Genomic DNA, 63776 nt, shown 5'->3' on the forward strand with positions numbered 1-63776 from the left:
AGAAGAAGTGTTTTCCATTCATCATAGTGTTTTACATTGAACACATCAGTGTTCAAATGGTTCTTATAAATGTCTATTCATATGATGGTTTGTGTTTGTCATTTGAAAACAAAATACCATTTTGAGATTAAATAACATTGTTTTGAATGTTAAGTTTAATTTAGCAGGAGAAGTTAGGGGTTTTGCCCATTGTGTGTGTGTTTTTTTTAATTTGTGTGTAGAGTTCACATTCAGAAAATGTGTGTAACCAATCGAGAAAAACTGTAATGTGGATATCAGGGTGTTGGTGGCAGTGTCGGTGGGGTCCTTCATCCTTCACTTGAGTGAAGGATGTGTGTACTTTTGCCATTTCTGGCTATTCTACATCATACTACACCATAGTCAACACATTTATTTATATTCTATAGCATACCCTATTGACAGAATATATGAATAATGTATTCAATACTGAAATCTATTTAACAAATACATTAATAATATATTCAATACTAGACCCCGTTTCACTTAGCTATTGTTCACTAACTCAGTGGATCTGAGTTTTATTGACTGAACTCAGCTAAAGGATTCCATTCTGTTGGAAGTGTTGGCAAGTGAATGTGAGTCGTTTGATTGTATTAGGCCACACCAGCAGCAGCTGGGTTTAACCCTTGGAGTGTGTAGGCCTTAACTAATGAGTATGAATGCTAACCACATTTAGTGGCATTTTGTAACAGCTTGAAAAATAAAAAATAAATACCACAAAAAATGAGGGCTCAGTAGGAGTAGACCCTGGATTCTGGTAGTGTTCCTCAACATGAGCACAGCTCTCCTGGGTGAGGGTTGAGGCAGTGTCGGACCACCAACACACACCTCATTATAGTTATTTTAATCTTCTGCCAATTAATCATTCATTACTTTTCCCAAACACACACGCTGGCTGCGGTATTCATGTTTCCCAGGAAACAATTAGAGGTCTACAGATGTGGTTTTGTTTACCACCTTGATTATAGCCGGTCTGGCAGATGTGCAGCACTAATAAACATTTCTGGGAAACAACTTTATATTTGAGGGTTCTTAAGGCCCTTTGTGGAGCTGTAGGTGTTGTGGTCAACTTGAACTGTCAACATGACACAGATCACTCACACTGCTCATAGCATCCATCTGATACACATAACTAATACTTGACTTTAATAAAGTATACTTTACTATATTATACAATACTACTGCTATGATGCTCCATATATTATACTATATTTAAAGATCTTCCCCAGATTGTTGACACTTGTCGAAATACTTGGCAAAAAAGTTTAGAAGTAACATCCTTCTTTCACCACCTTTATTTCTCAATTTGTTACTGCAAATAACATCCTTCTTCACAAGTGCATTAGTAAGGACTTCAGTTGGCACATGTCACATTCAGCAGACCTGCACGCCCGGCCTTGACAGAGCTGCCTTCAAGGTGTCTCCTTTGGTCTCTGAGCTCTCTATCCTCGATGTCGTGGAATGGAGTTCATTCATAATGGCTAAACAATTCCCTTGGCTCAACTGCGTTAATGTGCTTTAGTGCTACAGTGATAGTTTTGGCATCCAGAATAAATGAATCTGGTCAAGGAAAAAAGACAACATGGATTCCCTTCACCATCACAGACTAGCTGCTCATTACGACTACGGTCTACACTGGACTGTAAGAACCATACGGGTGGACACAAGCCGAATGTAAACAAAGAAAATGATTAGGCTACACCTTTTCAACCCAATTTACAAAGCAACCCAAAGTGACATGAGGAGAGGAAATGAACTGATTACAACAGTCTTTGGCCATTCTCCTATGGGGCAGCCATGTGGAAGTATCAACTGCATAGAAATCTAAGACCAGATAACATTCATTCCCTCTGGAATGTATCTGGAAAAACCATTCTGAGAAACTTAAAGAAAAACCTTCCTCAAAATCTATAACATTTTGAGATCATACATAAAACATATAGTAGGTGGGTGGGTACAAAGTTAATGTGCTTTCTGCAACCCACAAACTGTGTAACGTGTGAGCAAACACCACTATAAACGTTCATGGTTGTTACAGTCAGAACTATCCAAGTTATACCCAGCAAATACTCATTGTTATGCACTATTAAAATATTTAATTTCAATTTGTTGTTTAAAGTGAAAGCCCCTTTAAGACACATGCAGGGTTAGCAGTTAGCAGTATGAACACACTGCTGAATGGTTGGAAACATACCCACAAACACAGAAACCCCCTCAGGCCTGGAGGTACAGAACTCAACCTGTAGAAGATTGTATGGTCTGAATAAGGCTCACAGCTGGGGACAGCTTACACAGTGTGTGCCTCGTAAGTCAATCTCTGTGTGCATTTGGTGGGAAGAACCTTAAGACAGAAAAGTCTCAAATAGAGACTGGCGCAACTCTGACAATCAAAACAGTTTTAACTGTTAACTTTATGAACCATGTCCCCTCAACCATCCCTGGGGGGGGTAGAATGATACTCTGACAACATGTGAAACAACAGAACCATGTGCTTTTAGAAAATACTAAATCAAAAAAAGTTCAATAACTGAAAGCATATGAAAGTTGGCAAAAGTAAACACAGTCTGGCCCATCACACCCCTGAGTCTGAGTACATGCCATTGATCAGATAGTCCACCTGTGTGTAGTCCTTCCTGCGGTAACTCTCATAGGCCTGAGTCACAAACATGACAACCGTAACCAGGAAGAAGAGGAGGCCAAACAGCAGGACAGCCAATAGGGAGCTGGTGTCCACCAGCTGTTTGGTCAGAGGGCTTCCGGCCACGTCCATGATGCCCCCCCTCTTCCCCTCCACGTCAGCGATCTTGGATCCAGCCGCAGTGGAGGAGGATGGAAGGTTTGAGGTCGCTCCAGGGCCAGGGGGGTCAGAGGTCGATGGCTTGTGTTCCGTTTCTAGAGGCCCAGAGGCAGCGGATGTTGTTGTTAATGATGATGTTGTTGTTGTCGATGTTGTTGTTGATGATGTTGTTGTTGTTGTTGATGAAGTTATTGGTGATGTTGGCATTGTTGCTATAGTAGGTTGTTGAATTGCAGTAGTCGTGGTGGTTGTTGGCACAGTCGCTGATAATGCTGTAGTTGTTGTTGATCCTGATGTTATCACTGGTGTGGTCGCCCTGCTGGCGCTGGTCATGGTCGTCTCCTCAGGGCTCCAGCTCGTTGGCTCGTGTGACATGTGCAATGCTGGGGCTTGGGTGGAGATGTTACCATCCTGGTGTGGGTTCTCAACATTTCCACCCTGGTCTGACACATTTCCACCCTGGTGTGGGTTCTCAACATTTCCACCCTGGTCTGACACATTTCCACCCTGGTGTGGGACCTTAACATCTCCACCCTGGTCTGACACATTTCCACCCTGGTGTGGGACCTTAACATCTCCACCCTGGTCTGACACATTTCCACCCTGGTGTGGGACCTTAACATCTCCACCCTGGTCTGACACATTTCCACCCTGGTGTGGGACCTTAACATCTCCACCCTGGTCTGACACATTTCCATCCTGGTGTGGGACCTTAACATCTCCACCCTGGTCTGACACATCTCCACCCTGGTCTGACACATCTCCACCCTGGTCTGACACATCTCCACCCTGGTCTGACACATCTCCACCCTGGTCTGACACATCTCCACCCTGGTCTGACACATCTCCACCCTGGTGTGGGTTCTCAGGCGGCGTATGCAGCAGTGACAGAGTTGAAGTGTTGTTGAGGAGAGAGTCCCCTGCGGACAGCCCTCCACTGCTGCCCCTCACAGGAGAGGAGTTGAGGGAGGGAGGGGGGGAGGGAGGGGCCCTTCCTCCACTGCTCGGACTGTCGGCTGCGCTGTCGGCATCCTGGAGCGTTCCGGGTGAGTTGCCGTCAGACTGGAGGACACCACTGTCAAGCTCTGACAAACAACAGATGAAAGAGTAACTATCCAGTCCACAACAAGTAACATGCACTGCTTACCAAATTGTTTATCTTGTTCACTATGACAGCTACCTTCTCCAGGAAATAGTTCCTCCACAGAGACATCTGGGCAGTCTGACACATTAAAGCATTTCAACAGAAAGCATGTGGATCTCTCCTTCCAGAAGATATAGCGATTGCATGTTTGATTGAGCTTGCCTGGGGTATAAACAGAGATGAACAACAGTCATATTTTGCTTTCACGTCCAAATGTTGTATCACTTTAGTACACCAATACAAGCACCAAACAACTCACACAGCCAACACTTCCTGAGTGTTGAGTAAGGCTACAGTTTGAGAAAAGCATTTGCCATATGCATTCCTAATTCTTATGGAACAGAGGGGGGTTTTGGGGGGGGGGTCTGGGAGTGAGGGGGGGGGGGGGTCTGGGAGTGAGGGGGGCCTTGGAGTGAGGGGGGGGGGGTCTGGGAGTGAGGGGGAGTCACTTTATTGAAGTGGCTCAAAACACACACAGGTCTCCAGGCTGGAATGCTGCATGATTATGTATTTATAGTCCTCCACCATACCACACATTACTATGTTACTGCTCTCTGCCCTGTCTCTCTGCCCTGTCTCTCAGCCCTACTGCTCTCTGCCCTACTGCTCTCTGCCCTACTGCTCTCTGCCCTACTGCTCTCTGCCCTACTGCTCACTGCCCTACTGCTCTCTGCCCTACTGCTCTCTGCCCTACTGCTCTCAGCCCTACTGCTCACTGCCCTACTGCTCTCTACCCTACTGCCCTGTCTCTCGGCCCTACTGCCCTGTCTCTCTGCCCTGTCTCTCTGCCCTGTCTCTCTGCCCTACTGCTCTAACCTACTGCTCTAACCTACTGCTCTACTGCTCTCAGCCCTACTGCTCTCAGCCCTACTGCTCTCAGCCCTACTGCTCTCAGCCCTACTGCTCTCAGCCCTACTGCTCTCAGCCCTACTGCTCTCAGCCCTACTGCTCTCTGCCCTACTGCTCTCTGCCCTACTGCTCTCTGCCCTACTGCTCTCTGCCCTACTGCTCTCAGCCCTACTGCTCTCTGCCCTACTGCTCTCTGCCCTACTGCTCTCTGCCCTGTCTCTCTGCCCTACTGCAAACTACAAGCTGCAGGACCGCAGCGGCCCAGAGCTGGTGCCTGCCTGAGTGTGAGGGCTTGTGAAGGGGGCAGGAGAGGAGGGCTGGGCCTCCTCACTAACATAGAGTAAAAACACTTCCTGGAGGGCATGTATTCTGCCTGCTCGCCCTGCACTGTCTGACGCTGTGTGTGTGTGTGTGTTGGTGAAGAAATTCAGCGTGTGAGGAAAGTGTGCAGCGTGGGAGGTGTAGAGAGATTTAAAGAGATAAGCGTGTCATGACAGAGCCTGGAGGGCGGGGCTCTCTGGAGGCAGCCCAGTGCAGCAGCCTGTAAACAACACAGGCCTCGGCACCGCTTTCATCTTAAATCTGGAACACATGGCTGCTTTGAAATGATACGTCCTTCAAGTAGAAAGATGTGATTTTGGGGAAATAGGGAAAAAATAAATAAACATATGGCTTTACTTTAAAATAAAAATGATATTGTACAGACTACTCCCATGTTAGTCATTTGTACAGAGTTTCCCCATGAGGTGAGTGTGTGGAGGTGTGTGTGGAGGGTGTATGTGTGTGGAGGTGTGAGGGTGGAGGTGTGAGTGTGTGTGGAGGCGTGAGTGTGTGTGAGTGGAAGTTTGTGGGTAGAGGTGTGAGTGTGTTTGTGTGGAGGTGTGAGTGGGTGGTGTGAGTGTGGAGGTGTGAGTGTGGAGGTGTGTTAGTGGAGGTGTGAGGGTGGAGGTGTGATTGTGGAGGTGTGAGGGTGGAGGTGTGAGGGTGGAGGTGTGTGTGAGGGTGTGATTGTGGAGGTGTGATTGTGGAAGTGTGAGGGTGGAAGTGTGAGGGTGGAGGTGTGTGTGAGGGTGGAGGTGTGATTGTGGAGGTGTGAGGGTGGAGGTGTGTGTGAGGGTGGAGGTGTGAGGGTGTAAGTGTGAGGGTGGAGGTGTGTGTGTGTGTGGAGGGTGTGTGTGTGGAGGTGTGAGGGTGGAGGTGTGAGGGTGTAAGTGTGAGGGTGGAGGTGTGTGTGTGTGTGTGGAGGTGTGAGTGTGGAGGTGTGATTGTGGAGGTGTGTGTGTGGAGGTGTGAGTGTGGAGGTGTGATTGTGGAGGTGTGTGGAGGTGTGAGGGTGGAGGTGTGTGTGTGTGTGGAGGTGTGAGGGCGGAGGTGTGAGGGTGGATGTGTAAGTGTGGAGGGTGTGTGTGTGGAGGTGTGAGGGTGGAGGTGTGAGGATGGAGGTGTGAGGATGGAGGTGTGTGTGTGTGTGTGGAGGTGTGAGGGTGGGTGGAGGTGTGTGTGAGGGTGGAGGTGTGAGGGTGGAGGTGTGAGGGTAGAGGTGTGTGTGTGTGGAGGTGTGAGGGTGGAGGTGTGAGGGTGGAGGTGTGTGTGTGTGTGTGGAGGGGTGGGTGGGTGGAGGTGTGAGTGTGTGTTAGTGGAGGTTTGTGGGTAGAGGTGTGAGTGTGCGTGGGTGGTGTGTGAGTGTGGAGGTGTGAGTGTGGAGGTGTGATTGTGGAGGTGTGAGGGTGGAGGTGAGGGTGGAGGTATCCCAAGCGAGTGCAGAGGTCACAAACATAAAAACATAGAAAATAGAAAACCCTCAACTACACCCAAACAGAGGATGTAGAACTCACAGGGCGGTCTGGGTGAAACCATCCAAACACATTCAGAATGTGTAGATCTGATTCTCTATCTCAATACGGCCAAACGTACATAGCTGTTGGCAGTGTCCCTGGTCCGTGGTGATGTTTTGTTCCAGTAAGGTGGTGTTGTGGTCCAGTAAGGTGGTGTGGTGGTCCAGTAAGGTGGGGCTGCTGCTGTGGGAGGCCAGAGTCCCACAGGGCAGCATCAGCAGCAGCAAAGCCTGGGGCAGGAGAGTTGACAGGGTCATGCTGAGGGAGGGATCACACACTGGGACACTGGGGAAGAAGAGGAGGACAGGAAGCTGAGTCTCGATGAAGGCTGGGGAGGAGGGCAGGGTGTCCAAATCACATCTGTGACATCTGCAGAGCAGGAAACCCAATTAGAAACACAGCTAGTAAATGTCATGACAACTTCCTGAAACAAGACATCATCTGGTACTCTTAACTTTTCATTTCATTTCTACAAACAAGTCCACTATGATATAAATACATGCTATATAACTTTTACCATTTCCCAGGTTAAAGGTATGTTCCTTATCGTGAAGCAGCTGGTCGTTACAGCCGTTTAAGGGTAAAATCTGACTCAATAGCACCATCTCGTGTACACAAACTGCAAAGCAGTGTCGCTTGCATTAAGCAGCAGTAGTTCCTGGTGGATATAAAATAATTCCGCCGCTCTGTTATTATGCTCTAGGTATTCTTATGTAAAAGCATACAGATTAAGCCAGTTGACCTCACAACTATCTTATGTCAGATCGGTCTCAGTCTGGCTCTTTTTTCCAATATCATGATAGAATAAACCGTCAACCAGGATAGGTAATAGCTACTGGCTAACCTATCTTCTCACCAGAACAACGTAAGTGTCAACTATCTCAACTAAGACACAACTTTCCTGGTTCTGCCCTGAATGTAAACACTAAGCATCACACCATTGGGCAATAGTTGTCAGATAACGTGGCTAACGTGGAGTTTAGGTTCAGGTTACAGACACAGTTTATACTCGTGCTTGTTTATCGCACACAACTTTTAATGATTATCAATTAGTGAAATTACTTGTGCAATACCAACGCACCGATGATATCATGGTTCACCAGCCAAATGCTCGCATCAGACTTCTTATACTCAGTTATGCATGATGCCTGATCAAGAGGCATTAACACTGCTTTTTCTTGCCTACAGTGTGAACGGCATATTACTAGTTATGCTCTGTATATTGTCATGATCCATAACAGCGGGTCACAATCGAATTGTGAGGATTGGGCTAGCTCGACCTCTTCATTGAACCACATAGAGCAGCTTGCTAACCTTACACTCGTCACTAGCTAGGAGGCTATCTAAACGGTATCTGACCTATCTTGCAAGCAGAACCTGTGATTTCCAAAGAGTTGACTTACCGTTAAACGCTGACACCACCTTCAACTAGCTAATAAGGCAGACAGCAATGAGAACTTGAACCGGAAGCTGCTACTCTGGATAATGTTACAGCTGATACGGTAGCAGCCAACCTGCAGGGATAGGCTAGCAACTTTGTCGTATTCTGGTCCTACCAGCAGTCTGCTGGGGCTATTAGATAGCACAGCCTAGCTGTTGTCCTTTTCGTTTTCCCAGTTTATCAGAATTATGTGAGCTCAACAGGGATTTTTAAATAATTACTCTTCACGAAAGTTCCCTCAAATCTTTTTTTGCCCTGTCTACTCTCGTTAGCTATGATTTTTTTTGTTACAGTAATTTTTCCACAAGGGGGCGCGACGGTATTTAGGGTTAAGGTGGACTAGGCGAGACCAGAGTCAGGCTGTGGGCGAGACTTGGTATTTAAGGTCGACTGGGAAGAGAGAGAGAGAGGAGGGGGGGGGGGGGGGGGGGGGGGGGGGGGGGTTGGGGGGTATTGTATTGTGCACATGCACACACTCACACAAGGTTCTTCATTAGAGTCTGATGTGCTAGAAGCTATCCTTTGTTGTGTCGCTGGTCTTCCCAAGAAAACCACTGAAAGACTACAGCTTATTCAAAACTCTGCAGGTAGAATATTAACCAAGACCAAAAGGAGAGAACACAATAGTCCAGTCCTAGCTACTTTACACTGGCTCCCTGTTACCTTCAGAATTGACTTTAAGGTCCTCACATACAAAGCTCTAAATGGACAAGGACCTAGCTACATTGCTAACTCTCTTACTACACACCAGCTAGAACACTGCGATCATCAGATGCAGGCCTATTAGAGGTCACCAGAAGCAGTCAGAAGAAGATTGGTGATGCTGCCTTTGTCAGCTACACCCCAAAACCATAGGCGGAAATCCCAGGGGGGACAGGGGGGACACGACCCCCCCATCCTGGGAAAAATATGATTTGTCCCCTCCAATAAATCACTTTAAACATAACTATGTAATTTCAATAATATTAATAATACGCAATGAAAGCGCTTTGCTGATTATGGACACAATGGCGTTTTTTTAATGTGCTGTGTTACAGCAGTAATTTTGGTGTCCCCCTCTGGAATTGCTCTTGAGAAAATGTTATATAATTGTCCCCCCCAATGTTGATAGCAGATTTTCGCCACTGCCCAAAACTATGGAACACATTACCTATAAATATTAGGGAAGCAAACATGCTAGACATTTTCAAAAGGCAGCTTAAAACCTATCTTTTTACCAAAGAATTTGACTAATTTTATCTCAGAAGGGTTTTATTACTTGAATTACTTGTATTATTGTTTTTATTGATTTTTGGGATTCCCACAAAGACTGCTGCTTGTGTTTTGTTGAGTTAAATATTTATTTATATTGGGAAACCACAAAGACCGAGATACCGCGAAGACTGCGGATTGTGTGATTACCGCAAAAATTGCTGCCTAAGAAGGGTTTTATTACTTTTATTACTTGTATTATTGTTTTTATTGATTTTATGTAAAGCACCTTGAGCTGCAATTATTGTATGAAATTTGCTATATAAATAATATTATTATTATTATTACTGACATTCTGCAGGGTTTGGGTGAGTATTAAGACTTCACATTAGAACTGAGCTTCATATGATAGCAAGTATCCATTGTTGTACATTCAGTGGCCTGAACGGCCTTCTCTGCTGGCCCTGGGTTAGGGCTAACCCCATACTCCAAAAATATGTAAATAAAATTATTAAAGAATGTTGCGGTTATACTCTATATTTTTTCTTCATTTATTCTTTCCCCCTTAATGTCATTCAATAAATACACTGACATAAATAACAAAAAATATTCTCCGTAGTCTGTTCTCTTCATGTCATATTATATCCACTTGGTTGAGCTGCTGACAGTGTTGTATATTATGGTAGAGTTTTTGTCCAATCATAATTCAGCTAGCTTGTGTTGTCAGGTTCTATGAAATCTGCCTGAGCCCTTCAGTATCAATAGTATCAACGCCTTTAGGCCTATATAATTATTTATTTGTTGTTCTTTGAAGTAGTGAATTATTGTAAATACTATTAAAATCATTCATGATTTTAATAGTATTCAAATAGTATTCAAAGAAGTAGTGCATAATCATTATTGCATAATCATTATTGCATAATCATTATTGCATAATCATTATTGCATAATCATTATTGCATAATCATTATTGCATAATCATTATTGCATAATCATTTCATTTCTATAGGCTATATTAATCTATTAAGAATAGAGTCGGCTGTTCAGATATGCGAGCCAGCTCCAGACGTTCACCTACAAAAAGAGCCGCTTCATTCGCGAACGACCCATCATTATTAGCGAGAGACTCAGATCAATTAGGATCATCTGCAATTTATAATGTAAATAACGTGGTGCAGTAAGCTGCGCCAACATGTTCAATTGTTTTGCTTTGATTTTCAATTAATAATTTGCTTCGTTATTGTTTTGATGATGACTTATATGAAATGGCGACAATGCACAGTTAATTGGACAAACTTGTTAAAGTTCACATAGCGTACTTTTGGGGGACTTTGGTGGACAAACTTTGTTGACTCATCTCTTAAAATCTCCTTTTATTTTTGATTGTTGACAGTATCCGTGATCTTAGTTTGTGAATGCGAGCTTATTGATTTTAAATGCTCCGGAAATTAAGTGTTGCTCGACTAGCCTATATTAAGGTGTAATGTGTAAGAGTGATTCTGTATGGATTCTCGAGCCGTGGTGTCATATTGATGGTATTTACATTTAGTCATTTAGCAGATGCTCTTATCCAGAGCGACTTACAGTAAGTACAGGGACATTCCCCCGAGGCAAGTAGGGTGAAGTGTCTTGCCCAAGGACACAGCGTCAGTTGGCATGACCGGGAATCAAACTGGCAAGCTTTGGATTACCAGCCCAATTCCCTCACCGCTCAGCCACCTGACTCCCATTATGAGGTGTATTAATTTAGGCGGTATAGCTAGCCGCGCGGTATAGCGATATATGCAACAGTAGTTACATAGGAAGTACTGTTGAAATGTCCTTGTCACACATGATGGTTGAGCAGAACATTAAGCTGTTATACAAGGGAACCTTGGTATTATGGGGGTGGTTTTACTTTCCATGGGTCAGTAGAAGTTAACATTGATCAACCGTCAGCTGTCCCTCTACAACATCCGCTCAGCGTAGCGTAGCGTAGCGTAGCGTAGCGCAGCGTAGCTAACCCTAACACATGGACAAAGAAAGCTCACTGCTGGGATGTATTGTATATAGAAACACTTTTAATGACAACAAAGGAAATAATCATATTATCTTGGTGAACATCCACAAAAAATGTATTACAGTTGGAAGAAAACACTTACGGTACATCAGAGGCGTTGTTAGACATAGAACTCTACTCTGCTTAACCCACTATACAACAGTTCAGGGACGCAAGTTTGATATCAGCTTTCAAAGGGACATCAATAGTTAATGCGAGCGCGCACATCTCTTCTGCATTCATTTGAACGCAAATACTGTTTTTTTTATTTTACAAGCGTTGATTGGGATACTGCGTTTATTTTTTCTGAGATTAGCAATCTAAATGAATGCACTGATTAATAAAGTAAATTGTTAAAACTCAAACTTGAGATTTTACTGGGGCACAGCAGATTTATACTGGGGCATGTGCCCCAGTAAAAAGGGTCTAACGACGCCCCTGCGGTACATTAAATATCATCGTAATGATAATAATAATAAGAGTAATAGAATATGAACCACATACACCTCAGAAGATGTGAGATTTTAATTACTTATAAACAAAAGGAACTCAGAAAGGACAATAGAAATAAAAGCACAGTATGGGTAAGAGGGGGAGTGTGGGTAAGAGGGGGAGTGTGGGTAAGAGGGGGAGTGTGGGTAAGAGGGGGAGTGTGGGTAAGAGGGGGAGTATGGGTAAGAGGGGGAGTGTGGGTAAGAGGGGGAGTATGGGTAAGAGGGGGAGTATGGGTAAGAGGGGGAGTGTGGGTAAGAGGGGGAGTGTGGGTAAGAGGGGGAGTATGGGTAAGAGAGGGAGTATGGGTAAGAGGGGGAGTATGGGTAAGAGGGGGAGTGTGGGTAAGAGGGGGAGTGTGGGTAAGAGGGGGAGTATGGGTAAGAGAGGGAGTTCCTCCCCTGGACTACATTGATGGCACAGGGTTCTATATCACCTGAGCAATAGGGACCATGTGTGGCAATATCACAGGATCGAGATACAGGCAGGCAGAACTGAGGAGTGTCTTCCCTCCTGCATCTCTCTACCTCTCTCTCTCACTGCATCTCTCTCTCTCCCTCCCTCTCTCTCTCTCTCTCCCTCTCTCACTGCATCTCTCTCTCCCTCTCACTGCATCTCTCTCCCCCTCTCTCTCACTGCATCTCTCTCCCTCTCTCTCTTTCACTGCATCTCTCTCTCCCTCTCTCTCTCACTGCATCTCTCTCCCTCTTTCTCACTGCATCTCTCCATCTCATTCTCCTCTCTCTCTCTCTCTCTCCATCTCTCTCCCTTCATGTCTCTTTCTACATCTCTCTCACTCCATCGCTTTCTCTGTCTCTTTGTAACACCAATAATAGTTATTGCTTTAAACAGTGCTGTTACTGAGGGAAAGGGTTAAACACTGCTGTTACTGAGGGAAAGGGTTAAACAGTGCTGTTACTGAGAGAAAGGGTCCTCTTGTCTGCAAAATTAATAAATGTAATGTAACACAATAATGGCTGCTGTTGTCAGCAAAGAGTCCTCAACTGATCATAATCTGCATCAGACAGTCCTCAACTGATCATAATCTGCATCAGACAGTCCTCAACTGATCATAATCTGCATCAGACAGTCCTCAACTGATCATAACCTGCAGCAAAGAGTCCTCAACTGATAGGAGGCTGAAAAATCAAGTAGGCGAAAGCCTGTTTACACTAGTAAGAGGAAATATCCTAATACTCAAGAACCGTATAACCCTAACCATTTAACCCTGACCCAGTCAGGAATCTCTCCATGACTAAGAACATTACTGTGCACTCAGGCCTGGACCTCTGGGCCAGGGATACATTATATCACTGAATAAGAGTAAGAATGATACTTCCTGTAGCTAGCAGAACAGCTCATCTATGTATGGTACTAACATATGGTCTTAACAAGTGGTACTAATGTATGCTATTAACATGTGTGCCCTTAAAGATCCTGTAAAGTAAATTCCATGTTTTGCTTCTAAGTACATTATATACGTGTGAAATGAATTCCTGAAAGCATGTGCAAAGCGCTAAAACTTTGTCGCACTGAAATGTGGAGTTAGACCGAAGAACAGTTTCTCTTCCGTTTTCAGATCAGGTTTTAATGGGCGGAGCCAAAAAATGCCCTATCTACGTCATTTCGCCCTATCTACGTCAGATCACTGAATGGCTCCTCCTGCTGTACTGTTATTGTAGCTTACATCAGCTAGCTAGCTTCAGGATGTCTCCCACCACCCGCAACTGCCTCGTCCCTGGATGCAAGAACTCCAGCTGCGCTGCAACGCCATTTAAGTTCCCTGTTGATAATGAAAGGAAAAATAGGTGGATAGATGTTGTGAAGAGCCACACTCATGGAAAGCTTCGGATAAACTCCAACAGCCGCCTCTGCGCCACTGAACATTTCACGGCGGACAGTTTTAACATGGACCAGACACAGACAGGGTTCACCAACACAGGCTTCTCTTGCAGCGCGGAGCCATACCGAGCATCGCCCCCCCGGCCGTTCATCCTCCGGTCGCACCTGGACCATCCACCGCCGCCAGCAGTTCATCACTCAGTTCTGTGTGCTTGTTATAATTATACTAGATAATTTTTCCAGAGGTATCTCTGCTATAATTAGTGCAAACCGCTAACTTGATATTAGGCTACTCGGTGTAGAATGATGGTATTTTGGTGAAATGGTAGCTAATGTGCTAGAAGTAGTTGGAGAGCTCACTGTCTGCTGTCTCTACTGTAAATGTTTACTCCTGTGTTACAGCTCATGGGAATATTTCATTTATATGCATCTGTATGTTTCACTCATTGAACAAATACATTCTAATTCTATACTGTTTTGTTCGGCTTGGCGTAGCGTCCATTATCTGGGTCGTAGGTAGCTTACTTGAGAGAGGCGTGCCTTCCAGCGAGGGGGCCGAGCATCAGCTCCTTCAGGCGACACACCCCCCCAGTCTCGAACAGAGAAGACTGCTAATTTTTTTACGATTTCAAAGCCTAATTTAACATACTTGTCTATGTTTTTTTTCATTCTAATTTGGATGGGTGTTAATAACACATTATTCGGTGGTGTGGTGAACTTGAAACTCGTTTTTAATTCCACTTTACAGGATCTTTAACATGTGGTACTAACACATGGTACTAACGTGTGGTACTAACATGAGGAATACAGGTTATGTCATGGACTCAATGTGATTTAGTCTCCTTTGTGAGAGTGAGTAAAGTGTGTGTTTGTATCCCATTTGTTTTAAAAACAACAAAGCTGCATCTGCTGTTTTAAGAAGGCAGGGGCGGGACTAGTAGACATCTTAAAGGGTGAGAAGGAGAAGTAGGAGGAGCAGGACAAGCCGTATAGGTTTATAAGGTTAGTATAGGTTATTATGTGTATTAGAGGTTTTGTATACTGTATTAAATATTGTATATTATTTGTATATTAGGAGGTGCACTATATTTTAGCTTATTATAGATGTAATCTATGTTCTGTGTACTTATATGTTATGTTATGGCAGGTTGCTTTGTGTTGTCTTGTCCTAAGAATTTCAGTGCCCAATCTGACCCTGTGTTGTTCTGTGCATCTGACAATAAAAGACTTGAACTTTGACAAGGGGAAAAGGAAGTCAAAAGTAGATAATTTAAAAAACTGTGGACTGGAAGCAAACAGGACACAAGTGAAATACAGACATAAGAGAAAGTTTGTAGAAACTCAGTCACTCGTCTCCCTCCTCCCCCTCTCCTCCACCCTCTCATCTCCCCCTCTCTCCTTCTTTCGCATCTCCCCTCTCTTCCCCCCTCTCTCTCCCCCCTCTCGCCTCCCCTCTCCTTCCCCCTCTCCCATCTCTTCCCCTCTCTCTTCCCTTCTCCTCCTCCCCTCTACCCCCCTTTCCATGGCAGCCTCAGCAGGAAACCTCCATGCTGTGGGAGAGCTGGGCCACAGCCTCGCTGCTGTCCGTGTGGGTGAAGGGCCGGGGGCGGGAGCCGTCCAGGGAGCTGCCGCTGGCCAGGGAGCCTGTCCGGGAGCGAGCCAAGCGGGTCATACTGGCAGAGGGCACTGGGAGGAGGGGAGGAGAGGAAGCAGGGAGGAGAAAAGGATGAGAAACAGGGAAAGGGGTAGGAGAAGAAGAGGGGAGCAGGAGGAGAGAAGGAGTAAAGGGGAGCAGGGGATGAGTAGGGTTTAGGAGAAGAAGAGGAGGAGAAAGAAGGAGGAGAGCAGGAGATAAAAATAGATGAGACAAAGATGATGGACATTGGGGTGAAGAAAAGGAGGGAAGTGAAGTGGGTGGAGGATGGGTAAGACCAGAGTAAAGGAGAGGTGGAGAAGGAAGGGAGATAGCAGAATAATAATGAGAGTTGATATTGAAGGTTGGGGAAAGAGAGAGATGGAAATAGGAAAGGTAAGAGTTGGAGAGAGAAAAAATAGATAGAGACAGCAATCAGAATCACAGAATACAGCAGCAGGAAAATTATCTGGGAGAGATGGGGCCACAAGCTGTGTATGAAGAGCCAACTGTATCCTCCTAAACTGCTGATGAGACCAGGCTGCTGGCCTGATGCTGCAGATACCAGCCATGTGTCTGTCTGGATAACAGACCTAACGCTGAACACACAGTTCTCATGTTTTGTCTTGCGGAAGAATGTTGGTTTTGTCAAAACACAGACCTGTTTCAACTACAGAATAAATAACATTAAACTATCTCAAACAGGGTGCTTCATTTCAGCTAAATGTTTTTATCTGGAATGGGCTAAACTGACAACACCATTTGACTGGTTAACCCCACTATCATACTCCATGTTCTGAAATGTGTCATAGCACCACAGTTGAGGTCAGCAGCAGGGTTGAGGACACTAGGGTTGAGGACAGCAGGGTTGAGGTCAGCAGGGTTGAGGACAGCAGGGTTGAGGACATCAGGGTTGAGGACAGGACAGCAGGGTTGAAGACAGGACAGCAGGGTTGAGGACAGGACAGGAGGGTTGAGGAGAGCAGGGTTGAGGTCAGCAGGGTTGAGGACATCAGGGTTGAGGAGAGCAGGGTTGAGGACAGGACAGCAGGTTTGAGGATAGTAGCAGGGTTTTAGACTGGATATCTGAGTTTAAGACAGGACAGCAGGTTGAGGACATCTGGGTTTTAGACTGGAAATCTGGGTTTTAGACAGGGCAGCAGGATTGAGGACAGCAGGGTTGAGGACAGCAGGGTTGAGGACAGCAACAGGGTTGAGGACAGCAGCAGGGTTGAGGACAGGACAGCAGGGTTGAGGACAGCAGGGTTGAGGACAGCAACAGGGTTGAGGACAGGGCAGCAGGGTTGAGGACAGCAGGGTTGAGGACAGCAGGGTTGAGGACAGCAGGGTTGAGGACAGGGCAGCAGGGTTGAGGAAGCAAAGTTGAGGACAGCAGGGTTGAGGACATTAGGGTTGAGGACAGGGCAGCAGGGTTGAGGACAGCAGGGTTGGGGACAGGGCAGCAGGGTTGAATACAGACTCCTGAAAGCAAATAATCCACAGTATTGAAGCTATATAAAAAAGATTTGAGGACGAGATGAAGAGCAAAAACAACAATCTAAAATTGCGTCAAAGTAAGATAATCTGAGCAGTGTTGCCAGAAGTCACTATTGGCTCTCTGAAAAGTTGCTAAAAGTCGAAAGATGGTGATGGCGTCATGTAGCGTCAAGCTTTAGATCTGTAGATGTACTAAGTACAATTAGAAGCCTACTTCTATAAACATTGGGACCAGTAAAACACAAAGAAAGGCAAATATAATGTAATTCACAAAGAAGAAAACAGTTAACAACTGAAAACGGAGATTGGCAAAGTAGCAGAAAGTCGATAGATTTTTCGCGAGTCGCAAGATAAGATTTTTTCGTCACTAGGCAAGGTGTAAAGTCGGCAAATTGGCAACACTGCATCTGAGCTGAAGGGAAGGGCAGAGGGCAACACCAAACAGGAAGTACCTGGCCCTCCACTCAACCTTCCATCCTTCACACACGCAACTGAGAGACGGAGGCAGGGAGACAGAGGGCAAGATAAACACAACGCAAACACTGAATTAGACAACAGACACTGTAACACCACATGCAGCACAACACCATACAATACTTCAGTTGCACACCATTACTGGAATAAAAGTGAGACTGGACACACAAGGGTGAAACAACAGAATAAGAATCTAAAGGAAAGATAAATGGTCAATCATTCATGTTCCCTCCATCCGTACCTCCCTCTCTCCTTCCCCCCATCCCTCCACCCCTACTTCCCTCTCTCCTTCCCTCCATCCCTCCACCCTTCCATCCCTACCTCCCTCTCTCCTTCCCTCCACCCCTCCATCCCTCTTCCACTCCCTCCACCCCTCTTCCCCTCCCTCCACCGCTCTACCCCTCTCTCTATCCCTATATCCCTCCCTCTACCCCTCCCTCCATCCCTCCCTCTATCCCTCCATCCCTCCACCCCTCCATCCCTCTTCCCCTCCCTCCACCCCTCTACCCCTCCCTCCATCCCTCTACCCCTCTATCCCTCCCTCTACCCCTCCATCCCTCCCTCTACCCCTCCATCCCTCCCTCTACCCCTCCATCCCTCCCTCTACCCCTCCATCTACCCCTCCCTGTACCCCTCCCTCCATCCATCCCTCTATCCCTCCACCCCTTTATCCCTCTACCCCTCCCTCCCTCCATCCCTTTACCCCTCCATCCATCCCTCAGTCGTGATCCCCCAGGGTACTTACTGTAGCTCATGCCCTGCAGGAAGTACTTGAAGGCTTCACTCAGCTTCCCAGGCTGTGGTTGGATAGAATGGATGAGAGACCAATCACTGCATTCACTTCAAATGTGGCCAATCACTGCATTCACTTCAAATGTGGCCAATCACTGCATTCACTTCAAATGTGACCAGCGGCCATGCTTCTGTCTAACCTGTGTTAACTGGGGAAGTCCACCAGAATCAGCCATCTTCAACCAACCAGGAGGGACAGGAACCGCACAGTTAGAACATAAAACAGGTACAATATAGAACTGTTAGAACAGGTAGAACATAGAAGAGTATAATTACAAAGACAAGTTATGAAAAAATCAAGCCCTCAAATATAACTGCATGCAGCAATGAGGTGGCCAAGCAGGTCAAATGAACGAAAAACATTTTAGACATCCTCAGAATAGGGTTCCGAATACATGCAGCAAATATCTGTGCCAAATATGGTTAAGATTGAACACACTTTGTAGGAGTAGTAAAGAAAAAGTTGTTCTCATTAATTCAAAATGGCGGCCGCATCAATTCGGCAGGTGTCACACATTATCATGTGTCACACACTGGATCTCCCAAGATATCATGAGACAAAGGAATCACTGAATAAAGGCAAACAAATCAACAGTTATTGGCCAAGACACATTTTTGCTTCCAGCGGCCACCCCCAGTGGTCAAATGACATCAAATTGTTTGGACATCCTCAGAAGAGGGTTCCGAGTCGACATACCAAGTTTGGTGTTGATATCTCAAAGACTTGCTGAGATATGACACAACTTCCAATTTTGATTGTCTGTACCGGACAAACGGTTTTGAAAATCAAAAATCCTTTGATAATTTGAGTGAGGGTTGCTCTGACGATGATCTGTGCCAATTCTGGGGAAGAGTGGACAAAAATTTAAGGAGGAGTCTCAAAAAAATGAACTTGTCTTGATCCAGGGAATCCAACGGTACCTCATTTGTGAAAATGGGTCACACGGTTCAAAAGTTACGCAATGTAAACAAACGTCAAACTTTGACCCGTTGGTGGCGCAAGAGTGCTCCAGTGGGAGACATGACACTCAGTGAAAATAAAGAGGGGACTGTCCTTAAAGAGTGTGCCAAATTTCACAACTTTTGACCATACGGTTCTAGGGGCTACCATAGACTTCAATGGGAGAAGAAGATGTGTAATAATAATAAGAAAAGGTAGAAACACTTAAGTGGCTCCGCAGCTTCGATGCTTGGCCACCAATTATAATTGTTCATATTTAAATAGAATACATTCTATAAGTATTGCAGAAGAAGAACACCGGGTGTAAATACCTTCAAGAACGTAGTGTGGCTCGGATCCAGTTTAGAATTGCATTCAACCTTGGAAAGTAAAATTTTGTGCAAAACAAACATTTATCATCACATCAAATTTGTATTTGTCTGAGTTTATGTGTATAATAATAATAATAATAAAAGCCTTTATTGTCATTGTGTTTGCATACAACGAAATTTGGAGTGCTTCTCCTGTTGGTGCAAGGAGTGTATGAGGTATGTGTGTGAATGTGTGTGTATGTGTGTGTGTCTGCGTGTGTGTATGCCTGCATTCATGTGCGTGTGTACTATGGGGTGTAATCAGTATCAGCGGTTCATATGCAAAGCGCACAGTAGCGCCTGCACGCGCCTGCGCGATGATATCAACCCTCTGAACGCACGCGAGAAGTTTACATGACTTACAATAAACACGGGCGTTCACACACACATCACGTAGGCGTCACGCTGGTGTTGTGCACACGCATGTTACTAACGTGTGAACTACATGACGTGTACACTACACCTGACATACAGTTAGGTCCATAAGTATTTGGACATTGACACAATTTTCATCATTTTGGCTCTGTATACCACCACAATGGATTTGAAATGAAACAATCAAGATGTGCTTTAAGTGCAGACTTTCAGCTTTAATTTCAGGGTATTTACATCCAAATCAGTACAAATCAATACAATACATTTTATATGTGGCCCCCCCCTTTTTAAGGGACCAAAAGTAATTGGACAATTGGCTGCTCAGCTGTTCCATGGCCAGGTGTATGTTACAAAAACATTAGGTGTGGCCAAATCAACTGTTTGGTACATTCTTAAAAAGAAAGAACGCACTGGTGAGCTCAGCAACACCAAAAGACCCGGAAGACCACGGAAAACAACTGTGGTGGATGACAGAAGAATTCTTTCCCAGGTGAAGAAAAACCCCTTCACAACAGTTGGCCAGATCAAGAACACTCTCCAGGAGGTAGGCGTATCTGTGTCAAAGTCAACAATTAAGAGAAGACTTCACCAGAGTAAATACAGAGGGTTCACCACAAGATGTAAACCATTGGTGAGTCTCAAAAACAGGAAGACCAGATTAGAGTTTGCCAAAAAACATCTAAAAGAGCCTGTACAGTTCTGGAACAACATCCTATGGACAGATGACACCAAGATCAACTTGTACCAGAATGATGGGAAGAGAAGAGTATGGAGAAGGGAAGGAACTGCTCATGATCCAAAGCATACCACCTCATCAGTGAAGCATGGTGGAGGTAGTGTTATGGCGTGGGCATGTATGGCTGCCAATGGAACTGGTTCCCTTGTATTTATCGATGATGTGACTGCTGACAAAAGCAGTAGGATGAATTCTGAAGTGTTTCAGGCAATATTATCTGCTCAGATTCAGCCAAATGCTTCAGAACTCATAGGACGGCGCTTCACAGTGCAGATGGACAATGACCCGAAGCATACTGCGAAAGCAACCAAAGAGTTTTTTAAGGCAAAGAAGTGGAATGTTCTGCAATGGCCAAGTCAATCACTTGACCTAAATCCAATTGAGCATGCATTTCACTTGCTAAAGACAAAACTGAAGGGAAAATGCCCAAAGAACAAGCAGGAACTGAAGACGGTTGCAGTAGAGGCCTGGCAGAGCATCACCAGGGACGAAACCCAGCGTCTGGTGATGTCTATGGGTTCCAGACTTCAGGCTGTCATTGACTGCAAAGGATTTGCAACCAAGTATTAAAAGTGACAATTAGATTTATGATTATATTAGTTTGTCCAATTATTTTTGGTCCCTTAAAAAGGGGGGGTCCACATATAAAATGTGTTGTAATTCCTACACCGTTCACCTGATTTGGATGTAAATACCCTGAAATTAAAGCTGAAAGTCTGCACTTAAAGCACATCTTGATTGTTTCATTTCAAATCCATTGTGGTGGTATACAGAGCCAAAATGCTGAAAATTGTGTCAATGTCCAAATACTTATGGACCTAACTGTATATGGGGGGTGATTAGTGCCAGGTAATGTTAACAAAGCTAGCAACCGTTGCTACGCCTAACAAAGCAAACAATCATTGCCACCGCTACGCCATACGTCTGCAATCACTGTCACCGCTACGTCCCTACGTCTGCCATCACTGCCACCACTACGCCATACGTCTGCAATCACTGCCACCGCTGCGCCATACGTCTGCAATCACTGCCACCGCTGCGCCATACGTCTGCAATCACTGCCACCGCTGCGCCATACGTCTGCAATCACTGCCACCGCTGCGCCATACATCTGCAATCACTGCCACCGCTACGCCATACGTCTGTAATCACTGCCACCGCTACGCCATACGTCTGTAATCACTGCCACCGCTACGCCATATGTCTGCAATCACTGCCACCGCTACGCCATATGTCTGCCATTATGTGGATAGCTAGGTAGTAAGGCAGCTAGCTCACCATTATGACAGTATTATCATCTAGTGAGACCCTTCAAGAGATAAGGTGTCACGATCCAGCGCTCCCCTTCCCCTGAATACTGATGCCTTCAAATCTGGACCCCAAATCCCCCCCCCTGTTTACTATCTAGTTGGTTTGTTCCGTTTCTGTTGTGCATGTCCACTCCTTGGATAGAGTTGCCCACTTATCCAGACACACCTGTGTCTGGTTACCAATCATATTGGGCTGTATATATAACCCTGAATCCCTTGTGTCCCTTGCAAAGTCTTGTTTAGATTACTGTCACATTCTGAGCATTTATCTGGTTTCCTCTTGATGTCGATCCTTGTTTGTTCCAGACCTTGTTCCCTCCTGCCTGATACTTGTTGGTACCTTTGAAACTCTACCTGCTCCTGATGTATCTGTTTTCAATCGTTAAAATAAACATTCCTCACATATACATTTTTGTTGTATGATTTATTCTGACATTAGATTACAAGTAAACGATTTGTGGGTAAAATTATCATTACCTGTGGTTTCAAACCAGTGTAGCTCACTGCAACACTGTAGCCTAAGCTTCGCCACACAGGGCTCGCATTTTGCGTTGTTACTGACAATGATCGCTACCAGTGAGCTTTTTATGAATGAGCGATTATCCACTAAATAAATGTCAAGCTTATTTACGTTTTGGGGGGCATATTTTCAGTTAGCAGATGGTACTGTTTGAATCGCGATTCCATCTTCTACTGCCGGTGTTACGTCCCAACTGGTTCCCAATTTAACTGGTTCCCCAGCTGTGCGTGCACCTATCAGTCTGCCTCTATCACCAGATTCGTCACAAATTCACAAACATATTACTGGCGATTTTCAAGTCGGATCTCATATTTGCTGCTCATATGGCGTGAATGGCTGTAATGTAGTGCTCACTACATTTGATCAGAATATACAATTATGAAATGAATTTATTTCAAAAGATATAGCGAAGAAACACTCACCATAGGCTACACAAAATCGCATAGGAAACGAATGTTTCCATGTTGTGTTACGCGTATTTTGATCGTATTGTCTGGATTAGCAGCGACGTTCTTAGTAGAATTTTTAATATGTGGTGTCAGAAGGAGCTGTGATGTCGTGGAAAATACGGCTATTGCCTCGAAAACAACCCCAAATACGTGCATAGTAGCCTACATTCGGGTTGTGTCTATGGGAACCAGTTGATTCAGAAGAAGCCAAATCAAAATGTTACCTGACGGCCAACGTAGATAACAAATACGTAACGATTTAAATATATTTTGTGAGCTGGTATAGCTCGCGGTGTAAATCAACGGACTTTGATGCGCACGTATTTTTGCTCTAGTGCGATCGAATCCCACTTCATGCAAGCCTGCAAATGTTTTATTTTGTCTCAATTTATTTTGTCGCGAATGGTAGCCTAATGTAGTGCGCACGTAGCCTATAGGCCTACTTTCATATTTGCCGCAGCAAATATGAGATCCGACTTGAAAATCGCCAGTAATATATGTCAATTTGTGACAAATCTGGTGATAGAGGCAGACTGATAGGTGCACGCACAGCTGGGGAACCAGTTAAATTCAAAAACGGATCCCTGTGCAACCGACGCAAGCAAGCACACCCTACAATTTCCCCAGAAATTGTACCCTCTCTAGTTTATCATTGCTTTGGCACAAAATGCATTCAATGACTAAACTTTTCAAATTACATTCTTTTCTCACTTTGACACAACAACCGCCCAAACGGTATGTACCTACAGGCCAATTTGCACATGCTTACATACTGTTTTCAAAACAATAACATAATACAATACTGAATAAGACAGCAATTTGCTACATTTCTACAGTAATATTGTAATGAAATATATTTCGAATCAAAAAATTAAATGCTATAAAAACTATTGGAACAAGCAAAGCTGATTCTCATTGTAGCTGAACATCTACACAGGTGTTACTCTTTCAATTTCATTACAAAAGGAGACAACTTCAGAATAGTTTTGTATTTTGATGTAAACATGGACCCAGCAAGAGATAGAGAAGTGGCTGAAAGAGGAAGAAGAGTGGCTGGGAGGGGGCGAGGAGTACGTATGCGTGGTGGAAGAAGAATAAGAATAAGATCAAGAGCTGTAGTCTCAGATGAGATCAGAGCTACTTTAATTGATCATGTAATAAATCATGGTCTCTCAATGAGAGAGGCGGGTCAGAGAGTGCAGCCAAATATGCAACGCTCAACAGTGGCATCTATTTGTTAGAGTTTTCCGGCAAACCAACAGGTAACTTGTATTCTGCAAGGGCATCTGACTGAGCTGCACATTACAGAAGTAAATACAGCAAAGCTTCCAAACCCACTTGTGTGTAATTGCTTTTGCATTTCTGCTTAGGACAGTTACCTCACACAGGTCGGAGAGGTAGGATGTTCACTGATGTGCAGGAAACTGCCATTGTTGATATGGTTATCAGAAACAATGGCATAAAACTCACTGAGATTCGAGGCAGACAACGTTACTTTTGCACATATTCACAGTGTAAGCAAAACAAGTATTTCTAGAGTCCTGAAAAAACATCAGGTCAGGATGAAGCAGTTGTACACTGCCTTTTGAGAGGAACTCTGAACGTGTGAAGCAACTCAGGAACCAACATGTCCAGGTAAGATCACAATAACATACAGAACTGTTTTTGAATTGAACTGTGATTTAAGGCAGGCAAACACCCCACATGTTCATCTTTGTGTATGAGGTGGGTTTCAACTTGGCCAAAACACGGCGTAGAGGAAGGAATGTGATTGGGAAGAGAGCCACAGTGGATGTCCCGGGCCAGAGGGGTGCCAACATCACAATTTGCGCAGCAATATTCACTGATGGACTGCTGTTACACAAACCACTACAGTTTTTTTTTACAGTCGCTGGGACACATTTCTCAATACTTAAGTCACGTTTTCAAAACTCTTCACACAGTGAGCACAACAGAAGTATATGTGGGATAAACTCTGGATCATTTATCATTGTTTTGGCACAAAATGCATTCAATGACTACATCTTTCAAATTACATTCATTCTTTTCTCACTTCGACACAACAACTGCCAAAACTCTATGTACCTACAGGCCAAATTGCACATGCTAACATACTGTTTTCAAAACTGTTCAACTTCAGTTCAAAACAATAACATAATACAAAACTGAATAAGACAGAAATTTGCTACATTTCTACAGTAATATTGTAATTAAATATATTTTGAATAAACAAATTACATGCTATAAAATGATCTCTATGAAAGGGTTGTGCTAGGTGAGGAAAGGGATGCAGAGAGAAGAAATCAGCCAACATTTGTATGGGACAATGTGGCATTTCACCACTCCCGTGCAGTCACCGAGTGGTTTGCAGCCCATCCCAGAATGGTGTCACTTTTCTTCCCACCTGACTCTCCATTCCTCAACCCCATAGAATAATTATTTTCCTCATGGAGGTGGAAGGTTTACTGTATGACCACCATCCACATGATCAAATGTCCCTCCTGGACGCAATGAATGCTGGATGCTTGGACATTGCCAGGGACGGATCAGGCATGCCAGAAGATTCTTTCCTAGGGTGTATTGCCCTAGATGACATAAGATGTAATGTGGATGAGAAACTATGGCCAAATGCAGAAAATTACAGTAGCATTCATATTGTATCTGGGTGACCATGGATGACAAGCTCTCCCTCACAGCCCACATTGCTGCGGTCTCCCGGTCATGCAGATTCATGCTCTACAACATCCAGAAGATCAGGAGATACCTGTCTGAGCATTCCACCCAGCTGCTAGTCCAAGCACTTGTCCTCTCAAAGTTGGACTACTGCAACTCGCTGCTCGCCGGTCTCCCAGCATGCGCAACCCGCCCTCTCCAGAGGATTCAGAACGCGGCAGCCCGTCTGGTCTTCAATCTACCCAGACGCTCCCATGTTACCCCACTCCTCATCTCCCTCCACTGGCTTCCCATCACGGCCCGTATCAGATTCAAGACCCTGGTACTGACCTTCCGAGCGGTGAACGGGACTGCACCCGACTACATCAAGTCTCTCCTTCAGCCTTACACCCCCACCCGCCACCTACGGTCTTCTTCTGACAACCGTCTGGTGGTCCCACCGCTCAAGAGCGCCCGATCCTAACACAAGCTCTTCTCCTGTCTGGCCCTCCAATGGTGTAATCAACTCCCCACCTCCATCAGGGACACTGACTGTCTCCCCACCTTCAAGAAAAGGCTCAAGACGCACTGGTTCCTGGAGTACAACGGCACTTAGGAATGATTGGCTGGACCTGATGTTAGTTTCCTCCAGGATCACAATGTCTCTTATTGAGAGACTTGTTGCTTTTGTTGGTTTGTTGTAACTGTCTTAAAATGATTGTACTCGCCGTGAAATATATTATTGTTGCTTGCTTTTTTCCACAGGTACACTCTTGCACTTTTGAGGTTATTGCTGTTTAATTGTAAGTTGTCTAACTACATGCTCTTATTGTTCTTCCCTTTGGGACTTATTTGGTATTCACAATGTATGCATCATGTTTGACTACCCGCAATGTTTGGGGCTATCTCGTTGTTATGATCAGTAACCTATGCACTTTTGTAAAACTCTCTCTTGGAAGTCGCTTTGGATAAAAGCGTCTGCTAAATACATAAATGTAAATGTAAGTATACTTATTTTTCGTAAGGGACCCCCCAAAAATGTTCACTGCACCCCCAGTCAAAGCAGGCTGCATCCGGCCCTGGATGGAAGGCACTTTCAATAAAGATGGGAAAGCGAATGTTTGTGCTTCAAGGAGAAAAAAGGTATGTATTTTGTGTTGTAAGGGGATGTCGGTCGTTAAAGAGTACAATCTCTGTCGGCATTTTGACACCAACCACGGAGATAAATATGCCAAATTTATCCATTCAAGAAAAACAGCAGATTGTCCAAGGATTAAAAGGCGGACAGCAATTGCAGCAGAATAGGCCCTATGTTCACAAAAGCTACAACTAAAACACTATGTTTTTACATTGTTACATCGTAGTTACAACTGGCCCTTTGAGGGCAACCATAATGCTGATGTGGCCCTCGGTGAAAATGAGTTTGACACCCCTGCTGAAGGGTGTAGCTTTCTAAAACTCGCCAGAGTAGCCGACGCGTCATTCACCCATATCAGGTACGCGGTGAACGGACTGTTTGTGTGCATGTGTGCGTTTGTGTATGTGAGTGTGTGTACGTGTGTGAGTGTCTGTGAGAGTGTGTGTGTGTGAGTGACAGCAAGGAGTGGGGTTGACCCAGATGTTTTAGTAGCCACAATACTGCAGAGATGAGTCATCCTGCACAAACAGGGGAAAGGAGAGGAGGGTAGAGAAGATGGGAGGAGAGGAGATGGGAGGAGAGGAAAGGAGGGGAGATGGGAGGAGAAAATGGGAGGAGAGGAGGGAAGATGGGAGGAGAGGATGGGAGAGGAGGGAAGAGAAGATGGGAGGAGAGGAGGGGTGGGAAGAAAAGATGGTAGGAGAGGAGAGGAGGGAAGAGGAGAGAAGATGGGAGGAGGGGAGAGAAGAGAAGATGGTAGGAGAGGAGGGGAGAGAAGATGGTAGGAGAGGAGGGGAGAGAAGAGAAGATGGTAGGAGAGGAGGGGAGAGAAGATGGTAGGAGAGGAGGGGAGAGAAGAGAAGATGGGAGGAGAGGAGGGGAGAGAAGAGAAGATGGGAGGAGGGGAGAGGAGAGAAGATGGGAGGAGAGGAAGGGAGAGGAGAGAAGATGGGAGGAGAGGAAAGGAGGGGAGAGGAAGGGAGAGATGATGGGAGCTGGAAGTGAGTGGATAGAGTTTGAGATGGAGATGAACTCACCACTCCCTCCTCGGCTGGGGCATTATCCCCCACAACCAACATGACAGGACACCTGGACGGAGGAGATGATAGTCACACTGCTGGCTGAGTTCAGGGGCATTAAAGAAATGTCTGCTGATGGAGAGTCGCTCACCTCAGGGTCTTGGCATTGAGCACTGTCCCACTGCGGTTCATCTCCAGGTCCCGCCGACTGACAGATACAGGAGAGGGGCTCAGCCAGACAGTGTGTGTGTGTTGGGTGCATGTGTTGGATGTGTGTGTACTGGGTATGTGTATGTGTTGGATGTGTGTGTACTGGGTATGTGCATGTGTTGGATGTGTGTGTACTGGGTATGTGTACGTGTTGGATGTGTGTTTGTGTTGGGTGTGCGTTTGTGTACCTGTTGTACATGTTCCAGAAGAGCTGAAGATTGAACTGGTTGATGGTGTTGTTGATCTGTTGTCTATAGCTCTGGACCAGCTCTGTGTTGTTCATCAACTCCTCCTGAAGAGACAGAGGAGAGACTCGATGAGGAGGGAGGAGATACCACAGAGAGATACCACAGAGGAGAGAGACCAAAGAGGAGGAGAGAAACTGAGACAGACAGGTAACTGACCTGGCTGAAGAGATGAGGCAACACTGTGTCAGGCAGAGCACTGGTCAGACCAGACAACTGGAGAGGGCAAGTAGGGAGAGAGACAAAGAGAGAGAGAAGTAGATATATAATGTAATGTAATAGAAAGAAAACTAATTGTATTGCTGTGAACCCATTTAGCCATGCCAATAAAGCATACTGACGTTAAATGTGATAATGATGTGATAATGATGGCATAATGATGGCATCATAATTAATTACTTTAATTTCCAACCCTTAAAACCATCCCTTGCTGGGTTTGTGGTTGGGTGAGAGAACACAGTGACTATAGTGTAGCATGCTAATAACAGGCTTGACAACACAGTGACTATAGTGTAGCATGCTAATAACAGGCTTGAGAACACAGTGACTATAGTGTAGCATGCTAATAACAGGCTTGAGAACACAGTGACTATAGTGTAGCATGCTAATAACAGGCTTGAGAACACAGTGACTATAGTGTAGCATGCTAATAACAGGCTTGACAGGGTGATGATCCACCTTTGATGCCGCCCAGTCAATCCAGCCCTTCCCATTTGGGTCGATGTTGAGCAGAACCAGACCCTCAACCATGTCCGGGAAGATCAGCTGAGGGGAGAGACAGGGAGGGAGGGAGAGAGGTGGGAGGGAGACAGGGAGGGAGGGAGAGAGGTGGGAGGGAGACAGGGAGGGAGGGAGAGAGGTGGGAGGGAGACAGGGAGGGAGGGAGAGAGGTGGGAGGGAGACAGGGAGGGAGGGAGAGAGGTGGGAGGGAGACAGGGAGGGAGGGAGAGAGGTGGGAGGGAGACAGGGAGGGAGGGAGAGAGGTGGGAGGGAGACAGGGAGGGAGGGAGAGAGGTGGGATGGAGACAGGGAGGGAGGGAGAGAGGTGGGAGGGAGACAGGGAGGGAGACAGAAAGAGAGATAGAGAGAGGAAAGATGGAGGGAGGGAAAGATAGAGGAGAGAGAGAGATAGAAGAAATTAAGCTTAGCACAAGTTCAGTCAGGCAAGACCGAACCCTGCACTCAGGCTCACACGATATGTTCCACTATTCACTCCCTCCGCTATGAACGCTCTCTTCTTTCCCTCTTCTCATGTCGGGCTGTCATCTGGGTATCAGTAGGCAATCAATTAGCCGCTCTCTCTATCAATTAGCGGTGACAGAACTTTTCCCTCCTGCCAGCCTATCATAATGATGCTGTGCCTTTAAATACGTGTTTCTCCCTGTTTAGTTTGTCTATGCTACCAAAGTGCGCGACCCTTCACCTCCCCGTCGCCACCCGGGGACTGCGTTCCGGCTCCCTGGGTCGTCAGCTGCCGCCACCACCACCAGTGTCTGGACTCCGTGGGGGATTTGTCTTCGAATGCGGGGCAGACGCCCTTTGATCATTTATTTCCCATGGGGTCTAAGCTCCAAACACTTGTAGTACATTTATCATTTGTAATAAACATCACTTTACTCATCAAGGTCTCTCCTGATTGAACTAGAGACATGTTCAGAAAGACTGAACACGGATAATCACCAGGGTTCTAAATTAACACCCGCCAACCCGCCAAATGCGGGTTAAAATTCATTTTGGCGGGTGTTAATAAAAACTCACTAGCCAGTTTGGCCGGTTATACATGAGGCATTAGATGAATGATACATAAGGCTCTGTTCTCGGCATGGTTCTTGGTCATTTATCCCCCTGGCAGTACTTCCTAAGTTTCCCATGAACACTGTGCCGTAATGCTACGTGATAACGTTTTATACGCCCATTGGCTGCGCGCAGTTGAAGTGAAACCGGCGCGAGAAACCGTGGAAACGAACGGAGCGTCCACCAGAAAACACAAGGAAGAAGTCAAACGAAGCATAGCGGATCATAGGAGGTAATAAGAGCTAGCTAGAGTAGAAAAGTTAAGTAAAAAGTTAACTTAATGCAGCGGTGGTTAGGACAAACTTCTGGGGGCGAGAAGAAGAACGAGGCAGGGGATGAGGATATTGATAGCACTAGAGAAACGAACAAAAGAAAATGTAATGCCAAATGGCGGACGGGTCGGGAATGGCTTGTGTTTGACAATGAAAATGTTGTCATGTTTTGTAAGGATTGCCGCATGTAGTCTACGCATAAGAAAAATTATGTTGCTTACTGACACAGTCTAGTGTAATGTAAATACACTGTTCTTAATAAAGAGTATATTAGGTCAGTTTAATTAGTCAGGTGGCTGAGCGGTTAGGGAAGCGGGCTAGTAATCAGAAGGTTGCCAGTTCGATTCCCGGCTGTGCCAATTGACATTGTGTCCTTGGGCAAGGCACTTCACCCTACTTGCCTCGGGGAAAATGTCTCTGTACTTACTGTAAGTCGCTCTGGATAAGAGCGTCTGCTAAATGACTAAATGTAAATTAATGCCTGCTTAGGACAAAACGTTACTGTAAATGCATGGGCAGGAGTCAATCTCATCATGACGCGAATGGACGTTATAGCCATTTACAATAAATCGTGTCCTTACTTAGTCACGTGTTGGTGATTTCACATACCCGTGCATCATACTTCTGTGCTTCATTTTACTTCATTTTCTGTGTTTTTCATGCCAACAATGTTAATAAAATGATCAAATGCATTCAGTGAAACTCATAATTGTGTCTAACCCTAACCCTAAAAAATTTGGCTAGTGGAAATTCTGATTGGCTGGTGATCAAAAAAGTTAATTTAGAACCCTGATAATCACCTAGGCACAGATACCTGGTGATAGTAGTTACGTAGCTGATTATCTTGCTAACAGGTTAAGTTAGTGGACTCACAGCAAACTAACAGGTTAAGTTAGTTGACTCACAGCAAACTAACAGGTTAAGTTAGTGGACTCACAGCAAACTAACAGGTTAAGTTAGTAGACTCATAGCAAACTAACAGGTTAAGTAAGTGGACTCATAGCAAACTAACAGGTTAAGTTAGTGGAATCACAGCAAACTAACAGGTTAAGTTAGTGGACTCATAGCAAACTAACAGGTTAAGTTAGTGGACTCACAGCAAACTAACAGGTTAAGTTAGTGGACTCATAGCAAACTAACAGGTTAAGTTAGTGGAATCACAGCAAACTAACAGGTTAAGTTAGTGGACTCATAGCAAACTAACAGGTTAAGTTAGTGGACTCACAGCAAACTTGGCCAGGATGTAGGCTCCAGCTCCAACTCCAATTCCCACGATGCTCTTGAATCTAATAAAGACATGGTCTTTCATAACTTTCTGAATAAAGACATGGTTTTTCTTAACTTTCAAATTGCAGTTGTGGTTAAACGCTCATCCAAACGTCACGCTGCACATCCTTGGGTGCTGAGGGCAACTTCATACAGAGAAATGAGCTTCAAGGTACTCGACAGAAACAGACAGACAGACACACAGACACATAGACAGACACATAGACAGACACACACACAGACACACACAGACACACACAGACACAAATACACACAAATTCCTGCCTTTATAGTTAGATGAGAGAAAGAAAAATAAAGATGTGACCAGATGAAAAGAGAGAGCTAGAGTAGAGAGAGATAGAGAGACAGAAGACAGTGAGAAGAAGAGAGAGAGACAGAGGAGAGATGTGGAGTGATAGAGCGAGGTAGAGACACAAGGGTAGAGAGAGAGATGGGCTCCACTCACCCAAAGTGCTGGATGACACTGGGCAGCATCCCTGCCAGCTGGTCCATGGTTGGGAACTGGTACCTGCAGGCTGAGACCTTTAGTCCACATTGCTACTGCTGAAGCACTAATGCATTTGTGTGTGTGTGTGTGTGTGTGTGAGCATGGTCTTGTTTAACTACTCTTGTAGGGACTTGGAGGAGTCAATGACTGAAAGAGTTTACCTTGTCATAATTGAATAATGACAGTTCGATAGGTAAAATGGACATACAGTGAACCTCAAGTCCCATTGACACCTCTTTCCTATAAACATCTCATAATTATTTTTTTTTACTGTAAACCGGTCAGTTTCAAAAAATCCACAGAGTTGACGTAAACTCTGTGTACTTCATCGGGAATTACAAAGAAAGTTTGGAAGTTTAAAAGGATTTAAACACAATGGACAATTTAAAGAAGGATTTTCTAAGCCGCTGTTGCTGATAAGAGGTGCTGTTCTGACCGTATGCTCATCACAAACAGAAGCTGTGTATGATTTTGTCGCTAACAGTTATTAGCAATGCTAAGGTCTCCTGTATCTAAATAGCCTACGTTTCAAATACACATCAACATACTTAGCAAATAACTCTAGCTACACTAGCTGTTAGTCGGCATTAGAAGGGAAGCTTACGAAAAAATAACAAGAAAACGAATAGCAGTCTAGCCTATTGCTAACGCCTGTCTAGATTATCTATTGAAAGAACTGAGAGAGGCAGGTGCTCTTGCATTAGCAAGCTAAACTAATTTACATGGCTAAGAACATTCAATGTAGCGAACTACCAAGCTTGTCACGTTAGCATGCTAGCGTAGCTAGCCTAGAATAGGCCTGGAATCGAACCAACAACCTTCTGATTAATAGCCCGACTCCCTAACCGCTCAGCCATCAATTAGTGTTAGAATTAAGGCTTTAGGGGTTTAGGGTTAGATGTTAGTGGTTAGAGATTATTAAAAAAATGTATGGGAGTGACTGTTCGGGCCCAAGGGCGCCGGCAGGAATTTCGGGACCCATGGCAAAAATTCAAAGTGCGGCGCTAATCGCAAATCGGACATATGACGTGTCGCGGTTGGCGCCCTTTGCTGGTAGTGCGGGAGGATTAATTAATGGATTGCTTCTTGGAGTTCGATAGTAATGGGGAGACTGGGGTGCTGCTGACTCATCTGTTGTTAAGTCTGTTTAAAGGGGCAGGGAGTCGGGACAATGATTTAATCTGAATATCTTGCTAAATGTTTCCCTGCACTGATTAAATGTTGATGAAATGTAGGCTAACACTGTACCCAGCTAACAAAATGACGTCCCCAGGACGTCCCTTGTTAGCTGGGTAGCTAGATAGCTTATATGGAGTCAGATGGCTGAGCGGTGAGGGAGTCTGGCTAGTAATCTGAAGGTTGCCAGTTCGATTCCCAGCCGCGCCAAATGATGTTGTGTCCTTGGGCAAGGCACTTCACCCTACTTGCCTCGGGGAGAATGTCCCTGTAATTACTGTAAGTCGCTCTGGATAAGAGCGTCTGATAAATGACTAAATGTAAAATGTAAATGTAAATATGGACATTAAACCAACAGGTTAATACCACTCACAGATTGGCTACCCACCTTTCTTGGTAAAAAACTGGGTTACTGATCGAAACCCTCTCTTTTGTCTATCCTCTCTTTCTTTTTTCTCTGATCTTTTCCAAAACCCTGATTTGTGTTTTCGGCCCGACATTCTAGCGACTAGCGCATCTACTTACTGCAACTAAACACCGTCACCGATAAGTGCGCTAAGGCAGGATCAAACCATTTCATGCAGATACAGGGGGATGGTCGGTCAATATGGATGTTTACTTTTTGGTCAATAAGGATATTTAACCTTTATTGCCAAACGCAGGTAAAAACAAAGAGATCATTCATTGTATTATATTTTAAATGTAGCTATTATATACTCAATGATGGTTTATATCATATAATTTTATATTACTTTTTGCCAATTTTTTGGGGGCCCTGTCAGTCAGGGGCCCTTAGAATCGTCCTAACTTTTCCCCCCTATACGGCGCCCCTGTTCGGGCCGCATTTTGATGAAAAAAAACGAACCTGTGTGTGTATGCTGTATGTGTGTTAGTCTCACCCCTGTGGTAGCTGAGGAGCACCGATCTGCTGTCCCGGAGCGTCAACATGACATACCACAAAGTGCTGGGTAATCTCCTGCATGTCTTCATTGTGGAAGAAGGAGTTGAAGCAGAGCTTGTCTGTAGAAGGAAGAGGAGGAGGGATGGAGGAGGAGGAATGGAGGATGGATAGGTGGAGGAATAGACGAGGGATGCAGGAGAGATGGAGGAGAGATGGATGGATGGAAGATGGATGGATGGAGGAGGATGGAGGAGGATGGATAGATGGATGGAGGAGGATGGAGGAGGGATGGAGGAGGATGGATGGAGGAGGGATGGATGGAGGAGGATGGATGGAGGAGGGATGGATGAAGATGGATGGAGGAGGATGGAGAAGGGATGGAGGAGGGATGGATGGAGGAGGAGGAGGACAGTAAACAGGAAAGAGAGATATGGTCAGGAAGTAAAGGTGGAGGTGAGCAGAGAGGAAGCAGGAGGCCAGGTAGGAGATGTACAGTGCATGTGGAAAGTATTCACAGCGCTTCACTTTTTCCACATGTTATGTTACAGCCGTATTCCAAAATGGATTAAATGTATTTGTTTCTCAAAATTCTTCACACAATACCCCATAATGATAACGTTTTATTTTTTCAATTTCATTTGAAAATTACAAACGAATCACATGTACAAAGTATTGACAGCCTTTGCCATGACACTCAAAATTGAGCTCAGGTGCATCCTGTTCCCACTGATCATCCTTGAGATGTTTCTACAACTGTGGTAAATTCAGATGATTGAACATCAACTGAATTTAGGTGGACTCCTCCACTCATCCACTTAACAACACTGTCCTCCACTCATCCACCTAACAACAACACTGTTGTTCTACTGTGTTCTATTGGAACATGCCCGACCCTCCCCTTCTCTCTTTCTCTCCTGCCCCACCCTTCTCTCTCTCTCCTGCCCCACCCTTCTCTTTCTCTCCTGCTCCACCCTTCTCTCTCTCCTGCCCCACCATTCTCTCTCTCCTGCCCCACCCTTTTCTCTCTCTACCCCTTCTCCCTTCTTCCCCATATCAATGTTTTCTGATTCACACTGCAGAGCTGTGCTGACAAGACTTGCATAATAACACTCAACTGCTGCAGAATGACCCAGCCAGCCAGTCAGGGCAGCCATTATAGCAAGCAGCCTGCCAGTAAGCCATCCAGACCATGGCCCTCCTCACCTCTGACCCACACTCTCCTGCCCCCATACCCCTAGGCATGTTTGTCTGACCTACATTTGATATCTCAGTTCCTGACCCTCTTTTCTTTGTTGCCCCTCCCCTGTTAGCTCTAAATCTCTCTTTTATCCCTGTTTTATCACCGATCGCTCTTTCCGCCTCTCTTTTTGCCTTTATTTCAGTCACTTCTCTCGCTCTCTCGTTTCCCTCCCTGTGCGTGTTGTTGTGTTATCCCTTCATAATGCTGCCAGACAGAACAGAGTAAACATGATGACACTAAGCCTGACCCTATCTCTCACCCTGACCCTGTCTCTCACCCTGACCCTGTCGCTCACCCTGACCGTCTCAGAGACGGGCAGCTTTTTTTGTAGTTGTTACATAGAATTGTAAGTATAGGGCTCATCAAGAATTTGTTTTGTGTATATGAACAGAAATGTTCATGCACTCTCCATATATCTCAAGAGCACTTCATTTCAGGGCCTACCCCTACCCATTACTAAAATCGCAAACCAACAGCTGTGTGTTACCAACAGTTTGTGTTTTGTCCCCGGCCTGATCCGGGCCAGGTTTTCTGTTTTTCACAGGTGTTGGCTCCAGGCTCCAGGTTTCATGCCACATACTCCATCCCTCCACCTGCAACTCATCCCCCTCATGAGCACCACAGTATTTCAACCCCGGTTTTCCAGTCATTCATCGCCAGTTCAACGCTTCTCCTACGTTGTTAGTACCGGCTCCTATGCTATGTTTATATAACTTCGTACACTCCTAATAATATATTTTTCTCTCTGCCTGCTACAGACCGTGCCACATCCTCCTGTTCATCAGCCTGCCTGCTCCACCTGCCTGCCTCGCCTGCCCGCCCCGCCTGCCCGCCCCGCCTGCCCGCCCCGCCTGCCCGCCCCGCCTGCCCGCCCCGCCTGCCCGCCCCGCCTGCCCGCCCCGCCCCGCCTGCCCGCCCCGCCTGCCCGCCCCGCCTGCCCGCCCGCCCCGCCTGCCCGCCCCGCCTGCCTGCCTCACCTTATTTCCAATAAACCAGTCAACCGTGCCTTCTGTGGAGTTGTGCATTTGGGTCCACCAGCCGGTAGCCAGTTGGTCCATCTTAACAAGCTGTATTCCAATATCTGACCCATCACAAGGTTTAGATAGTGGATGTTTTACTACAAACACTGCTGTGTCAGCAGGACACTTCCTGAAGGCATCAGCAGAACATGACATTCCACCAATCACTGTAGAGGAAGATAACAAGCAAGGGATGCTGGGAAGAGGTGAGAAACCCTCCAGCCGCCAACAAGATGAGAACGTTGACAGAACTGGACAACCTGAGAGAACCTTTCTTAGCACCTCGACTGACAAAGCAACACCTCACACACACACCTACACACACACACACACACACCTCAGACACCTACACAGACCTCACACACACACACACATTTTCACACATTACACACACACCTCAGACCTACACACACACACACCTCACAGGCCTACATACACATACACAGCAGCAATTGCCATGTTACACTGGAGGATAACACACAGACACACACTAAGACACACACACACACATTCAGACACACACATACACTCATACACAGCTAGAAGTTTGTGTGTACTCACGGTTCAGACCCACGTCGTGGTAGGTGAGGATGGCTGGTTTGTTTCCCCTCGGAGCCCCTCGGATCACCACATGCAGCATCCCGTAGGGAGTCTCAATGTCGTGTTCCTAGAACACCCACACCCACACACACACACACCACACACACCCAGAACACAGGCACAAACAGAACACACACAAACACAAAACAGAGACTCTTATTCCAAACGGGAACTCACATGGCAACACAGATCCTGACATGTACTACATTTACATTTAGTCATTTAGCAGACGCTCTTATCCAGAGCGACTTACAGTAAGTACAGGGACATTCCCCCCCAAAGCAACTAGGGTGAAGTGCCTTGCCCAAGGACACTGGAACTGCAACCTTCAGATTACTAGCCCGACTCCCTCACCGCTCAGCCATCTGAGCCATCTCCCTCCCATGTACTAGAAATCATTCAGTATTTGACAGTTTCTCTTTTCCTTCACTGTTGAACATGCCCTCCTGGACCAAAACTCATGGAACACACTACGACCTCAACTCAGTTCACATCAGAAGCCTGCCAGTAGGACTGGGTTTATTTAAATTATTTACATTTACATCCAACACAGCTCATGTCCATATCTGGTGTTTTCTGTGGATCAACATGTCATGGAATGAGCAGCAGAGATCTCTTCTGCCAGACGGCTTGAAATGGTCTCATTGGGTGTGCTTTGCCTTCGGCAAGGGCACAACCTTTGTTGTCTCACATATATATTTATTATTGTGAGAATGCTGTTCGGCATTCTCACTATTGTTTTTCCAACTTCTTAGTTCTTCCGCTGTTTTTTGTCCTTTAACTAGTCCTGCATACTTTCACCGATTCCTACAATTTTTGTATCAAAACGTTCAGCTCCTTCAGGAGATGTGTGGTATGTCTTTTGGTATTTCTCACTTTTATACTTTTTAAGATATTAAGGTTTTTGTGCAAATTATTCTCCCATTAAAAGTAATGGTAAATCTTTTCAAATCATTAAAAAGCTTCCTCCTCTTTCAAACATAACTACTTCAGCATACTTTCAGCTAGAGACACCATTCAACCTTTAAAATGTTCACAAGACATTCAGCTATTCCCAAATGATTCCGCTTTTTCAAATATTCAGCCAATTTTGAATTATGACAGTTTGAAATACATTAAAATGTTTGCTCCTTCTTGATTTTTATGAATGAGCAGCAAGCAGAGTGGCACACTGCTGCATGCTCTTTTTCTTATATTCAACTAAATTGTCAAACACATTCCTCTAACTTTCTTAACTTACAGAAACAAGTTATACCTTAAAATGTAGGAAAAATTGTCCTCTTTCAGCCAATGTAACTACTAAAGAGCTCACATTTACAGATTTTAAGGTATGAGCCTTGAAGCGAGAGTAGCCTTTCAAATTCTCTCACTAAATTCAATGGAGAGGTGGGTAAAATCCGTCAGAGAAAGCAAGAAGGAAGACGATTTCGAAACTGCATATAAAGGACATCTCTAGTTTCGGCAGAGTGTTGGGTCTCGGAAAATATCCTCATTTTATTGATTGGACGTGTAGTTTTGCGTCTAGGTCAACTTGTTTGAAGTGTGGATGCTAGGTAAATGTTCGTTTTTCTCTCTGCCTAGCTCGTTAGCTATCACAGCTGCGCCATCACCGTGGCAACCAAACAGACACGCACCATTAACGTTTTTGAAACTGCCAAAGGAGTTGTATTACTGACCGCACAGACACATAAAGGATATATATGGTTTCGGCAGAGTCTTGGAATGAAATATACGTAGTTATGTGGGCAATGTAGAACAGTGGACAGATTCGATATTTGATCTTTTGTTAGTTATGGCCATTCTAGTGACGCTACTGTCATCATGGATGCTAATAGAACGGCGAAACCAGGTCACATACGGTCTAATAACTATCATTCATTACCTAGCTACAAACAAATGCTTCGTAACTGAAGAGTATTTACTTTTTATCGGCGATATTGACAACAGAGGTTAAGGAACTTGTCTTAAATCAAAAGATGGTCTCCGTTTTCAATTTGAAGCAGTAGTTTATGTAGGAAATTTTCCATTGCATCCTCTCTCAAGCTTACGTCTTCGGTTATTAAAGCCTACGGTGTTAATACAGTCTGTAAAAATACCACTTTGACACACTTGCAAGAAATTATCCGCTAGTTAGATGTAGCATTATCTTATTATTTAAGTAGGCCTATAAAAAACTCACCAGGGACAACGACAACATTGGCAACCCTGCACTATGAATTATTAGTTCCCCTAGCCTGCCTTTGGTCCCCCAGTGGCTAGAATTTTCGATCGGTGTAAACCAAGCCCTGGGTGTTCTTCTCCGCCTTTCAGAAAATGAAAGCTCAATTGCTCTGTTTGAAAATCTCCTCTTTGTTAAGTCACAAGGAGGAAGGTTACCTACCCTCTCTCTTCTTTGCCCGCCCAGATAATCTTGCCCGCCCATAAGAAACTGAGCTACGACCGTGCAAGTGTTTTTTATCCTCGAGAGACATCATGGCTTGCAAACGAACGAAGCATTACATTTGCTCAGTTTGGATGTACAAAGGAAAAAATATTTTTACAGTTCCTTCATCCGAGCCTCTGAAGACCCAGTGTCTTAATTTTATTTTCTCTGGAAATGCGCCTACACAACTTCTATTGTAGGCGCATTTGTTTTGTATGTCTGCGCCAAACACTTCAGCCACGACTGGATCAATACTAACTCTCTTTCGTCCAGCTACTAACCTCGGACAAGTAAGTTAACTAACGCTATATCATTTTGTAGCTTTACTGTATATGGTTACCTAGCTTGCTACCCTTAGAATGTGGCTGTAACATTAGCTCTGCAGCTAACAGCTGAGTTACTGTCGCTAATGTAAAGGTAGATAGCATCAAGTATGTGTGAATACACATGCTGTAACGTGAGTGTTGTACACTTCTTTATTTGGATAACCATTCTGCTGTTGGTGTTATGGCGAGCGCGATATCCGCCTTTCCCCTCATTGAAATGACTGAGTGTGTACCTCTGCAAACCAGGGTTATCAGATGAGAATGGGCAAATTCGAAGCATCTTACAGCAAAGGGGCTACAGCCATTGATACATCCATTGTAAACATTAGCGCATGGTGCCGCCCCTCCGCTCCACATTAGCATTTAAAGCTACAGACACCAAAACAGCACCTGAGGAAAGCTCCTTGAGGGACTGCTAGTACATTTAGTCATTTAGCAGACGCTATAGTGTTAGTAGTGGCTGTAATTCTGCACCAAGGCTGAATTTCGGGAAAGAGACTCCTGATACAGTATTAGGGGACCACTAAGGCCTATATAAAAGCATCCAAAAACAGCATGTCATGTCACCTTTAAATTAAGTGTCTGAACAGGACTGGTTGTGCAGGTACACATGATTAGTTTCTCCTCCGTCTTGAACCTGAAACCTAGATTCTAGGTTAGTAATGTTGCCAATCTGTTGCCAATGACCAACGGTTGTTACGTTTTTCCAGCAAGTTCAAGTCATTCCAGTGTTGTTCTTTTACGTTCCGTTGCACGGTTTAAGTAAATTAAGTTTTTGTTTTTTGTGGCAAAAAGTGAAGCTAACGGTGGCTTACTTGTTAGCCACAGTCAATGACGCTACTTACGTCACTAACGTCACGAAAACTCGCGTGACTACCTCTAGCAGAAAACATCTAAAAAAACATCTAGCGTTAGCTACACAGCCGTTTAGGAAGTCAAACGGCGACAGAACATGTTCTGCACTCCTCTTACTTAAATCAAAAGTCTATCTAACTACTAACCTGAACTTCCTTGCCACAGCATAAACTTTGTCAATCTGTTCTGGAAAATAATTAATTTCAGCGTAAACCGTACAACGGAACGTTAAATCCAATTCAACCAACGCAATCGCTACCAAGACGAACACAGCAGTAGTCTAGTACTGTACCGTAGTAGTACAATTTACCGGGGCAGCTTCTCCACACAGGGCTATATCGCATTGTGCGTTGTTACTGACAATGATCGTTACCAGTGAGCTTTTTATGAATGAGCGATTTTCCACTAAATAAATGTCAAGCTTATTTACGTTTTGGGGGGCATATTTTCAGTTAGCAGATGGTACTGTTTGAATCGCGATTCCATCTTCTACTGCCGGTAACGTCGTAGAATAATCTTCAAAGGGGGGTCTTTATTAATGAATGAATGCAATGAGTAGGCTACATTCCTGAAAATATCACGATAAGGGAAAAACTTAAAAGGACGTTTAAGTCATGGAGATTAGGTAATTTTTTACACCGGTCTGCCAAATTTATTCGTTTTGATTTAACGATGAGGCTGCCTCTTGCAGGGAAAATGAGAAGACATCTATTTCATTCTACACTTCACTCGTATTTTCAGTTGTAAATGAGCAGCAAAAAAATAATGCTTTTAATGTGTAATGTAATCTTTTATAAATAATAAGTATGCATTTTTATATAAAATATACAGAAATATCAGTTGTAAAAATGTCATTCAAAAACGGACCCCTGTGCAACCAACGCAAGCAAGCACACCCTCTCTAGTTAGTGTTGTAATCTGCTGTGACCCACATTCGTTTAGCCACACACACAACCAGCCAGACAGCACACCACACACACAGCCAGCCAGCACACACCACACACACACAACCAGCCAGACAGCACACCACACACACAGCCAGCCAGCACACACCACACACACACAACCAGCCAGACAGCACACCACACACACAGCCAGACAGCACACACCACACACACACAACCAGCCAGACAGCACACCACACACACAGCCAGCCAGCCAGCACACACCACACACACACAACCAGCCAGACAGCACACCACACACACAGCCAGCCAGCACACACCACACACACACAACCAGCCAGACAGCACACCACACACACAGCCAGCCAGCACACACCACACACACACAACCAGCCAGACAGCACACCACACACACAGCCAGACAGCACACCACACACACAGCCAGTACACCACACACACAGCCAGTACACCACACACACAGCCAGCACACCACACACACAGCCAGCACACCACACACACAGCCAGCACACCACACACACACACACACACAGCCAGTACACCACACACACAACCAGCCAGACAGCACACCACACACACACAGCCAGCACACACACACACACAGCCAGCACACCACACACACAACCAGCCAGACAGCACACCGCACACCACACACACACAGCCAGCACACACAGCCAGTACACAACACACGCACACACAGCCAGTACACCACACACACACACACACACAGCCAGTACTCCACACACACACAGCCAGTACACCACACACATGGCCACACAGACAGACAGGTACTGTGCCACTTGGAGTCTACATCATTACCATAGAGGTACAAAATCACCACAACCAAAGGTAATCAACATTTTCTAAAACATTGACGATAGCTGTGAACGAACATACACACACACAGATACACTCACACACAGATACACTCACACACAGTTACACTCACACACACAAACATACACTCACACACACAGGTCCTCCTGCCACTCACCCCATCCCAGCACTCAGGCATGCTGCCTCCAAAACTGAGTCACGAGGAGAGGAAGAGGAGGAGGAAGAGCTTTCAGGAGGCAGGAGAGACAGACCGGACTGGTCCTGTCCACTAATGGGACTAACAGCTGGTGGTTCTGGTTCTGGCTGGAGAAGCTGCATCTGACCTGCTCTCACTTCTACTCCGACGTCCTTTATACAGCTCCTTATATATCCCACACATGGGGCGGGAGGAGATGCACCTCATTGGCTAGAACAATTGCCTCCATGAATCTGATTGGCAAGCTACCTTGCCACTAACCGTATCCTGGTTGTTTTGCTCTCTCATCAGCACCATTGACTTCTGAAAGGATCTGTGTCTTATGTTTCTCTCTCTGCTTCTCTTTCTATCTTCCTTCTGTCTCTCCATCTCTCTTGCTCTGTCTCTCCATCTCTCTCCGTCTTTCCATCTCGCTATTTCTATCTGTCTCTCTGTCTTTTTTTCCTCAATACTCTTGCCTGATGGGAAACATCCAGGGTTATCAAGGGGCATATGTCTGAAGGCGTGGCTGTGATGTAAACCTGCTGACCCTTCCCTCTCTCTCTCTCTCTCTCTCTCTCTCTCTCTCTCTCTCTCTCTCTTCCTCTCTGTCACTCTCATCCACACTCTGTCTATCTACAGTATCTCTATCCTTGTCTTTCTCTCTTTTTTACTTTGTCTATTACTCAGTCATCCAGTAATTGTAATTTCTCCATCCCCCCTTTTCTTTCTATCCAGGTGACGTTTAGCTCGCTGACTCACCCTGGCTACCTCTTCTCTTCCCTCTGTCATAGAGATAGAGATTAGAGATTAACCCTCTCTCCAGAGCAGCATTGCTGCTGACATTAACTCTCATTCCTTAGAGCTCTCTCTTTTTCTCTCTCACTTCGGGCCCTATCTTGCACCCAGCGCAATTGCCTTTGTACACCAATGCATATATAATTCCTATTTTGCACTCGACCCACAGCGGATTTTTCTCTCCACAGACGCACGTGGCTAATTTAAGGAATGAATTTGCCCTCCCGGGGGCGGTTCAATGAAAAGAGGAGGCATGTTCCAGCGCAAAGTTCCCTGGTGATATTTTGCCGTTTCAGAAAACAATTCCGCCACAGACCAGGAAAAAGGTCATCTAAAGTGGCGCGTTATTACGTAAGATGCTATTTTAAGGGGGCATGCTTGGCACGTGCGCACTGCTGGCGAGGCCAGGGTCTTCTTCCTGCGAAACTGCGTTACATTGTTTTGATTTATTGTATGGCTGTGTTACATTTCTTTCATGTCAATGATTGAAAAGATTTTCAGGAGAAATCTCTGTTTGTGAACTTGATTTGTAACAATTGTGGCAATTTACTCCCATGCCTGTTTAACCGAAGCTAATTTGGGTGGGTTTCTTCTCCCATCACCATATAATGTCACTTCTCTATCTTTTACGGCCCTGACCAGAACGTCGCTCTCCTCGGCTGTGAACCGCTCCTGGCGTGCGCAGTATAATAGCAATCCGTCATGGAACAAGCGCGCTTGATTTTACTGTAAAGGGAATATGAGATGACACTGACACTGGTTTATTGCACATTACGCCCAAACCACACCTATGAGTAATGTAGCTACTACTTCCGACCAGAGGCGTAGCCACGGGTAGGCCTGGGTAGGCACAGGCCTTCCCAATTTGTTCTAAGGCCTACCCAAAAACGAAAATATCTCCGAAAAATTATGCACCGGTTGCACATCGCAAAGTAAATAAGTAAAAAAAACTGAAAAGATGCCTATCCATATTTTTGTAGCCCTACCCTAAAAGAATATTCTGGCTACGCCCCAGCTTCAGACCAACCCATTTTAGATTTGCGCCGGGCGCAAGAGTCATTTATCCCGCCAGTGTAATAGCAACAGCGTACCGCCCACAAAGTTACTTGCGTTTCGCGTTTGATACTTGCATTTCAGATCGTTACTAAAATAGGCCCCTTCATGTTACTGCTATGCAGTCTCATCACCCACATACAAGTACACACACAGTCAATCATATGCCCTCCGCCTCAACATTCCACATCTCTTTCAAATCTGACAGGGTTCTGTTTAACTTGGAAATAAGGCATTTCAAGGCAATTAACACATACTGTACTGTTGCCTTTTAGTAACTTATCACCTTGTGTGTATGTGTGCCTTACAGTGTGTGTGTTACCATCCCAGAGTGAAGATAGGGGGGGTGTAGATGAGAGGTGGTGAGACTGGAGGTGTCTTCATCATGTTTAATTAAAGTTTGCACATCAGAGGTGTGAGCAACACCTTCCAAAGAGATAGCTGATGCCACAGCATAGACAGCAGCTCATCTGGGAGAGAGGCATAAGCTAGTCTTGGAGAGACCAGCTAGTCTGGGAGAGACCAGCTAGTCTTGGAGAGAGACCAGCTAGTCTTGGAGAGACTAGCTGGTCTCCGGGAGTCAGGTGGCTGAGCGGTGAGGGAGTCAGGCTAGTAATCTGAAGGTTGCCAGTTCGATTCCCGGCCGAGTCGAATGACGTTGTGTCCTTGGGCAAGGCACTTCACCCTGCTTGCCTCGGGGGGAATGTCCCTGTACTTACTGTAAGTCGCTCTGGATAAGAGCGTCTGCTAAATGACTAAATGTAAATGGAGAGACCAGCTAGTCTTGGAGAGACCAGCTAGTCTGGGAGAGACCAGCTAGTCTTGGAGAGAGACCAGCTAGTTTGGCAGCTAGTGTGGAGTGCTAGACTGATGTTGCATCATTTTCTTCTCTTCTCATTATTATTTAAATATCCCATTTCTGCTACTCAATCCCTGCTTTACAGTTTTCCCTCATGTGCACTGTGCTACAGTTACTGTAGTAGATGTTTTCTTTCCAGAATACTATGTGTCTTCAATCTACCCAGACGCTCCCATGTTACCCCGCTCCTCATGTCCCTCCACTGGCTTCCCATCACGGCCCGTATCTGATTCAAGACCCTGGTACTGACCTTCCAAGTGGTGAACGGGACTGCACCCGACTACATCAAGTCTCTCCTCCAGCCTTACACCCCCACCTACGGTGTTTTTCTGACAACCGTCTGGTGGTCCCACCTCTCAAGAGCGCCCGCTCCCAACCCAAGCTCTTCTCCTGTCTGGCCACCCAATGGTGGAATCACCTCCCCACGTCCACCTTCAAGAACTATGTTTCTTCCCATTGGCACTTATTTGCTTTTCACAATGTATGCTTCATGTTTTGGCTACCCACAATGTTTTTGGGGCTACCTCATTGTTTATGATCATTGACCTTATGCACGTTTGTAAAGTTCTCTCTTGGAAGTCGCTTTGGATAAAAGCTGCTAAATGAATAAATATAAAATGTAAATGTGTATCAAACAGAAAAAATATTACAGTAATTCAAGAGTAGCCTACAAGGTTTGGAAATTGTTACTGTAATTGCCATACATTGTGGTTACTGTAACATGAAATGTGTACAGCACAATATAATGTCATACAATAAGCACATCAAAACTAACATTATGTATAACCTACACTACCAACACATACAGTAAGAAAGTAAAGCAAAGCTGGAGTTTCACTAGTTGTCGTCCTCACTTTCCTGCTCATCCTCACGCTCCTGTCTGTCTGGCCACAGATTTCATCGACATCACATCTGATGTTCTCCCTTGCGATGCAACAGGGGTAGAATCATTGTGCATGCCGCAACCATCCCCTACACTGATCTGCTGTGACATCATCACAAGCAGCATCCATTTCCTGGAGCAGGGACCTCTGGTTTTGAGCCCAATGCTCATAGACCCTCCACCTACATGCAGAAAAAAACTCCTCGATAGGATTGAGGAATGGGGAGTAAGGTGATGAGCACTGTTGGAGCCATTACGCACCTTGTTTTGTTTTGGGTACACACCACGTTTGTGGTGCTGATTAATCTGTAGTTTTATGTTTGAGCACTGGGTGGAGCATTGCCTTTTGGAAGGTATATAGGTAATTAACAGCCAGGGATACACAGGTGTGTGGCTAGGGGAAATGCATACAGCTTTTCACCCTGTCAGGTCTGTGTCAATTGATCCAATACAAAAGAAAAATGAATGGAACGAAACCAAACCAGATCTAATGAAATGGACTGTATTACTGGTGCTGCCGTCAAGACAATAAATGGGTAAACAGCAGAATGCAGAGAAATTGTGGACATTGGTTTATTGGCACGCAGAACACGCGTCCAGGGCAAGTTCTCCCCTGGTCCCACCTCATTGGCCAAGTGTAGGAGTCGTTAAAAGGCTCTACAAGCACCATAAGCATTCTTGGATGGGCAGTGAACCCTGATGAGTGGGCCATGGTGGAAGCTTACATTGTCCCACACAATGACAAATGTAAGCAAGTGAGGCCCTACCAAACCCCTCTCATGTAGAGGGATAAGATCGGAGTGCAGGTGGTCCAGGAACACCAGGTGCTTCTGGGTATTGTATGGGCCAAGACTGGGAATGTGGGTGACTACACCATTCTCTGAAATGGCAGCACGCATGGTGATGTTGCCCCCGAGCTGGCCTGGGACAATCTCTATATATTTGATGGAAGCATTTATACTCCTGGATAGCTCCTGTCAGCTAACTAAACTTACTGTGTGATTGGTGATCGGATGTGTCCCCTTGTTTAGTAAAGTTCTAGTTGCACCTGACAATGACTGTAACCAGTTGATCCAAGAAATCCATATTACAGTATATACCATGATGTTTTTCATGGTATTATGTGCCTGAAAGATTTTGACAGTGGAGTGAACTATTGTGCAGGTGATGTACACAAGGAAATTATGCCAATATGTTTTGCAGCGAATAACCACTTGACTGAGAAGCAACAGTCAGTTTAGACCAGCAATATATATTCAATTGGTAATTGGCCTAACTGAAGGCAATTGTACTTAACCATTTCAAAGATGTGCTAAATAATTTGAAATTTGTGCAAACTGTAGGCAATTGCACTTGTCATTTACGAGGATGTGCTAATACAATTGCAATTTGATTAAAGGAATGAAAAATTCCAATAGTTTGTGAACAAGTGCCCAGTGGTTTGGAGGTTTGCACGTGTTGTTTTGAGAATGTCATTTCTGTTTCGTGAAATGAGCCAAAGCAATGGGAAAAAACTGTAACTCTGTTCATGTCAGTCAACAACTATTGCCAGAGCTTTGAAAGAAACACAAGAACACTGAAGGAGACTGAAGCCAGACAGGCAGAGAGACAGACAGATATATATGCAGGTAGACGGACAGACAGATATATATGCAGGTAGACGGACAGACAGATATATATGCAGGTAGACGGACAGACAGATATATATGCAGGTAGACGGGCAGACAGATATATATGCAGGTAGACGGACAGACAGATATATATGCAGGTAGACGGACAGACAGATATATATGCAGGTAGACGGACAGACAGATATATATGCAGGTAGACGGGCAGACAGATAGATATGCAGGTAAACAGATATATATGCAGGTAGACGGACAGACAGATATATATGCAGGTAGACGGACAGACAGATAGATATGCAGGTAGACGGACAGACAGATAAATATGCAGGTAAACAGATATATATGCAGGTAGACGGACAGACAGATATATATGCAGGTAGACGGACAGACAGATATATATGCAGGTAGACAGACAGATATATATGCAGGTAGACGGACAGACAGATAGATATGCAAGTAGACCTACAGACAGATAGATATGCAGGTAGACAGACAGACAGATATATATGCAGGTAGACAGATAGATATGTAGGTAGACAGATAGATATGCAGGTAGACAGACAAACAGATAGATATGCAGGTAGACAGACAAACAGATAGATATGCAGGTAGACCGACAGACAGATAGATATTTCAGACAGGCAGACAAACAAACTGACAGACAGATAGTACCTTCCAGTTTCCAACAGGCATCAGGACCTCACAGTCGTCCTATAGGGGACAGAACACAGACAGATATGAGAGACACACATACAGATGCATGCACATACACACACACATACACACAAACTGCTCTAGTCTGATTGAACTCCATTCAGTATTTTGAATCTTTAAAATTACTTTTCTGAATCCTATTACCTGCCCTCAGAGAACTGGACGCAAACCCTAACCATAACCAAACTTCTGTGGGTTAAAGTGGGTTAGGGTTAGAGTGGGTTAGTGTTAGAGTGGGTTAGTGTTAGAGTAAGTATAGTTTCAGTGTGGGTTAGGGTTAGAGTAGGTTAGAGTAGGTCAGGTGAGGTCAGGAGGGGTCAGGTGTCAATAGGACTCAGTCGGTGACATGGTATGGGGTCCTGACATTTAAGGCTGCGTGGTTGTGGCCGGGTCTGGGCGGTAGTTACCAGGATGCACCCACTGGTCCGCCTGCGAGTCTGGGTTAGCCAGCGCCTCGCCATCACATGCCAGCGGAGGGGTGGGGTTGCACAGGGGAGGGGGGCGAAGCTGTGGGGGCTGTTGTACACACTGATCTCCCCACCTCCTCTACACAGCTGCTGCTGAGTCAAACACAAACACAGTGAGACAACACACCTCTCCAAACTCACTCTATTTAAAGCCGTTCCCTGCCTTTATCTGAATGTTCATTTTGCGTTGTGTTTGTAGAGACTGATGAACTCTTCCCCTGCAGAGTAACGGTTTACTATTTATGTAGCAGGACAAACACATGCGCACGCACACACGCACACTCACGCGCGCATGCACGCAAACACACATATGCACGCACATACGCACACACGCACACTGACACACGCACGTGCACACACACACAGAGAAGTGATCCTCACCGTGTCTGTGTCAGGTCCTCTCTGCTCAGGCAGCAGGGGTTTCTCCTCTGTCACCTGCTGCTCCTTCATCCCTGCCATCTTGGAGACCTGCAATCACCACGGCAACACACATGAGCAAAGCCTAGTTCAGGCATGAGGGAGGGAGGGAGAGAGAGAGAGAGGTAGAGGGGGAGGGAGAGAGGGGGGGAGAGGGGGAGAGAGGGAGAGAGGGAGAAAGGGGGAATGGCACTTGGACAGCAGGCGTCGTTCCACTCATCAACTACACCTGTGAAGCCAGTTGGGCCTCATCCAATAAGGCGGAAATATAACCCTGCACAGATACGCTTCCCTCCCAGTTGTTGTATTATTGTGCTGCTGCCTCCCTCCGCCCTCTCCATCTCCCCTGTGTTGTTTGTATGTTATTGTCCATCAGGGGATTAGTACTCTATTTGCTCCCTGCCTTATATTCTATGTATGTTGCTCCTTAATGCTACAAACAGGGAGTGCTTCCCCTAGATACATCCACTCCGCTAAAGTCAAACCTATATCCATGTCTATTCAATACTTGAGTGTCTTGACTGAACTGAGGTAACACAGCACCTCTCCTCCTCCTCTCTCTACCTCCTCTTGCTCCTCTCTCTACCTCCTCCTCCTCCTCTCTCTACCTCCTCCTGCCCCTCTCTCTCCTCCTCCTCTCTCTACCTCCTCTCTCTACCTCCTTCTGCTCCTCTCGCTACCTCCTCCTGCTCCTCTCTCTCCTCCTCCTGCTCCTCTCTCTCCTCCTCCTACTCCTCTCTCTCCTCCTCCTGCTCCTCTCTCTACCACCTCCTGCTCCTCTCTCCTCCTCCTCTCTCCTCCTCCTGCTCCCCTCTCCTCCTCCTGCTCCTCTCTCTACCACCTCCTGCTCCTCTCTCCTCCTCCTCTCTCTCCTCCTCCTGGTCTCTCTACCTCCTCCTGCTCCTCTCTCTACCACCTCCTGCTCCTCTCTCTACCACCTCCTGCTCCTCTCTCTCCTCCTCCTGCTCCTCTCTCTACCACCTCCTGCTCCTCTCTCCTCCTCCTCTCTCTCCTCCTCCTGCTCTCTCTACCTCCTCCTGCTCGTGTAGTGTTTGCAACATGAGACAAATGTTTGCTTTTGAGACTTGTTTGTGATATTTTGAATGCAGTGCTTAATTTTGCAAGAGAAGTTAGGCATTTTGCATTTTGTGCGTGCAATTCTTGGATTTGTGTGTTAAGTTTTGAAAAAAAGAGGACAAGTAAAAAAAATGTGTGTAAGCATTTGAAAAAAGCTGTAATCAGAATCAGAATGGGTTTTATTCGCCATGAAAGTTTGCATAGACAAGGAATTTGCTTTGGCAGGAAGGTGCAAACATTAAACGTCAGTGTGAACCCTTGGCCTTGTTGAAGAGGCCAACAGCGGAAGGGAAGAAACTGTTTTTGTGGCGTGGTATTGGTCCTTATGGACCGCAGCCTTCTGCCAGAGGGGAGTGACTGAAACAGGGAGTGACCAGGGTGGGAGGAGTTGGCCACAATCTTCCTCGCTCGCCTCAGGGTCCTCGAGGTGTGCAGGTCCTCGAGGGCAGGCAGATTGCAGCCAATCACCTTCTCAGCAGTGCGGATGATACGCTGCAGCCTGCTCTTGTCCTTGGCAGTGGCAGCAGCATACCAGATGGTGATGGAGGAGGTGAGGATGGACTCAATGATGGCTGTGTAAAAGTGCACCATCATTGTCTTTGGCAGGTTGAATTTATTCAGCTGCCGTAGGAAGTACATCGTCTGTTGTGCTTTCTTGATGAGGGAGCTGATGTTCAGTTCCCACTTGAAGTCCTGGGAGAGGATAGTGCCCAGGAAGCGGAAGGACTCCACAGTGTTGACTGGGGAGTCACACAGGGTGATGGGGGTGAGTGGGGCTGTATTCTTCCTGAAGTCCACAACCATCTCCACTGTCTTAAGAGCACTGAGCTCTAGGTTGTTCTGTCTGCACCAGGTAACCAGGTTGGCCGCTTCCCACCTATAATCAGACTTGTCTCCACCAGAGATGAGCCCAATGAGGGTGGTGTCGTCCGCAAACTTCAGGAGTTTGACGGACGTATGACTGGAGGTGCAGCTGTTGGTGTACAGGGAGAACAGCAGAGGAGAAAGGACGCAGGTGGGGTGATCCAGTGCTGATGGACCGGGAGTCAGAGACTTGTTTTCCCAGCTTAACGCACTGCTTCCTGTCAGACTGGAAGTCTGTGATCCACCTGCAGGTGGAATCAGCCACGTTCAGCTGGGAGAGCTTGTCCTGAAGCAGGGCGGGGATGATGGTATTGAAGGCAGAGCTGAAGTCCACAAACAGGATCCTGGCATAGGATGCTGGGGAGTCCAGGTGCTGTAGGGTGAAGTGGAGGGCCATGTTAACTGCATCGTCCACAGACCTGTTGGCTCTGTAGGCAAACTGCAGGGGGTCCAGTAGAGGGTCTGTGATGGATTTAAGGTGTTCCAGCACCAGGCGCTCAAAAGACTTCATTACCACAGAGGTCAGGGCGACGGGTCTGTAGTCATTATGTCCTGTTGGCCTTGGCTTTTTGGGCACAGGGATGATGGTGGGGGACTTGAGACAGGCTGGCACATGGTATGTCTCAAGGGAGGTGTTGAAGATGTAGGTAAACACCGGAGACAGCTGGTCAGCGCAGTGCTTGAGGGTGGCTGGAGAGACAGAGTCCGGCCCAGCTGCTTTGCGGGGATTCTGCCTCTTGAAAAGTCTGTTAACTGTTAGAACTCATTCAGGTCGTTGGTCAGGCGGGAGTTGTTAGTGGAGTTGGGGGCTCTGGGCTTGAAGTTGGTAATCTGCCTGAGCACACCTGGGACTGGTGTGCCGCATGGTATGCTTTGTTGATTGTAGAGTAGCAGTGATCCAAGGTGTTTCCTTCTCTGGTAGGGCATTTGATGAATTGTCTGTATTTGGGGAGTTCTTGAGTGAGATTGCCTTTGTTAAAGTCGCCTAGCACAATAACCAAGGAATCCGGACTTTCATGCTCCACACTCAGTATCTGGCTGGCGAGCACACGTTGAGCCTCGTTGACGCTAGCCTGCGGAGGCATGTAGACACCAACCAGAATGAATGATGTAAACTCTCGTGGCGAGTAAAAAGATCTACAGTTAATAAAAAATGACTCCAGATCAGGAGAACAGTGCTGCAGAATCACTGTCACATCTTCACACCAGTCACTGTTAATGTAAAAACAAATACCACCGCCTTTCGTTTTGCCAGAAAGCACAGGGTTACGATCCGCTCTCAGCAGTTTGAATGCTATCTGTAGCGCAGAGTCTGGGATCAGTTCATTCAGCCATGTCTCCGTAAAGCACCAAACGGAAGATGAAAGTCTCTGTTTTTCCACACCAGAAGCTGAAGTTCATCCAGTTTGTTGCTCAGTGAACGCACGTTGGAGTGAAATATCCCCGGTAACGCTGTGTGTGCCCCACGCCGACGGAGTCGCACCATTGCACCGGCTCGTTTGCCTCTCCTACGACGCTTCGCTGCTAGGACAAAGCAGAGGGTGGCTTTGACTATAATTCCCACTAATTCTGCCGCTTGAAGCAGAAAAGTGGGAAATAAATCCACAGGATCCACTTAATCTGTGCCATTTTGGAAACTTAAATGCGCTGACAGCTCATTGCTCCTGCCGAACAGATAACACTGAGTGGAGCGGGTGCCCGTTCCAAGATGGCGACCCAACGGCTCGTCAGGGCCAGTAGGTAGTAGCGGTCGACGCGGCGTCTACTCTTTATTATGTTTATGGCACAGCCTGTAATCATGAACAAGAGGAGAGAAAGGGCATTGGAGAGGGGAGGAGCTTCCTGGTAGACAAGAAATCAATATGATGTGTACCAGGGGAGAAGACAGCTGACCTAACAAACAATCAATACCTGGAAACTGTAACAGGTTTGTTCTGCCCCAGTGTATGTGTGTGTGTCGCTCTGGATAAGAGCATCTGCTAAAAAATGACTAAATGTGTGTGTGTGTATGAGAGAGAGAGAGAGAGAGAGAGAGAGAGAGAGAGAGAGAGAGAGAGAGAGAGAGAGAGAGAGAGAGAGGGTAAGAACGGTAGAAAAAGAGGAAGTGTATGATCCCGAGGTCCTTGTACTCCTGTCCACTGACTTCTACAGATGTTCCTGACCATGACCTCTACAGATGTTCCTGACCTCTACAGATGTTCCTGACCCTGACTTCTATAGATGTTCGCGACCTCTACAAATGTTCCTGACCTCTACAGATGTTCCTGACCTCTACAGATGTTCCTGACCCTCACTTCTATAGATGTTCCTGACCTCTACAGATGTTCCTGACCCTGACTTCTACATATACAAATCTGACATAGCAGATATGAAGCAGATGTATCCAGACAGAGATGATTCTACTGAGACTCATAATCATCAAAGAGGACTTGCATATCACCCAAGATTCCCCATTGCATTCATATCTCTCAGTTAACAGCTAAACAGACCTGGATTAAATACATGGGCTACACCAAATAGTTAATAAACACCTCTTCTCTTTCACACTCTCCTTTCTCTACACACCCTTCTCTCTACACACCATCCTCCCCACCTTTGTCCTCCCCCTGACACAGAGCTGGCTCAGTCATATTGTCTATTTATATAGGTGTTGTTTAAGAGCTTAACGGCAGTTAAGCGGCAGTTCCATCCCAGACCAAAAGCATCTAACAGTGACTCACAGTCCCACTTGTTCATGCACACAAATGTACAAGCGCACAAACACACAGGCACACACACACTCACATAAACACACAGGCACACACTCACATAATTACACAGGTACACACACTCACAAATACACAGTAACAGAGACAGACATGTTCCTATCAGGTCCTGGCTGTTAGATGCAGCATCATGTAGGCAGGTGCTCCTGTCAGTCCACCTCCCTCTACCTCCCTCACCTTTCCCTGCTTCACCCCTCCCTAAATCACCTCTCCCTGCTTCACCCCTCCCTGCCCCACCTCTCCCTGCTTCACCCCTCCCTACCTCACCTCTCCCTGCTTCACCTCTCCCTCCCCCACCTCTCCCTGCTTCACCCCTCCCTAAATCACCTCTCCCTGTTTCACCCCTCCCTGCCCCACGTCTCCCTGCTTCACCCCTCCCTACCTCATCTCTCCCTGCTTCACCTCTCCCTCCCCCACCTCTCCCTGCTTCACCCCTCCCTAAATCACCTCTCCCTGCTTCACCCCTCCCTGCCCCACGTCTCCCTGCTTCACCCCTCCCTAAATCACCTCTCCCTGCTTCACCCCTCCCTGCCCCACGTCTCCCTGCTTCACCCCTCCCTACCTCACCTCTCCCTGCTTCACCCCTCCCTCCCCCACCTCTCCCTGCTTCACCCCTCCCTCCCCCACCTCTCCCTGCTTCACCACTCCCTCCCCCACCTCTCCCTGTGTCACCCCTCCCTCACCTCTCCCTGCTTCACCACTCCCTCCCCCACCTCTCCCTACCCCCCCCCCTCCATACCTCACCCCTTCCTGCCTGACCCCTGTGTACCTGCCCAGTGCTGTGAGTGTGAACCAGCAGATGGACACAATGAGAGGCTCTCTACAGGACCCCGGCGAGGGAAGATCTTAGAGCTTCCTGTCCAGCAGCCAAGCTGCCCACACCACACTGCAGCACTGGACACTGATCTTTCTATGATTCTTACTTCAGTTTCATTCTGTACCCTATCTATTAAATTACTTTGAACTGATTTTAATTAAAATAAATAAGTACATTAAAAAGTATTTATTAATTGATTTCTTAAATCAGTTGGATTGATAATAGTTGTTCAGCCCTTGTTTCAGTCTCACATCCTTCTGACTCCAGGCTCTGGAACACTCAGAGGGCCTCATGTACGTACATTTGCAGACGTAGCGTTATTAGCGTCGTGGCCAACCCGTAGATTGCGCACGCTGTGATATTTAAGTTTACGTCGTATTTACGAAACCTGCCGGTCATCGGGTAATCAGCGTCTTTCTCCGCTCATTATACAGTGTAGTGAATGACGATGGTGGTTAGGGGAGCGGTCAAGCGCTGCGCTGACAATTAGGCAAGTGGCTGCACCTGTTGAAGGGAGTGTCGAGAGGTATATAAAAGGGAGAAGATCGGTAGGGTGTGGTGTTGGTCTGGGAGCCGTTGTGGTGCACGTTGCGAAAGTATAATACACAGTACGCAATCGGGGGGTGGCGGTGTTCGCAGACCATTTAGGGCTGCCGGCGTGAAGACAGCGAGGGGGACAGGGCGAGGTTCCTGGCGGGTTAGGGTGACCTAGATAGCGGGGCTATAGGCGTACCCTTGTCCTCTCCCAGCCTGTGGAGGAGGCGCTCTTGCTGTCTTTGGAGCGGCCTCACAGAGCGCAGACCCCAGGGGAGGGTCTCGAACCCCCGGAGAGTTGAGTATATAGGGCTTTTAAACTCTATCCCTTGTTCGTTTTGTATGTAACCGCTCATGATCAGTTTTAGGGAGGTCGCGATTTTAAAGCCATAAGGCGGCGAGCTAGAGTACCGCGGGAGGCAACTGCGCTCCCGTACAGTAGAGAGACCCCACCAGCAGTCCCGAGACACGCGTGACGTTGCGGTGAAGTATGGGTGTGATAGCACCGTGTGGCCATTGCTTGCTGTGCCCTAAGGGGATTTGACCGTGGGTGTGTAGTGTGAGACACTACGGAAAAGCGCAATTTTCAGTTCCCTCGACAGGCAATCTGTGCTTTTACCTCAGTGCGGCATGTTTGTACATACTTCGCCATGCTTTTACGCGCAAATTGCGAAACAAATACGCCTGAAGTGGGCGCAAAAGCGTTAGTACATGAGGCCCTCAGACCCTTGAGTATAATTCACAGAATCCTCAAAGTGAAAAGCAGATCTGGGTATCTAGGAACATAATCCGATCAGTGTGCAACTTTCTGCCCACTGACTCATGCTTACACTAACTCACGGTTACACTAACCACGGTTATACTAACTTGCACTTACACTGACTTACAGAGTGCTTGGTGCCTTAAGATGTTCTCAGAGAGAGAGGAGTTTATGTTAGAGTTGGTGTTAACCAGGTGGTCCTGGTTGGGAATGCAGGGTTGAGGTTAGGGTTGGGGTCCTGGTTGGGAATGCACGGTTGAGGTTAGGGTTGGGGTCCTGGTTGGGAATGCAGGGTTGAGGTTAGGGTTGGGGTCCTGGTTGGGAATGCAGGGTTGAAGTTAGGGTTGGGGTCCTAGTTGGGAAGGAAGGGTTGAGGTTAGGGTTGGGGTCCTGGTTGGGAATGCAGGGTTGAAGTTAGGGTTGGGGTCCTGGTTGGGAAGGCAGGGTTGAGGTTAGGGTTGGGGTCCTGGTTGGGAAGGCAGGGTTGAGGTTAGGGTTGGGGTCCTGGTTGGGAAGGCAGGGTTGAGGTTAGGGTTGGGGTCCTGGTTGGAAGGCAGGGTTGTGGTTAGGATCCTAAGTTGGGGTGATGACAAGTTCTGGAGGCTCTGTGCAAAACAAGCTCTCTGGCTCGCTAACCATGAACATATATCAGCATGCAGAAACTCAACAGAGATTGTGAGAATGTGTTCAAGTGTAAATGTTCCTATAACTGTGTGCAAGTGTATGAGCGCATTGCATGTGCCCGTGCATGTGTGTGCATTCGTGTGTGCATGCGTGTGTGTGTGCATATGTGTATGGGGTGTAATCAGTGTCAGCATAGCTGCCCACAGTGTGTTCACCGCATACCTGATACGGGTTAATTACGCATAGGCAAGTGTGGAACGTATACTACACATTACAGTTTGATAGATAATTAGGTGTGCATATAAACAGCCGAGATTTGATTATATTACATTTGATAAGGCGTGCATATAGGCACGTGTTATATGTGCTTCAACTACTTTGTTAAGTGATGAACATCCTCATCAGTAGAAGAGTAGAGCTATTTTCCCCGACTCTGTCCAAACATTTACTTGCCTTGGGTCAATATGTAATTCATGTACGAAAACAGTAAATAATACACTATACTAACCCTAAATACACATAAAACCTATTGCAACCTTATAACCTATTCTAACTTAGGTGGAGTACAGTGAGTGAAAAATTACAGATAGTGCATCTATCAAACAGTTAGGCGTAGTGTTCACGTAGGCGTAGGTCTCGCGTATGTCAGGTGTAGTGTACACGTCACATACATGTTGTTCACATATCAGTAACATGCGTGTGCACAACACCAGCGTGACGCCTACGTAATGTGTGTGTGAACGCCCGTGTTTATTGTAAGTCATGTAAAGTTCTCGCGTGCGTTCAGAGGGTTGATATCATCGTGCAGGTGCTACTGTGCGCTTTGCGTAATAACCGGTGACAGGTACTACACCTCATATACGTGTGTTTGGCCTGCCTTTGGCAGAGTTGCTGTTCCTGTCTGAGCTCCATCACACCCAGGGGTATCTGGATCTATTAATACTCTGGATCCGAGAAACAGTCTTGTAGGACTGCAAGGTGCTTCACTACAGCTGAGTGTTCATGTGACAAACAGAACAATGCCACAGACACAAGAGCAACAGCTCTCCAGTCTCTATGATCTGCATGCATTGAGAGGAAGAAGTGTAAGGATTCAATCACAAGGACATGGATTACAAATCTTCTAAAACATATAGAAGAAATTCTGTTGGATCTGAGTCATACTCACATTACATAAAACTAGACTAGGGGGGCGTCTATAAGGTAGCACAGCACTGGCTGCATGGGCTGGGGACTGACTAGACCATGATGATTACCAACATCACAGTGGAGAAGGATCTGATCTTCACCTCCCCAGCCTTCAGGGACATGGACTGGACACCCCTAGAACTCAACAACAAGTTTCTTTGTAATAAACTTTAATAGCAAAGCCTGGTAAAGACAGGAGAGTAGAGACATGCTGGTAGAGACAGGAGGGTAGAGACATGCTGGTAGAGACAGGAGAGTAGAGACATGCTGGTAAAGACAGGAGGGTAGAGACAGTAGAGTAGAGACATGCTGGTAGAGACAGGAGAGTAGAGACAGGAGAGTAGAGACAGGAGGGTAGAGACAGGAGAGTAGAGACATGCTGGTAGAGACAGGAGGGTAGAGACAGGAGAGTAGAGACATGCTGGTAAAGACAGGAGAGTAGAGACAGGAGGGTAGAGACAGGAGGGTAGAGACAGGAGGGTAGAGACAGGAGAGTGGAGACATGCTGGTAAAGACAGGAAAGTAGAGACAGGAGGGTAGAGACAGGAGAGTAGAGACAGGAGGGTAGAGACAGGACGGTAGAGACCTGCTGGTAGAGACAGGAGAGTAGAGACATGTTGGTAGAGACAGGAGAGTAGAGACAGGAGAGTAGAGACAGGAGGGTAGAGACTCTAAATAACCTAAATAGCAGAGTAGAGCAACTCTCTCCTCTTAAACACAGTACAGTAACTCTCCTCTTAAACACAGTAGAGTAACTCTCTCCTCTTAAACACAGTAGAGCAACTCTCTCCTCTTAAAGACAGTAGAGCAACTCTCTCCTCTTAAACACAGTAGAGTAACTCTCTCCTCTTAAACACAGTAGAGCAACTCTCTCCTCTTAAACACGGTAGAGAAACTCTCCTCTTAAACACAGTAGAGCAACTCTCTCCTCTTAAAGACAGTAGAGCAACTCTCTCCTCTTAAACACAGTAGAGTAACTCTCTCCTCTTAAACACATTAGAGCAACTCTCTCCTCTTATACACAGTAAAATAACTCTCTCCTCTTAAACACAGTAGAGTAATTCTCTCCTCTTAAACACAGTACAGTAACTCTCCTCTTAAACACAGTAGAGTAACTCTCTCCTTTTAAACACAGTAGAATAACTCTCTCCTCTTATACACAGTAGAGTAATTCTCTCCTCTTAAACACAGTAGAGCAACTCTCTCCTCTTAAACACCGTAGAGCAACTCGCTCCTCTTAAACACAGTAGAGAAACTCTCCTCTTAAACACAGTAAAGTAACTCCTCTTAAACACAGTAGAGCAACTCTCTCCTCTTAAACACGGTAGAGAAACTCTCCTCTTAAACACAGTAAAGTAACTCCTCTTAAACACAGTAGAGTAACTCTCTCCTCTTAAACACAGTAGAGCAACTTCCCAGATCCACCCCAATCACAGCCACATGAAGTCTTACCAGTAGTGCTGGTTTGGCTGCTACTGTTGTTGCTGTGTCTGGGTTAGCGTCAGTCTGCCTCTCTCTGTCACTCCGTCTGTTCTACTGACTGGTAGAAGCTGTGTAGTCTATGGGGTCTATCTGCTATCTGAATTATGTTCCTCTTTCCCTCTCTCGCTCTCTCTCTCCCTCTCTCTCTCTCCCCCTCATAAACAAGTAGCCTGTGTCCTCCTTGATGATGCAGCCACAACTCACCACAGATCAGAACCAAGCGAGGGAGGAGATGAAGGGAGGAGATGAGAGAAGGGGAGAGCAGGAGAGAGGAAAGGAGATGAGAGGAGGGGTGAGGAGAGAAAGGGAGAGGGAGAGCAGAGGGGAGTGAATGAAGGGAAAGAGGGATGGATGGACTTAACCCTTGTGTTATCTTCGGGTCATTCTGACCTATCAGTCATTGTGACCCACCGTCGTATTGCGACAACTTTACCGCATACAAAAACAAAGTGAAGCATTTTCTTTTAACCGTTGGGCTGTCTCAGACCCCCCACATTGCGAAGGTTTAAAGAAAATTATTTTTATTTGTTTTTGTATTGGGTAAAATTGGGTAAACACAACGATGGTTCGTTATGAACCTTTGGGTCATGTGACCCGAAGGCAGCACAAGGGTTAAAGGAGAAAAAGATAGTGTGAATTGTGGTTCAAAACAGCAGGAAAATAAGTCCATCACAGCAGAGGGATAAGCCATGGAGCCTTTAAAAGACTTTGTAAAAAGACACACACAGTATGAATACATTTGGTGAGAAGAATTGTCTTTTAATCACATTTAAAATATCCAAATATGATATGGAGACACAGTTAGAAAACACACAGTTAGAGAACACCAACACATACTGGTAAATAGTCACAACTTGTCTACTGTAATTCCTTGTTAATTCCTAAAGCTAAAACAGCTCAAGAGAAGATCACGTCTTAGGCCAGACACAAACATGAGTAACCAGGCCAGACATGACTAACCGGGACAGACACAGACATAACTAACCAGACACAGACATAACTAACCAGACACAGACATAACTAACCAGACACAGACATAACTAACCAGGCCAGACATAACTAACCAGGCCAGACATGACTAACATACTGCTCAGCCAGGGAGATGGTCAGGATATAACTCTGTGTATTATGCAGGGTGTACAGTACAGAAGCACAACCCAAGATAACCTGGCTCAGCGATCACATGCCTGAAAGTGTCTGAAAGTAATTAAGGTGCATTTCATTCAACTTAGATCTTTGCCCTCTGAGGCTGATCCATTGATGCCATTAGAAAATAAATCAAACTAATCACAGGTAGAAGATTGTGTCGTGGTATATAGTATCGTACAGTATACAGATCAAAGAGATGAAGATATTGATAACAACGATGATGATAATGAATATGATGATGATTATGAATATGATGATGAATATGATGATAATGATGATGGCAAAAGAGAAAACTAGGTACGATGATGTTCTATGATGTGATCCTGAGCAATCGATTAGTCCCCTGATGAGGTCACTGTTTTGATGAACTAGGTCGATGTGACCTGGATATTGACCTGGTTATTGACCTGGATATTGAGCTGCACTCATGCAGGACTGATAATAGATCTGTGACTGTAACTTTCCATGGTTCTACTGTTCTACAGTTCCCTCCTATAGTAAGAGTCCCATGGTCTCATGATCCAGTCCTGTAGAACCATGGTCTCATGATCCAGTCTTGTAGAACCATGGTCTCATGATCCAGTCCTGTAGAACAATGGTCTCATGATCCAGTCCTGTAGAACCATGGATCCTCATTCTTAGTTGGAGTGCAGATAATACCCGTAGGTCTACATAAGTCTATTATATTATTAAGACTCCTATAGCTTGAGTCTTCCTGTAACTTCCTGTACCAGTTACCCTCCTGAGACCAAGCAACTAATTGTCCAATGTAGTTTTAGTAACTCTGCTGCCCTTTATTAGTACTCTGCAGCTATACTGCCCTGTATTACCGTATTTTTCGGAAATAAAACCATGGCTTGCACCCCGATTTAACCGTTTTCTTGTGGTTGTACGGCTTATATTTCGAAGCGGCGTATAGCCCGGTTTTAGAACAAAAAGTGGCTTCGTCCAAAGATCTCTATAGACTGTGCAGCTAATTTAATGCTCAACATTGGAACAGGGTCTTATTGAAATAGGAATTGAAAGAGGAATTATTTACCGTGTCGTCTCAGTTACACTATCAGGGCTTGGAAATACAGTGACTTGCTAAAGTATGGCTAGTCGAACATAACATTTCATAATAATTTCAGTAAATCAAACAGCTGCAAGACCCAGTGAAATGTTATATACAGCTAGCAAACCAACGTTAGCTAGCATCGCTAGCTAACGCTAATAGCATCGACATTGGCTAATTCAACTTCGGTAGGCTATCCTCAGGATTTGCAAGCTAGTTAAATTTATACTATGTCTAAAATAATTTTGTAGACATAACTGGATTTTGCCACGCATGGACATACTATCCACAACCGAAGTGTGTTACGGCATGCTGTAAGATCGCCTATATCCGTACTCGTCAGTGGCGGCTGCTGGTCTACAGCATAAAAACGGGTCAATTTATTTGACTAGTTCACTGGCTAGTTCACCCCTACAACACGAGCCTAGCCTACTATATGAATGAATGAATGAACGATCTAACAAAACGATATTAAACTTGAAGGAGGAAATGTGGGAATTAGGTTAAACTGAAACGGAATGTGCTGTATAATTGTATGAAATGTATGATGAAAATTTGCTAGCAATTTCGCCAAGCAAATAGCCTACCAAGAAATAGGTTGCAGCAGTTTTTCTGCTACACTTTAGTGATGGGTCGTTCGCAAATGTATTACTACTCTGCAGCTACTGCCCTGTATTACTACTCTGCAGCTATACTGCCCTGTATTTTTTACTCTGCAGCTATAGACAAGTTTACACGCCAAATCCCAGGGGGCCGCCATAACTCTACACAAATGCACTTCATTTCCGCCGGAAGTGGTTTGCAAAGCGTCTGCCGGTGTAAACATAGCGATGTCGATGCTAGCTTGGGATCACGGTTCTACTACTTTGACATACTTGTCGTTTGACATTTACTACTGGATAAGTTGCCAACGTCGTCGCCATACTTTTAAGTACATTTTAGAGTAGATTTATAGTTATAAAGCTAAAGGGGAGTCAGGTGGCTGAGCGGTTAGGGAATCGGGCTAGTAATCTGAAGGTTGCCAGTTCGATTCCCGGCCGTGCCAAATGACGTTGTGTCCTTGGGCAAGGCACTTCACCCTACTTGCCTCGGGGGAATGTCCCTGTACTTACTGTAAGTCGCTCTGGATAAGAGCGTCTGCTAAATGACTAAATGTAAATGTAAAGCTTTTGCCAGTCCATCATTTTGGATCTTTTAACATGGAGCAAAGGCAATGTCAGAAGAAGGTGATTCATTAGAACATTTGTTGTCTAGCTCTCTCAGCAAAATGTAGGCTAATTATTTGGCTAAAGGATGTCACACTTATCAGACAGAAGTCGTTCTATAAATTCGTAGCCCGACATTAAAAACATTTATAGTCGGTTGACTGATCGCGTTGTTGTACCCAGTCAAAGGAATAAACACACAGGAACATCATGAACATTCAATGGTCTTGCCAGTTATCCTGGAAAAACATGTAGCATAATGTTCTTTATTTATTGCCAGGACACGGTCCAAGTAGCCTAGGCATACGTTACATTGAAAGCTAATTCGTTTGGCATTTCTAGGCTATTGATGTTACATGTTGATGTTCAGCCTATTCAATTTATCAACTTCAGAAGGACAAGACAGGCAGTACACTGTTATCCTTATTTAACCCTCGTGCTGCCTTCGGGTCACATGACCCAAAGGTTCATAACGAACCATCATTGTGTTTACCCAATTTTACCCAATACAAAAACAAATAAAAATAATTTTCTTTTAACCATTCCAATGTGGGGGGTCTGAGACAGCCCGACAGTTAAAAGAAAATGCTTCACTTTGTTTTTGTATGATGTAAATTTGTCGCAATACGACGGTGGGTCACAATGACTGATGGGTCAGAATGACCCGAAGATAACACAAGGGTTAAGTGGCTTGTCACTGCCTGAAGTGCCTACTTATCTATTCTTCCTATGAACCCGGTTATGACTGCTTTAAACAAGCACCGGTTGGCTACACACCTCATGCCGGGCTTTTACAGATGTGTGTATTGGCACTTTGAAAGGTTTGAATTATTATATTTTACATTTACATTTAGTCATTTAGCAGACGCTCTTATCCAGAGCGACTTACAGTAAGTACAGGGACATTCCCCCGAGGCAAGTAGGGTGAAGTGCCTTGCCCAAGGACACAACGTCAGTTGACACGGCCGGGAATCGAACTGGCAACCTTCAGATTACTAGCCCGACTCCCTCACCGCTCAGCCATCTGACTCCCTTATATCCACATATCAATGTGTAATTATTAAATCCACTGCAACAATAGGACAAAGGAACACCAACAAAATGTGAATAGCC

At 45.6% G+C, this 63776-nt stretch overlaps 2 protein-coding genes across 4 annotated transcripts; both read right to left on the bottom strand.

The window, feature by feature from the left end:
- Nucleotides 1-1300: 1300 nt before the first annotated feature.
- Nucleotides 1301-8245, bottom strand: wu:fa25f02 (uncharacterized protein C11orf24 homolog). Of its 2 annotated transcripts, XM_067234863.1 has the most exons (4): nucleotides 8050-8245; nucleotides 6726-7015; nucleotides 3999-4124; nucleotides 1301-3903 (listed from the first exon to the last, which is right to left on the bottom strand). In XM_067234863.1, the coding sequence occupies exons 2-4, from the start codon at nucleotides 6901-6903 to the stop codon at nucleotides 2594-2596; spliced, it is 1614 nt and encodes a 537-aa protein (XP_067090964.1). In that variant the 5' UTR covers nucleotides 6904-7015; nucleotides 8050-8245; the 3' UTR covers nucleotides 1301-2593. The 2 variants fall into 2 exon arrangements, with proteins under 2 accessions (XP_067090964.1, XP_067090965.1); XM_067234864.1 differs by lacking the exon at nucleotides 8050-8245 and having other exon boundaries at nucleotides 6726-7178.
- A 6936-nt stretch (nucleotides 8246-15181) lies between these two features.
- ndrg4 (NDRG family member 4) lies at nucleotides 15182-42328 on the bottom strand. 2 transcript variants are annotated; one of them, XM_067234049.1, is made up of 15 exons: nucleotides 42308-42328; nucleotides 36749-36854; nucleotides 33927-34047; nucleotides 31810-31872; nucleotides 31303-31363; nucleotides 28690-28776; nucleotides 28171-28227; nucleotides 27955-28058; nucleotides 27708-27764; nucleotides 27575-27626; nucleotides 19319-19366; nucleotides 18187-18222; nucleotides 18000-18051; nucleotides 17233-17271; nucleotides 15182-15336 (listed from the first exon to the last, which is right to left on the bottom strand). In XM_067234049.1, the coding sequence occupies exons 1-15, from the start codon at nucleotides 42326-42328 to the stop codon at nucleotides 15182-15184; spliced, it is 1059 nt and encodes a 352-aa protein (XP_067090150.1). The 2 variants fall into 2 exon arrangements, with proteins under 2 accessions (XP_067090150.1, XP_067090148.1); XM_067234047.1 differs by lacking the exon at nucleotides 17233-17271.
- Nucleotides 42329-63776: the final 21448 nt, after the last annotated feature.

The sequence above is a fragment of the Osmerus mordax genome, chromosome 4, assembly GCF_038355195.1.
Source record: "Osmerus mordax isolate fOsmMor3 chromosome 4, fOsmMor3.pri, whole genome shotgun sequence".
Lineage (NCBI taxonomy): Eukaryota > Metazoa > Chordata > Actinopteri > Osmeriformes > Osmeridae > Osmerus > Osmerus mordax.

Bases quoted from the DNA above. Each gene is read 5' to 3' on its own strand.
- wu:fa25f02 (XM_067234863.1), bottom strand. From the start codon at position 6,903: ATGACCCTGTCAACTCTCCTGCCCCAGGCTTTGCTGCTGCTGATGCTG. The intron at 4,125-6,725 runs GTACGTTTGGCC...TTTATACCCCAG, and splicing joins GGGACACTGCCAACAGCTAT to GCAAGCTCAATCAAACATGC. The intron at 3,904-3,998 runs GTAGCTGTCATA...GTTGTTTGTCAG, and splicing joins GGAACTATTTCCTGGAGAAG to AGCTTGACAGTGGTGTCCTC.
- ndrg4 (XM_067234049.1), bottom strand. From the start codon at position 42,328: ATGCCTGAGTGCTGGGATGGG. The intron at 31,873-33,926 runs GTGAGACTAACA...CTCAGCCTGCAG, and splicing joins GCTCCTCAGCTACCACAGGG to GTACCAGTTCCCAACCATGG. The intron at 28,059-28,170 runs GTCAGTTACCTG...CTGTCTCTTCAG, and splicing joins TGCCTCATCTCTTCAGCCAG to GAGGAGTTGATGAACAACAC.